Genomic DNA, 72089 nt, shown 5'->3' with positions numbered 1-72089 from the left:
GGTGTTTGACCAGTAGCATTCTTGGGAGTTGTCCTGTCAGCCCAAAGCACATAAGGCAATTCCTCTGCCCATTTCCCCTTCTTGGATCCAAGTTTCTTCTTCAGATTGTTGATGATGATCTTGTTGGATGATTCTGCTTCGCCATTGGCTTGTGGGTGGACTGGTGTTGATGTTATCATCTTAATCCCCCAACTGTCACAAAAGTTAGTAGTCCTGCTCCCAATAAATTGGGAACCATTATCACATACAATTTCAGAAGGAATGCCAAATCTAGTTATAATGTTTCTTTTAATAAAGGATATCACTTCCTTTTCTCTGACTTGGGCAAAGGCTTCGGCCTCTATCCACTTGGAGAAGTAGTCAGTCATGGCAAGCATGAATACTTTTCCACCAGGTGCCTTAGGGAGCTTGCCAACTATATCCATCCCCCATCTCATGAATGGCCAAGAGGATGGTATAGGATGGAGAAATTCAGCCGGCTGATGAAGGATATTGTTGTGTCTTTGACAAGGATCACACTTCTTAGCATATTCCACAGCATCCTTCTTCATAGTTGGCCAGTAGTATCCTGTCCTAAGGATCCTTGAGAACAATGCCCTGCCCCCAGTGTGGTTTCCACAATCTCCTTCATGGAAGTCTTTTAACACTTCTTGAATTTCAGGATCCTCGATACATCTTAAATATGGTCCTGCAAGAGATCGCTTATATAGCACATTATTTAGGATTGTGAATTGAGATACCTTAATCCTGAAAGCCCTAGGATTTTCTCCTATAGGAATCTCCCCGTGTTGTAAGTATCTCATGATTGGTGAGATCCATGATCCTGAATAAGATTGAGTTTCCTCACTAGGGATCATTGCAGTATCCTCTTCTATTTCCATGGCCACCTGATTTTCAATAGCAGGAGCCAGGATATGGATGATGGGGATACTTATATCCTCTGGGATCTTCAAAGATGATCCTAGATTGGCCAATGCATCAGCTTCTGTATTTTCCTCCCTTGGTACCTGTGTCAAACTGAAAGAAACAAAGGAGAGTGCCAATTCTTTGACTATCTCTAAATATTTGGTTAGTTTTTCACCTTTCACAGCATAGGATCCATTAAAGTGATTAGTGATCAATAATGAAGGCTTCATATTCAGCCTCATATGCTTAGCAATTTGCAAACTAGCAATTAAGGCTTCATATTCAGCCTCATTGTTAGTTGCTTGGAACTCACAAGCTATGGAGTGGGGTATTACGTCCCCCTGTGGCGATTTTAGTAGTATGCCGAGCCCTGTGCCTTTGACATTTGAGGATCCATCAGTGTGTAGTATCCAAGGATCCTTGGTCTCATCCAGCTGCTGGACCTCCAATTCGGCTTCCTTTTGTAGATCACTACTGAAATCAGCCACAAAGTCTGCTAATGCTTGAGATTTGATGGCTGTTCTAGGCTCATATCTTATATCATGGGCACTAAGCTTTACTGCCCACTTAGCCATCCTTCCGGACATCTCTGGTTTCCTGAGGACATTCTTGATTGGAAAATTAGTTCTAACAACAATAGCATGGGTTTCAGAATAATGTCTTAGCTTAGTAGATGCCATAATTAATGCAAGAATAAGTTTTTCAAGGTGTGAGTACCTGGATTCAGCATCAAGTAAACTCTTACTTACATAATAGATAGGATATTGTGTACCTTCATGATCCTTAACAAGGACTGCACTTACAGCTGTTGAGGATACCGCCAGGTATAAGGATAACACATCTCCTTTTCCGGGTTTCATCAATGCTGGAGCTGAGGACATGTATTCTTTGAGGGCTTGTAAAGCATTCTCATGCTTTTCAGTCCACTCAAATTTCTTGTTCTTTCTTAGGATATCATAGAATTCTTTACATCTTTCTGAGGATTTGGATATGAACCTATTTAGAGCTGCTATCCTGCCTGTTAGCCTTTGCACATCCTTAGTGTTGGTAGGGGATTTGATATTCACCAATGCTTTAATTTGTTCCGGGCTTGCTTCAATGCCCCTCTGAGTTACCATATATCCTAGAAATTTACCTGCTTTAACACCAAAGTGACATTTTGAAGGATTAAGCTTCATGTTATAATTATCAAGGATATCAAATGCTTCCTCCAAGTCCCTTAGGTGATCCTCGGCTTTCTTTGACTTTACTACCATATCATCTATGTATACTTCCATAGTTTGTCCAATTTGATCTTTGAACATCATATTCACCAGCCTTTGATATGTTGCACCTGCATTTCTTAATCCAAAGGGCATAGCAATATAACAATATAAACCGGTTGGGGTCATAAAAGCCGTATCCTCCTGGTCAGATGGTTCCATCTGAATTTGTTGGAATCCAGATGATGCATCCATAAAGGTTAATAGTTCATGACCCGCCGTTGCATCCACCATGGAGTCAATGTGGGGTAATGGGAAAGGATCCTTGGGACATGCCTTATTTAAATCAGTGAAATCGACACATACCCTCCACTTTCCGTTTTTCTTTTGAACAACAACCACATTGGCTAACCATTTTGGATATTTTACCTCTCTAATCATACCTGCTCGAAGCAATCTTTCTACTTCTTCCTGGATAATGGTATTTCTTTCCGATGCAAACTTCCTCCTTTTTTGATGGATTGGTTTGATTGACCTGTCAATGCCAAGTTTATGAGTTATAATATCCTTAGATATACCTGTCATATCCTCATGTTTCCATGCAAAGGTAGACTTTCTTCTTTTGAGGAAGGATACTAGGTCTTCTTTCATCTTGCCAAGGATCCCTGATCCTATATAGATTCTTGATTCAGGATCATTAGAATCCAAAAGGATTTCGTCCACATCCTGTTCTCTTGCCTCCAAGACATCCCTTGGAGGATACTGTAATTGCTATTGCTCCCTTGGCTTCGAGGCTGGTTTCATTGACGAGGTGTAACAATCATTAGCCTCCTGCTGATCACTGTCGATCTTGATTATTCCCCATGGGCTAGGGAGCTTCACACATTGATGGTAGGTGGATGGGACTGCCTTCATATCATGTATCCAGGGTCTGCCAAGGATAACATTACAACAAGACAAACAGTCAATAACACAAAATTTTTGATAATTATGTAATCCTTCCACATAAATTGGGAGTTTGATGTCCCCCAGGGTTTTCTTAGTTTCGCCACTGAATCCCACAAGTACGGAGGATCTTGGTGTGATATCTGATTCAGGGATACCCATCTTCTTCAGAACATCAAGCTGGATAATATTTACTGAGCTTCCTCCGTCAATAAGGATCCTGCGGACAAAATGGTTAGAGATAAAGAGAGTGATGACTAGACTATCATGATGAGGATCCTGGATGTTAATTCTATCATCCTCATCAAAGGTTATAACTTTTCCTTCCGAGACAGTTGATGTTCGAATAGGTCTTTCTCCGTTATCCATTTTAGCTTCCTTTGCATGCCTTTTAGCTGCCGAGAAGGATGTACCACATGTTAGGGCTGGATTTTTACTATAAGTGATCCTTATACGTGATCCTAACCAGTGATCCTTGTTTCTTTGGCAGGCAGTGATCCTCAGCCGGACTTCAGGATCAGGATCATGGGACGTTATGGTGATCCTTATACTAACGGTCACCTTCGCTTACTACAATATTATTTTGCAGGAACATCTAGCAGGATATGCTCTAGGCATCATGATCAAGGAACGCGTTTTCACAATTATGGCAAGAGCTAAATTGAAGATAGACGTTGTACCGGATATGGAAACTTGGCTTGATCTAAGGGCAGCAATTTAGGCTAGATTATCTTTATTTCTAAAGGGGTAATGAGCTGATATTTAGTCACTTTACCTAAAATAGGTCACCCACACATGTATAAATACCACTCTTCCTCGTTCGGAAGAACACACACGACATACGACACAATTCTCAAACACTTAGACACTCAGTGATCCTTGTACTCAGCTCATTACTATCCGAAGTTGTAACTACATTTTTATTATATTGAAGTTGGTGATCGGTAGTTGCCATCACCCGAGGTTTTTTATGCCGGAGATCATACATTGATCAAGGGCTTTTTCCTCGTATAAATCATCGTGTCTTTGCATCTTCATCACAGAAGTGATCCTTTACTTTCATAATTAACCAAGCATCATACCCCGTTTTCATACAGTTTGGTTACATTATCCTTGTGTGATTTTTGACCAAAACAGTTTGGCGCCCACCGTGGGGCAATTGGTGCTTCATTCATAAGAAAATCTTTTGTTCGAAATCATTTCAGAGAGTTACATGGCTTCATCATTGAAGAACACGTCCACGGCGATGTCTGCGGTCACTTCATCACAGATCACTTTGCCTCCTCCACCGGCAGGATCTCAGAAAAATACTGAGAAGAGATCAACTCCCACTTCCTCTAAACCTCTATCTTCTTCTGCTATGAATTCTTCTATTCCCAGTACTAGTGATGTATTTGCTTTAATTTTGCAGATGAAGGATCGTATGCAGCGGCAAGATGAAACTAACGAAAGGATCCTCAGGGAAATTGGAGATCTCAAAAGACAAAAGAAAGCGGCAGAGGATCATTCTCCACTGATGCCCAAATCCTTGAGCTTTGATACTCCAATGATCACTTCCCAGCCATCAGGGATCCCGGGCGTGCAAATTATAGGGGAGTCAAGAGGATCACATCTCAACTCGGCAGTTATGACTCAAACATCAGGCTCACATTTTCAGCCCGTAGGATCCTATCCTCAGTACATGGGACCCTTCAGGAATTCGGGAGCCTATCCGGAGACACAGCAGGTTCAAGGATCCTCCTTTGTCCCAGGATCATCCCAGGTTCAAGGATCCTCCTTTGTTCCAGGATCATCCCAGGTTCAAGGATCCTCCTTTGTTCCAGGATCATCCCAGGTTCAAGGATCCTCCTTCGTTCCAGGATTACCCCGGATACCAGGATCCTTACAGATGCCAGGATCCCTAAAAAGTTTGCAAACAGGAAGTCTAGATGTCCATCAAGGGGACTTCATTCCAATGCAGACCATTGCTTCCACTGGTCCATCCGTTGTTCCAGAATCCCAGCAATATGGATTCCCTAACTTGAACCCAATGGGAGGTAACACTTTAAATAATTATCCTACTACTAACCTTGGATTCATGCAGGATACAGGTACCAATCATGCTATAGCCAGGGAATTACAGAAACTAAAGGACATGATCTCAAGTGTTCCAGGGGTAGTCAAGCCTATCCCAGAGATTGCAGATGGAAGCCACAAGGTATCTCGTTTTGCACCACCAATTTGTGACGCAGAGGTACCCAAAAGGTTCCATATCCCTACCATGAAGTTGTATGATGGCACAACGGATCCGGAGGAGCATATAGCACAATACAGGGAGAGGATGGAGATCAATCCTATCCCAGAAAAATTGAAGGAAGCATGCCTATGTAAAGGATTTGGATCTACTCTTACTGGATCAGCTCTTAAGTGGCTGCTAAGTCTTCCCCCTTACTCTATTACTTCATTTGCCAATTTAGTTAATTTATTCAATAACCAATTCTCTTGTAGTAGAAAATTTGAAAAATTAACTAGTGATTTGTACAGGATAACTCAAAATCATAATGAATCATTAAGGGATTATATAACTAAATTTAGTAAAGAATCCTTGGACATTCCCAACTTGGATATGGCTACGGCTGTTGAGGCCTTCAAAATGGGACTGCTTAAGGATTCATTATTCTATGATGATCTTGTTATGACACCATGCAGGAATTTAGATGAAGTAAGAACTCGAGCACTCAGGTTTATCCGGCTAGAGGACGACAAGAGGATCCAGGAAAGACAAGTAGGATCCTCAAAACAAGATAAGCAAGGATCCTCCTTCAAAAGCAACAAGTTCAAATCCTACCACAGAAACGAGAACAAGAACGTGCATGTTGTTGACCAAGAAGAGGATGATGAAGAATATCCTCCAATCTCAGAATATTGTTTTTCCGTTGATAATCATGAACTGATCCTTGCAATGCAGAATCTAGGTGAAAAAGCTAGGTGGCCCAGGAAGAATGATAAACCGTCCGGGACTAAAGATAAGTCCAAATGGTGTGCATACCATGAGGATTTCGGGCATCTAACTGAAGATTGCATAGCCTTAAAAATTGGATACCTGCTAAGCAAGGGACATCTAAAAGAATTATTGGGGAGAAAAAAGCAAAGGACCCAGGATCCTGAAAGGATCCCTGAAAAGGCTCCAGCACCTCCGGCAGACGCACAAGTGATTAACTTTATATCCGGAGGATCGGACATTTGTGGTACATCCTTTTCAGCGGCCAAAAGACATGCAAAAGAATCAAAAATGGATAATGGAGAAAGGCCTATTAGAACCTCAAGTGTCTCAGAAGGGAAGATGATAACATTTGATGAGAATGATCGCATTAACATTCAGGATCCTCACCATGATAGTTTAGTGATCACTCTCTTTATCTCTAACCATTTTGTCCGCAGGATCCTTATTGACGGAGGGAGCTCAGTGAACATTATCCAGCTTGATGTCCTGAAGAAGATGGGAATCCCAGAATCAGACATCACACCAAGATCCTCCGTGCTTGTAGGATTCAGTGGAGAAACGAAGAAAACTCTGGGGGACATCAAACTCCCAATCTACGTGGAAGGATTACATAATTACCAAAAATTTTGCGTTATTGACTGTTTATCTTGTTGCAACGTTATCCTTGGCAGGCCTTGGATACATGACATGAAAGCAGTTCCATCTACCTACCATCAATGTGTGAAGCTCCCTAGCCCATGGGGGATAATCAAGATCGACAGTGACCAGCAAGAGGCTAAGGATTGCTATACCTCATCCATGAAGCCAACCTCGAAGCCAAGGGAGCAATAGCAATTACAGTATCCTCCGAGGAATGTCTTGGAGGCAAGGGAACAAGATGTAGATGAAATCCTCTTGGATCCTACTGATCCTGAATCAAAAATCTATATCGGATCAGGGATCCTTGGCAAGATGAAAGAAGACATGATATCCTTCCTCAAAAGAAGAAAATCTACCTTTGCTTGGAAACATGAAGATATGACAGGTATATCTAAGGATATTATTACTCACAAACTTGGCATTGACAGGTCTATCAAGCCAATTCATCAAAAAAGGAGGAAGTTTGCACCAGAAAGGAATGCCATTATCCAAGAAGAAGTAGAGAGACTACTTCGAGCAGGTATGATCAGAGAGGTAAAGTATCCAAAATGGTTAGCCAATGTGGTTGTTGTCCAAAAGAAAAACGGAAAGTGGAGGGTATGTGTCGATTTCACTGATTTGAATAAGGCATGTCCCAAGGATCCTTTCCCATTACCCCACATTGACTCCATGGTGGATGCAACAGCGGGGCATGAACTGTTAACTTTTATGGATGCATCATCTGGATTCCAACAAATCCAGATGGAACCATCTGACCAAGAGGATACAGCCTTTATGACCCCAACCGGTTTATATTGTTATATTGCCATGCCTTTTGGACTAAGAAATGCAGGTGCAACATATCAAAGGCTGGTAAATATGATGTTCAAGGATCAAATTGGAAAAACTATGGAGGTGTACATAGATGATATGGTGGTCAAGTCAAAGAAAGCTGAGGATCACCTAAGGGACTTGGGAGAAGCATTCGATATCCTTGATAATTATAACATGAAACTTAATCCTTCAAAATGCCATTTTGGTGTTAAGGCAGGAAAGTTCTTAGGATACATGGTAACCCAGAGGGGCATTGAAGCAAGCCCGGAACAAATCAAAGCATTAATAAATATCAAATCTCCTGCCAATGCCAAGGATGTTCAAAGACTGACAGGCAGGATAGCAGCCTTGAACAGGTTCATATCGAAATCCTCAGAAAAATGCAAAGAATTCTACGATATCCTAAGGAAGAATAAGAAGTTCGAATGGACTGAGAAGCATGAGAATGCTTTACAAGCCCTAAAAGAGTATATGTCCTCAGCACCAGCATTAGCAAAACCGGAAAAGGGAGATGTGTTATCCTTATATCTAGCGGTATCCTCAACCGCTGTAAGTGCTGTCCTTGTTAAGGATCACGAAGGTACACAATATCCTATCTACTATGTAAGTAAAAGCCTACTTGATGCCGAATCCAGGAAACCGGATATGTCAGGGAGAATGGCTAAGTGGGCAGTGAAGCTTAGTGCCCATGATATAAGATACGAACCAAGAACAGCCATTAAATCTCAAGCACTAGCTGACTTTGTGGCTGATTTCAGTAGTGATCTACAAAAGGAAGCAGAATTGGAGGTCCAGCAGCTGGATGAGACCAAGGATCCTTGGATACTACACACTGACGGATCCTCAAATATCAAAGGCACAGGGCTAGGGATCCTACTAAAATCGCCACAGGGGGACATAATACCCCACTCCATAGCCTGTGAGTTCCAAGCAACTAACAATGAGGCTGAATATGAAGCCTTAATTGCTGGCTTACAGATTGCTAAGGATATGGAGGTAAGATATCTCGAAGTATATGTAGATTCATTATTGATCACCAATCACTTTAATGGATCCTATGCTGTTAAAGGTGAAAAACTAACCAAATATTTAGAGATAGTCAAAGAATTGGCACTCTCTTTTGTTTCTTTTAGCTTAACACAGGTACCAAGGGAGGATAACACGGAAGCTGATGCATTGGCCAACCTAGGATCATCCTTAAAAATTCCAGAAGATATAAGTATCCCTATCATCCATATCCTGGCTCCTGCTATTGAAAATCAAGTAGCCATGGAAATAGAAGAGGATACTGCAGTAACCCCTAGTGAAGAAGCTCGATCTTATTCAGGATCATGGATCCCACCAATCATGAAATACTTGCAAAACGGAGAGATCCCAATGGGAGAAAATCCTAGAGCTTTCAGGATCAAGGTATCTCAATTTACAATCTTAAATAATATGCTATATAAACGATCCCTTGCAGGACCATATTTAAGATGTATTGAGGATCCTGAAATTGAAGAAGTGTTGAGAGACTTCCATGAAGGAGATTGTGGAAACCACACTGGGGGCAGGGCATTATTCTCAAGGATCCTTAGAACAGGATACTACTGGCCAACCATGAAAAGGGATGCTATAGAGTATGCTAAGAGGTGTGATCCTTGCCAAAGACATAGCAATATCCTTCACCAACCAGCTGAATTACTACACCCCATACCATCCTCTTGGCCATTCATGAGATGGGGAATGGATATAGTTGGCAAGCTCCCTAAAGCACCTGGTGGAAAAGTATTTATGCTTGCCATGACTGACTATTTTTCCAAGTGGATAGAAGCTGAAGCCTTCGCTCAAGTCAGAGAAAAGGAAGTCATATCCTTCATTAAAAGAAACATTATAACTAGATTTGGCATTCCCTCTGAAATTGTATGTGATAATGGCTCCCAATTCATTGGAAGCAGAACCACTAACTTTTGTGACAGTTGGGGAATCAAGATGATCACATCAACACCAGTTCACCCACAAGCCAATGGTCAAGCAGAATCATCCAACAAGATCATCATCAACAATCTGAAGAAGAAGCTAGGATCCAAGAAAGGGAAATGGGCAGAAGAGTTACCTTATGTGCTATGGGCTGATAGGACAACTCCCAAGAATGCCACCGGTCAAACACCCTTCTCTTTAGTATTTGGGGCAGAAGCAGTGATCCCAACAGAGATGGTAATCCCAACTGCTAGAACAAGTGCTCGTGATCCTGAAGAAAATGCTACAATCCTAGCTCAGGATTTGGATACTATTGAGGAAAACAGGGATCTAGCTAGGATAAGGATGGCAAGCTACCAACAAAGGATGGCTGGTGCCTACAACAAGAATGTCAGGATAAGGAAGTTCCAAGTCGGAGATATGGTGTTGAGAAAAGCATTTCAAAATACTATCAATCCTGCTGACGGGAAGCTAGCACCAAAATGGGAAGGTCCCTACTTGATTGAAGCTGAAGCAGGAAAGGGGGCATACAGGTTGCTAACCATGGAAGGAAACTTGTTACCAAGAGCCTGGAATGCTGTTCACTTAAAGAAATATTTTATGTGAACATGATCCTTCCCGCATGTGATCCTTACATTGAAGTATCCTTGAAGGATCCTGGAGATATCGGTGATCCTTACTCTGGTAATATGCTTATCCTAAAACTATTGCATTTTCTTACTTGTTGCCTAAGGATAAGGATCATGTATCCTTCATCCTCTACTCACAAACCATTTGAGTTATGATAGTTCAGGTATCTTCAGCAAATCGTCAAAGATCTCTAAAAGCACCACAGATCCTTGGGTACATCCCCAGTTATCCTTGGGATTATCCCCAGTTTCCGCCAGCAGCGCACGATGATCCTGGTATAGTTCACGTCTTTGGGACCAGTACCCACTTTCGGGGCTGACAACCTCATCGTACTGGCTATATTTGGGATCCTACGTATAATGGTGGACGCACCATACATCCGTTCCTAAGGTTTCTAACGTTTTCACGTTAGCTAAGGTTTTGACATTTTCATGTCACTAAGTTTGGATAGTTGCCAGAAAGGGCCATACTCCAGTTTACATACGATCCTTTGGGTTTGTCCCCAGTTATCCTATGGGCTTGTCCCCAGTGATCCTCAGGGATCATCCCCAGTTATCCTATGGGCTTGTCCCCAGTGATCCTCAGGGATCATCCCCAGTTATCCTATGGGCTTGTCCCCAGTGATCCTCTGGGATCATTCTCAGTTATACTTTGGGCATGTCCCCAGTTACTAATTTATCTTTTACATTGGCTTAGTCCCAAGTTATATCTCACTTTTCAGGTTATGGGAGTCTAAACATATAAGGGTCCTTAATCCTTATTAATTATCAAAGTCTTATCTATGATTGTCTTGATTGAAGGTTAGGATCCTAACGTGGATCCTCAGGTATGATCCTTGACTATTTTTGATTATACTCTTTATCCTAACCAACCCTTATACTTTGACAACCGAACCAATGACCCTTGAACTAAAACACTTTGAGAATTTTCAATATGAGGATATTTGATCCAGGATCATATCCTAAGTTTATTAAACACTTTGTCAACTCTTGTTATTTTAACAAATATAGCAATTGAGAAATAAGAGGATTATTAAAGGATAACAACACAAGATAAGCCAGAAAAGTTAAGTTATATTATTAACAGAAGGATCTTAAACCCTTTCATAAAAGTTGTCAAAATTGCCAACCCACATTTCTACCAGCAAAACGTGGCCCGTCCACATGGGTTGGCAAAGGGTGTCCATTGTCTATGCGGTCTTAGCATTTTGCAGGAAATAAAGGCGGCAGGATCACAAAGGCTTCATCCCCCAAACAGAGGATCCCTCCACCTTTTGTAATCCTACCTATTGTTCAAAGGATCCAGGATCCTTAACCCTAAGAAACTATTGTTCAGAGATTACAGACCATAATTGTTTCAAACATCAACAACCACAAAAAACCACTACCAATCCTAAAAAATTGGGCTCCGGCCTAGTCTCGAAATATCCATCATCGCCCAATCATGCAGCCTACACCTTCGCTGCTTCATCACCACCAGCATCTCCACCTTGATCCTTCTCAGCATCACCACCTTCCAGCATGGGGATCTCCTCAGCCTCATCCTCGTCCTCCAGGTCTGCCAGCCTTGCCTTCCAACCTTCGACATCCCACGAGCTTTTGTCAAAAGTAGGATCCTGAGCCTCCTCGGCCATCTGAAGTTGTATCTTATACATAGCAATTGCCGCGGAGACCTTAGCATCTTGGGTGATCTCCTGCTTCTCGTTATCCATATCAATCAACCTCTGAGCAGCCTCAGCCTTCATGACCCGGAGTTCCTTCTCAAGATCTCCTATCTTGAGATCCTTAAGCACGCCCATTTGTTGAAGGTCAGCAATCTGACTCTCTTGGTCCTCGACGTGGCCAAGATAGGTTTCAATTTCAGCAAGTTTCTGCAAACAAGAGAATAAAGGCAAGCTCAGACTCAGGTGATCCTCAAAAAAACAAGATACTCGAGGCAGTGATCCTCACCTCATTCACGTAGTCGAGGAATTGCTGACGAAGGAGGGGGAATCCTTGGAGTTCATCAGAGGCTTTCCTTTTCTTCCCCTTGCCCCGGATAGGCGCCTTGGGGGCTGAGACTGAAGGACTGGCAGCAGGAGCCTTCTTCTTTGAAGACGTGACATTGGCAAGATCACTGATCCCAAATTTGGAGGCTGATTTAACAGACCTGGCAGATTTTCCAGCACCTACACAATTCAAAAACAAGATAAGTTCCCTTGTTAAAATTAAATACTTTTACATAAAACTTACTTTCTATAAGGATACTTACTTGACATTGTGTCAGATGCAGAGGATATCTCTTGAGAATCTTGAATGGTGACTTGGAAGCTTCTGACTTCAGGTTCAAGCTTTTTAAAAGCTAACACTCTTTCTCTGGCAGCAGGGGTCAACTTTAAGTGAGCAACGGAGATAGCTGCATAAAAAAGACAAAGGAGAAAAGACATCAGTGATCCTCATCATATGAGAACAGGACTGATAGTGATCCTTCGAGGATCCTCTACCCTACCATGAGTGGCCCATTCCTTGGGCAGATCCTTCCCATCCGGGATGGAATCCCTCTTAACAAAGAAAAACCGACGTTTCCAGTTTGTATCATTCTTGGTAACTTTGAAGATAGGGTGATCCTCCCCAGCTTTCCGTTTCAGCAGATACCGATGTGATCCAAACGTAGTAAGATCATAGAGCTCAGCTAGCTCCGCCATCCCCAGATCAATTCCTTCCTGCTCAATGATCCTCTCGAAGGTATAAAGAACCCTCCAGATCATCGGCATAGCTTGGATGTAAGAGATGCCGGTTAAGGAAAAGAAAGACTGGGTAAAGTCTGGAAAAGGGTATGAGTAACCTATAGCAAACGGAGTAGCAGGAAAAGCCACCCAGACATCTGAGACAAAGTCGCTCAAAGCAGTAGGATCAAAGGATTTAAAAACAACATTCGCCGGAAAGCAATGGCGAATCTTGTCTATGTGGACATCAGTGAAGCAGCACCTCTCCGTAGGAGAATCCTTGATAATCCCCTGGCTTTTTAAAGGACTATCCTTCTTGGAATCCTTGTGTGGGGAGTTCCGGAGCAGCATGATTGTGATCGAGTAAAAAGAAACAGAGCAAAGAAAAATTGAGAGAAGAAGAAAGAGAAGAGCAGAATACCTGATCGATCTTCGGTGTAGAATATGAAGGGAGTGTATCTCGAATTTAAATACAAACTGATCCTCACCCTATCTCCTATTTATAATCATGATCTGCAGGATTGTCACATCTCTGACGTAATGATCATAACGGCTAGTCCGAGCATAACGGCTAGTTTCTTGGAGTCGCCCGTTAGAGATAAGATCGAAACAAAATATAACTTGTCTATTTACAATTAACTCCTTATATTTTGGGGGCAATTGTTAGGGCTGGATTTTTACTATAAGTGATCCTTATACGTGATCCTAACCAGTGATCCTTGTTTCTTTGGCAGGCAGTGATCCTCAGCCGGACTTCAGGATCAGGATCATGGGACGTTATGGTGATCCTTATACTAACGGTCACCTTCGCTTACTACAATATTATTTTGCAGGAACATCTAGCAGGATATGCTCTAGGCATCATGATCAAGGAACGCGTTTTCACAATTATGGCAAGAGCTAAATTGAAGATAGACGTTGTACCGGATATGGAAACTTGGCTTGATCTAAGGGCAGCAATTTAGGCTAGATTATCTTTATTTCTAAAGGGGTAATGAGCTGATATTTAGTCACTTTACCTAAAATAGGTCACCCACACATGTATAAATACCACTCTTCCTCGTTCGGAAGAACACACACGACATACGACACAATTCTCAAACACTTAGACACTCAGTGATCCTTGTACTCAGCTCATTACTATCCGAAGTTGTAACTACATTTTTATTATATTGAAGTTGGTGATCGGTAGTTGCCATCACCCGAGGTTTTTTATGCCGGAGATCATACATTGATCAAGGGCTTTTTCCTCGTATAAATCATCGTGTCTTTGCATCTTCATCACAGAAGTGATCCTTTACTTTCATAATTAACCAAGCATCATACCCCGTTTTCATACAGTTTGGTTACATTATCCTTGTGTGATTTTTGACCAAAACACCACATATGTCTGATCCTCCAGAAATAAAGTTGATTACTTGTGCATCTGCCGGAGGAGCTGGAGCTTTCTCAGGGATCCTCTCAGGATCCTGAGTCCTTTGCTTTTTTCTTCCCAACAACTCTTTTAGATGCCCCTTGCTTAGCAGATATCCAATTTCCTTTCTTAATGCGATGCATTCTTCGGTTAAATGCCCAAAATCCTCGTGGTATGCACACCACTTCGATTTGTCTTTAGTTCCAGTTGGTTTGTCGTTTTTTCTGGGCCATCTGGCTTTTTCTCCTAGATTCTGCATTGCAAGGATTAGTTCATGATTATCAACGGAAAAACAATATTCAGAAATTGGAGGATAATCCTCATCGTCCTCTTCTTGGTCAACGGCATGCACGTTCTGGTTGTCATTCCTATTGTAGGATTTGAATCTGTTGCTTTTGAGAGAGGATCCTTGCTTTTCTGGCTTTGAGGATCCTGCTTGTCTCTCCTGGATCCTCTTGTCATCCTCTAGCCGGATGAACCTGAGTGCCTGAGTTCTTACTTCATCTAGGTTCCTGCACGGTGTCATAACAAGATCATCATAGAACAATGAATCCTTCAGCAATCCCATCTTGAAGGCCTCAACAGCTGTGGCCATATCCAAGTTAGGAATGTCCAAGGATTCTTTACTAAACTTGGTTATGTAATTCCTTTAGTGATTCATTATGACCCTGAGTTACCCTATATAAATCACTAGTCAACCTTTCAAATTTTCTACTACAAGAGAATTGATTATTGAATAAATTAACTAAAATAGCAAATGAAGTAATAGAGTAAGGGGGAAGACTTAGCAGCCATTTAAGAGTGGATCCAAATCCTTTGCATAAGCATGCTTCCTTTAACTTTTCTGGAATTGGATTGATCTCCATCCTCTCCCTGTATTGTGCTATGTGTTCCTCAGGATCCGTTGTACCATCATACAGCTTCATAGTAGGGATATGGAACCTTTTGGGTATCTCAGCATCACAAATTGGTGGTGCAAAACGAGATACCTTATGGCTTCCATCTGCAATCTCCGGGATAGGTCTGACTACCCCTGGAACACTTGATATCATATCCTTCAGTTTTTGTAGTTCTCTGGCCATAGCATGATTGATACCTGTATCCTGCATTAATCCATGGTTAGTGGTAAGAGAATTATTGAAAGTGTTACCTCCCATCGGGTTCAAGTTAGGAACATTGGGTGTGAATCCATATTGCTGGGATTCTGGGATAATGGATGGACCAGTGGAAGCAATGGTCTGCATTGGAATAAAATCTCCTTGATGGACATCTAGACTTCCTGTTTGCAAATTCTTCAAGGATCCTGGTATCTGAAGGGATCCTTGAACCTGGGATGATCCTGGAACGATGGAGGATCCTTGAACCTGGGATGATCCTGGAACGAAGGATGATCCTTGAACTTGGGATGATCCTGGGACGAAGGAGAATCCTTGAACCTGGGATAATCCTGGGACGAAGGAGGATCCTTGAACCTGAGATGATCCTGGAACGAAGGAGGATCCTGAGTTCATGAAGGATCCCATATGTTGAGTATAGGATCCTGCCGGTTGGAAATATGATCCTGATGCCTGAGTCACTGCTGCTGGGCCGAAATGCATTCCTCTTGATCCACCCACATATTGAATGTCTGGGACCTCTGATGGCTGAGAAGTAATCATTGGAGTATCAAAATTCAAAGATTTGGGCATCAGTGGGGAATGATCCTCTGCCGTTTTCTTTTGTCTTTTGAGATCTCCGATTTCTCTGAGGATCCTGTCATTAGTTTCATCCTGCTGCTGCATACGATCCCTCATCTGCAAAATCAAAGTAAATATATCACTAGTACTGGAAACAAAAGAAGTTAGAGCAGAAGATGATGGTTTAGAGGAGAGAGAAGTTGGTCTCTTCTCGGCGTTTTTCTGAGATCCGGCTGGTGGTGGAGGCAAAGGTGGAATGCCAGTAGATGAATTGATTGCCGACATCGCTGTGGAGGTATTCTTCAACGACGAAGCCATGCAAAACTCCGGAATGGTCACCAACAGAAAAACTTTTTATGAATGAAGCACCAATTGCCCCACGGTGGGCGCCAAACTGTTTTGGTCAAAAATCTCACAAGGATAATGCAACCAAACTTTATGTAAACGGGGAGTGATGCTTGGTATGATGAACAAAGTGAAGGATCACTTAAATATAAAATGCACAAGTGACACAAGGATTTATACGAGGAAAAAGCCCTTGATCAATGAATGATCTCCGGCATAAAAAACCTCGGGTGATGGAAACTACCGATCACCAAACTTCAATATAACAAATAAAGGTTACAACTTCGGATGGTAACGAGCTAAGTACAAGGATCACTATAGTATCGTGTGCCAAAGCGTGAGGGAAGTGTGTTGTGTCTTCCGAATGTGGAAGAGAGCTATTTATACAAGTGTGAGTGGCCCTATTTTAGGTAAATAGACTAACTATTAGCTCGTTACCCCTTTAGGAATAAAAGTAAATCTAGCCTAAATTATCGCCCTTAAATTATGCTGAGTTTCCATAACATTCATCTCTGATTAAGCATATGCCAAAGTTGTAAAGACGAGTCCCTTGTTTACGTTGCTAAGAGCGGATCCTGCCAGACATCCCTGCAAGATAACATTAAATCCAATGAAAACAACTGTTAGTATGAGGATCCTTGTGGTGGTCCGTGATCCTAATCCTGGAACTCTTCTGAGGATCACTATCTGCCAAAGAAATAAGGATCACTGGTTAGGATCATATGTAAGGATCATAGATCATAAAAATCCAGCCCTAACAGGTGTTAGCTTGGCTAGCACCTCTCCGATGCTTAAGTCAGTGTTGGGTTCAAATACAATAGAATTATATCTAAAAGAGATAGAATTCATACCATCCCGAGTTAGAAATTAAATTCTAAACTCACTTGAAATAGGCTTTGAGATGTATAACATTCCAGGATCTTTGTAGTATATCCCCCCTCCATATTCTTAAGCTGGTATGCTCCTTTTCCGGATTCTGATTCAATCTCATAGGGTCCTTCCCACTTTGGAGCCAACTTTCCATCAGCAGGATTCGTAGTATTCTGAAAAGCTTTCCTTAACACCCAATCTCCGACTTGGAACCTTCTAGTCCTTAGATTCTTGTTATATGCCCTGGATATCCACTGTTGATATGTTGCCATCCTTAGCTTTGTTGCATCCCTTGTTTCATCCACAGTATCTAATTCTTCACACATTGCTTCAGGATTCTGCCCAGGATCCTGAAGATTCGATCTTGCTGTAGGTATCACCATTTCTGTTGGGATCACCGCTTCTGCTCCAAATACTAAGGAGAAAGGGGTTTGGCCAGTTGCACTCTTTATTGTTGTTCTATCGGCCCACAAAACAAAGGGTAATTCTTCTGCCCATCTTCCTTTTTTGGCTCCAAGTCTCTTCTTTAAGTTATTGACAATTATCTTGTTTGAGGATTCTGCTTGTCCATTTGCTTGAGGATGTACCGGAGTAGACTTGATCATTTTGATTCCCCAACTCTTGCAAAAGTCAGTAGTCCTCTTGCTTATAAACTGAGATCCATTGTCACAAATAATTTCAGCTGGTACTCCAAACCTGGTCAGGATATTCCTCTTTATGAAGGATACTACTTCTTGGTCTCTAACTTGAACAAATGCTTCAGCTTCAACCCACTTAGAGAAATAATCCGTCATTGCCAGCATAAAGACTTTTCCTCCCGGAGCTTTTGGTAACTTCCCTACTATATCCATCCCCCATTTCATGAACGGCCAAGGGGACGCTACAGGATATAGTGGTTCAGCTGGTTGATGTAGTATGTTACTATGTCTCTGACATGCGTCACATCTTCGAGCATATTCTGCGGCATCTTTTCTCATTGTTGGCCAATAATATCCTGTCCTTAATACTTTTGAGAATAACGACCTGCCCCCAGTATGGTTACCACAATCCCCTTCATGTATATCCTGAAGTACTTCTTTGGCTTCAGGATCATCCAAGCACCTCAAATACGGTCCTGCAAGAGATTTCTTGTATAAAATATTATTTATAATAGTGAATCGTGACACCTTCATCCTAAATGCCTTAGGATTTTCATCTCCAGGGATGTGTCCTTCTTTGAGATATCTCATGATTGGAGCCGTCCAGGATATAGGATCTTCTTTAGGATGCTCTGCTCCAGGATCCTGAATATCCACTACTTCTTTATCCTGAGGATTTGTTGCAGGATATAAGACATGTAATATTGGTATTTGGGTCCCTTCAGGTATCCTGATCGATGATCCCAAATTTGCTAAGGCATCCGCTTCAGCATTATCCTCCCTTGGTACCTGTTCAAGTATAAAAACATCGAAATATCCTGCTAATTTTTTTGAGAATATCGAGATATTCGATTAATTTCTCACCCTTAACTGCATAGGATCCATTAAAATGGTTAGTAATTAACAAAGAGTCAACATATACTTGCAAATTTTTGATACTCATACTCTTAGCCAATTCTAATCCTGCAATTAAAGCTTCATATTCTGCCTCATTGTTAGTAGCAGGAAATTCACACCTAATAGCCTGGGGTAATATGTCCCCCTGTGGCGATTTTAGTAGTATTCCTAATCCTACTCCTCTTACATTAGATGCACCATCAGTATATAATGTCCAGGATCCTGAGGATTCTCCTAACTGTTGAACTTCTAGGTCTACCTCGTCCTGAATGTCACTACTAAAATCAGCCATAAAGTCAGCTAAAGCCTGAGACTTTATGGCATTTCTAGGTTCATATACTAAATCATAAGCACTCAACTTTACTGACCACTTGGCCATCCTACCCGACATTTCTGGTTTCCTAAGCACATTTTTGACAGGATAATTTGTCTTAACATGTATCCTATGTGTCTCGAAATAATGTCTAAGCTTCGTTGATGCCATGACCAATGCTAGTATTAATTTTTCTAAGTGAGAGTACCTAGTTTCAGCATCTAATAAACTTTTACTAACATAATAAACAGGATATTGCTGACCTTCATGGTCTTTTATAAGAACGGCACTTACAGCATTCCCTGATACAGCAAGGTATAGGGATAGTGGTTCACCATTTTCAGGCTTCATCAATAGAGGTGCGGTTGAGAGATATCGTTTCAAATCCTGCAGGGCTGCTTCATGCTTCTCCCCCCATTCGAATCTTTTGTTCTTCTTCAGGATATCATAAAAGTCTTTGCACTTCTCTGAGGATCTTGAGATAAACCTGTTTAAAGCTGCTACTCGGCCTGTCAATCTTTGTACGTCCTTCATATTTGAGGGCGATTTTATATCCAGGATAGCTTTGATCTGCTCTGGGCTTGCTTCTATCCCCCTTTTTGTCACCATATATCCAAGAAAATTTCCTGCCCCCACTCCGAAATGGCATTTAGTAGGATTTAGCTTCATGTTGTATTGATCCAGGATATCAAATGCTCCCTTGATATCCTGGAGGTGATCCTCAGCCTTTTTAGATTTCACCACCATATCATCGATATATACCTCCATGGTATTCCCCAGTTTGTCTTTGAACATCATGTTTACCAATCTTTGGTATGTTGCACCTGCATTTTTCAAACCAAAAGGCATAGCTGTATAACAATAAATACCTGTTGGTGTCATGAAGGCAGTATCCTCCTGGTCAGAAGGCTCCATTTGGATCTGTTGAAATCCTGAAGATGCGTCCATGAAAGTCAGCATTTCATGCCCGGCAGTGGCATCTACCATTGCATCAATGTGGGGAAGAGGAAACAGGTCTTTAGGACAGGCTTTGTTCAAGTCTGTGTAGTCTACACAAACTCTCCATTTCCCATTTTTCTTTTGTACTACAACCACGTTTGCTAGCCATCTTGGGAACTTAACCTCTCTGATCATTCTGGACTTTAATAGTCTTTCAACTTCCTCCTGGATAATAGCGTTCCGCTCAGGAGCAAACTTCCTTCTTTTTTGTTGCACACCGCTCAGGAGCAAACTTCCTTCTTTTTTGTTGCACAGGCTTGAATGATTTATCAATTCCAAGCTTGTGAGTGATAATATCTTTGGATATGCCTGTCATATCCTCATGCTTCCATGCAAACGTTGACATCCTGCATTTCAAAAAGTTAATTAATTGTTCTTCAATATCCTGAGGGATATTGGTTCCCACGAGCACCGAAATATCGGGATTATCCTGGTCTAGAATAATTTTCTTCACATCCTGCTCCAGATCCTCCACGATATCCTGGGCCCGCGTCTTTAATTGCTATGCTGCACTAGGTTTGGTTGAGGATTTCATCGAGGATGAGTAGCATTCTTTCGCCTCCTACTGATCACTATCAACTTTGATAACTCCCCAAGGGGTAGGTATCTTGATGCATTGGTGATATGTTGATGGCACGACCTTCATATCGTGAATCCACGGTCTTCCCAGTATGATGTTATAGCAGGATAGAGAATCCATCACACAGAAACGTTGTATCGAGTTGACTCCTTCAACGTATACTGGCAACTTTATCTCTCCCACTGTGTTTCTAGCCTCTCCACTGAACCCAACAAGCACGGTAGACTTTGAAGTGATATCCTTTGGAGATACATTCATTCTCTTCAGAGTTTCTAGTTGGATTATGTTGACGGAGCTGCCATTATCAACCAGCATCCTGCGTACAAAATGGTTAGCCACATATAACGTTATTACCAGAGCATCATGGTGAGGATCCTGGACAGTATCCCTGTCATCTGCATCAAAAGTGATCACTTTGTCAGTTGTGAGGGTAGTCATCCTGACAGATTTGTCTCCCCTTTCGGCCTTAGCTTTCTTTGCATGTCTCTTTGCTGCCGAATACGAAGTCCCACAAATGTCGGATCCTCCCGAAATGAAGTTGATTATCTTGGCATCCGCAGGAGGTGACGCTGCTCGTTCAGGATCCTTCTCAGTATCCTGACCCCTATTCTTCTTTCTTCCTGGGAGATCCTTCAGATATCCCTTGCTCAAGAGATAACTTATTTCTTTCCTTAAAGCAATGCGATCCTCAGTAACATGTCCGAAATCCTCATGGAAGGCACACCACTTGGACTTATCCTTCCAATCAGCCTTTTGTTGATTCTTCCGAGGCCACCTGGCTTTGTCTCCTAAACCCTGCATAGCATACATTAGTTCAGAAAAACAATATTCAGATAACTCAGGATACTCCTCAGGATCCTCGTCTTCAACAGCATTCACTTTCTTGTTATCATTTCTACCATACGGCTTAGAGCGGTATGGTTTGTACGAGGATTCTGACTTCCTGTTAGTTGATTCATATGTTGAGGATGCATTCATCCTCTCTTGCATTTTCTTATCATCTTTCAGCCTGATATATCTCAAGGCCCTGTTTCGAGCTTCGTCCAAGTTCCTGCAAGGATTCATTACAAGATCCTGATAAAATTGACGATCCTTCTGTAACCCCATTTTGAACGCTTGTACTGCCGTAGCAATATCAAGATTCGGGATATCCAAGGATTCTCTACTAAATTTTTTAACATAATCCCTTAGGGATTTTTGTGATCCTTGTGTTATCCTGTAAAGATCACTTGTTAGTTTCTCAAAGCTCCTGCTATAAGAAAATTAACCGATAAACAAATTAACTAAATGAGAAACTGATGTAATTGAATAAGGTGGAACGTTTAAAAGCCATTTTAAGGCCGGTCCTGTTAAAATTGAACCGAAGCCTTTGCATAAGCATGCTTCCTTAGGTTCTGGTAGGATTGGATTTGTTTCCATCCTTTCCCTATACTGGGCAATATGCTCCTCAGGATATGTCGTCCCATCATACAACTTTATGCTGGGAGTCTGGAATCTTTTTGGAATTTCAGCATCACAAATTGGATGAGCAAATCGGGATATCCTGTGACTATCCTGGGATACTTTCGGTATAGGCTGCACTGCTCCAGGAACACTTGATATCATATCCTTCAATTTTTGAAGTTCCCTGGTCAATACTGGTGTTACACCTATATCCTGCAAAGAATCAGAATTATTAGTAGCAGGGATACTGATATTGGCAAACATGTTACCAGCCTGTCGGCTTTCGCCATATCCTGGACCATATCCTGGGCCATATCCTGGATCCCTCACGGTCGATATCCTGGCGGATGATGGTATCTCCAGCATGTTGCTCCGGGACTGACTCGGTATCATGTTGCCTTGATTATCCTCGGTAAATGTTGATGAACTAAAGATTAGCATCCTGGGCTATAGAGGAGTAGTTGTATACTCCATAGGTTTCTTGGAGTTTGACTTCAAGAGTTGTATACCCTTCATGATTATCTGGTTAGTTTCTTGCTGCCTCTTCATTTGTTCCTGTATACTACCAAACAAAGACAGAATTTCGTTATTAGAAGCAAGGATATGGGTTCTCCCTGAATTTCCGGATCTAGAAACATTCTGAGCAGCAGAAATTTCTCTCAGTGTGTGGCTTTCATTTCTCCTTTGAAAAGTCTGAACTTGTGAAGGTGAGGGAGGCACCGAACCAACTGTTGCAGAAGTTGTAGCAGACACAGTAGAAGAGCTCATGTTTGATCTTGAGGCCATTGTAAACAATGTGGCAAAAAGTTTTGAAAACAGAAAACCGATTAATGATTTCACAAAGATTTTTAGTAAAGAGAGCACCACTTGCCCCACGGTGGGCGCCAAATTGTTTTGGTCAAAAATTACCGAAGTAATTAAGTGATCAAATTAGTTAAGTGAGGTAGTGTGCTAGAAATATGTGTGAAAAATATTCAAGTTAAGTTATTTGCTAAAACAGTTTCAGGATACGGCTCAGGATATTGAGCTGTATCTACGATCAAACAATGAGCAAAAAAGTAAAGTAAATGACACGAGATGTACGAGGAAAGCCCTTGATCAATCTAGATCGCCGGCATAAAACCTCGGGAGCTGCGCAGCTGCCTTGTTCTTCTTATTGCTTGAATAACCAGGATACAGTGCAGGATAAAGCTCAGATCTCTACTAAGTGTTACAATGATTGCAAGTGATGAGTGTTAGTGTGCGATTACAAGTGAATTGTGTATGAATTCGAGAGTTAGAAGTGGAGTGAGTTGAAGTGAAGTGTCCTACGAGATCTGGCCATCCATATTTATAGTAAAAGAAACCAACAAACTATCCTATTATTCCGGGATACTTTGGAATATTCCATTCTGAACGTTGGGGGCTGCTTCTACTCGTTTTCCACGTGTTTATTGACTACAAAACCGGGTCTTTAGCTCATATAAACGTTACAATGTCAATAACATTGACCAACATCCGATATTCTCGCGAAATATGCCTTTCTGACCGTTACAAGACCCATTCTTCCACCATCAACGTCCATTTTTCAACCACCTTGAGCGAATCTTCAGGTAGATCAAGTCTTTTAACGTTGGTACCTTGCAACCAACGTTTTACAAGCCAATCGTTAGTAATAGTCAGGATACTGCCTCAGGATATTACCAATATCCTGGCCCGGTATCCTGATACGGTATCCTGATCCGGTATCCTGATCATATACAACTAATAAAAAATCAAGATACAAAGTCAGGATATGGGCTCAGAATTTCACCCATAACACTGGTGATGTGGCTGATTATGCGTATGGGAGGACAGTAGACAGTGGTAGCATATGTGTGTATATATATATAGGGTGGAGTTATTGTAAAAAAGACCAAAAGTGTGAGAAAGGTAAGAAATAATCTCAACCATTAGATCTAAATTAATTGAAAAGGGTAAGATTGTAAATTAATTAACAAATTCAAATATGGTAATCCTTGATTTAAGGATTTGGAGAGAGAAAAACCTGGATTTTAGGAATTATAACCGTCCATAAATATAACACCATTCAGCACAAAAATAACACCATTCAGTACAAAAATAACACCATTCAGCAGTAAATAAAAAAAAAAACACCATTCAGTACAAAGAATATAACACCATTCAGTACAAAAATAACACCCTTCAGCAAACAAAATAACACCATTCAATAAACAAAATAACACCATTCAGAAAAATAAAATAAACACCATTACTGAAAAGAAAAAACTAACACCATTCAGTACAAAAAATAACACCATTCATCAGTAAAATAAAAATAAAAAAACTATTCAGTACAAAGAATGTAACACCATTCAGTACAAAAAAAACACCATTCAGCAAACAAAATAACACCATTCGGTAAACAAAATAACACCATTCAGAAAATAAAATAAAACACCTCTGTATCATCTTCTTCACTTCCGGCACCACCACCACTGCCACATCCGGCACCACCGCTGCCGATCCAGCACCACCACAACCGCCGCCGCTCAAACCACCACCACCGCCGGCTCGCATCCGTCATCCAAAATCAACAACGATCGTCTTCAACAACCGCTCGCATCCGCTCATCCAAAATCAACAACGATCGTCTTCAACAAAATCACCACCACCGGCTCGCATCCGTCATCCAAAATCAACAACGATCGTCTTCAACAACCGCTTCCGACACCGGCTTCCGATTGATGTTTAATCTTCCGATTCGTGGTGGTCTTGGAGTTGATAATGGAGAGAGAAATTCTGAACGTATGATAGAGAGAGATCTGGAGAGAGAGAGAGAAATTGTAGGGATTTTGATTTAGAAAATGGGGATAAAAAGACACAATTGCCCCTAGATATTTCAATTCAGTCCAAATTAATAAAAATATTTTACAATTTGGTCCCTATTATCTCAACCATTAGATCAAAGATCTAATGGCTGAGATTCTTTCTTACCTTTCTCACACTTTAGGCCTTTTTTACAGGATCCTCTACCTATATATATATATATATATATATATATATATATATATATATATCTTTTTGCACCCTTTCAAGCACTAGGCTTGCATGCCTATGTCGAGATTGGGGATACTATATATATTATATTTCCTTTTCGGATCTTAGTGATCCGTGTATGTACGATGCCTTAGTGGCTAGCTTTTGTTTGCAATCCTTCGTAGATCACGGTTGTATACCGAATTTTGTCATGTACAACGGCTTCTATGTATGATATGGTTTCGTTTATGCATTATATATGTGTGGTTGTTATGTGTTGGATGTGCATGGTTGTTAAGTTTTGTATGGGTGCAATGGGTTGATGCGATACCAATCAATGTGTGTTTACATTATTATAGAAATGGCCCCAAAACGAGCTAATGTGATACCTGATACGGACATAGCACAACTAATAACGCAACAACTTTAGGCCGCAATTCCTACAATTATTACCCAAGTAACTATGGTGTTAATGTGGGGTTACATAATAATCAACCAAACCCTGGTAATCCTAAACCTGATAACCATCCTCCCGCACCATCCTTGTTCTTACAAGGAGTTTATGTCATGCAAACCGTTAGAATTTCATGTTACTGAAGGACCTAATGGGATAGTTAAGTAGATTGAGAAAATGGAAAAGGTTATTAATATTTGTAATTGCCCGGACGACTGTGTTGTTAAGTATGCCACAGGTACATTTCAAGACCATGCGTTGACATGGTGGAATACAGTTATACAGACTTATAGCCAGGAAGCCATTAACCAAATGAGATGGACGGAATTGAAACAAATCGTGATGGACCAATTTTGTCCAAAGAATGAAATTCAGAAATTAGAACATGAGTTTTGGAATTTACGAATGCAAGGCGCCGACCACATTGGCTACACCAATAGATTTCATGATTTAGCTTGACGGTTACCCGCTATAGTGAGACCGGAACATAAGCGAATTGAAAGGTATATATGGGGTTTCGCTCCGGAGGTTAGGAGTATCGTGAATTCGGTTGATCACCCCACAATGCAGAGTGCTGTGCAGAGGTCAGGCACTATTACTTTTGACATGGTACGAAGAAATATACTGAAGGTGCCCAATGATGAAACAAGTGGGAAGCGGAGTGCGAATGAGTATAAGGTGAAGAATAGTCAGGGTAATAAGTGTAATAGGACCACTGCTAGAAATTATAGCATGACAGCAATAGAGAAGAAACCAGAAGGATACAAGGAAAATCTTTCCGAGTGTTATAAGTGTAGATTTCATCATGTAAGTAGTTTTCGTATTTGTAATAGATGTCGTAAACTCAACCACTTTGCAAGGGAATGCAAAGCACCCATAGGAAACCAGCCTGGACAACCAAGAACCCGTTCACAAACACAACAACAACCCCAACCCTTACAACAACGTCCCTAATAGCAACAACAGTTAGTGCCACTCCGAGCGTGTTATGTATGTGGTAGTACCGAACACTTGAGGAACACATGTCCCCAGGTTTACCGTGGAAAGGGTGGAAGGCAGGCCCAAGGACAGACTTCCAATGCGAACCAGGCTAGAGGACGTGCATTCATTATGAGAGCTGATGATGCACGACAGGACCCTAACTTCGTCACAGGTATTTTCTTAGTTTCCGGACATTACGCCTCTGTATTATTTGATACCTATGCCGATAGAAGCTTTATCTCTCTTAAGTTTCAATCTCTTCTTGAAATGTTGCCCAGTGAATTAGGATGCCCTTATTTTATAGAATTGGCCGATGGTAAATTTATAAATACTAACGAAATAATTCGAAACTGTACTCTAACCCTTAACGATCGACAATTTCCTATTAACCTTTTACTTGTAGAATTAGGAAGTTTTGATGTAGTAATATGAATGGACTGATTGTCGGAGTTTAAGGCAGAGATCATATGCTTAGAAAAGATCGTTAGGATTCCATTAACACATGGAGAAGTATTAGTAGTTCAAGGAGAGAAACCCGATAGAATATTATCATTAGTATCCCATACTAAGATGCAAAAGTACCTTCATAAAGGCTGTTTGGCATACATGGTAAATATGGAAACCAAAGATCCTAATGAGAAGCGAATTGAAGATATACCCGTAGTTTGTGAATATGCTGATGTATTCCCTGATAAATTACCCGGATTTCCATTACCTCGACAAGTTGAATTCTGTATTGATTTGATCCCTGGAGCATCCCCTATTGCTAGAGCACCTTATAGGTTAGCACCCTCTGAGCTACAGGAATTTTCTAGTCAATTACAGGAATTACTAGACAAAGGTTTTATACGACCTAGTTTTTCACCTTGGGGAGCCCCGGTATTGTTTGTTAAGAAGAAGGATGGAAGTTTTCGTATGTGTATAGATTACCGAGAACTAAACAGGGTTACCATTTAAAGTAAATACCCATTGCCTCACATAGACGATCTATTTGACCAACTGCAGGGAGCAAGTTGTTTCTCCAAAATCGATCTAAGAACGGGATATCATCAAGTTAAGATTCGAGAAGACGATATTCTGAAAACTGCTTCCCGAACTCATTATAGACATTACGAGTTCTTAGTTATGCCTTTCGGGCTAACTAATGTAACTGCAGTATTTATGGACCTTATGAATCGGGTCTGTAAACCATTTTTAGATAAGTTTGTGATAGTCTTCACAGATGACAAATTGATATACTCTAAGAGCAAAGAAGAGCATGCACAACATTTGTAACAGCTGAACGCGAAACTTTCAAAATGTGAATTCTAGTTAAAAGAAGTCCAATTCTTAGGTCAAGAATTGGCAAGCACCGAGGTCGCCTACAGAAATTCGTCAATTCCTAGGATTACCCGGTTACTACCGACACTTCATTGAAAATTTCTCAAGCATTGTGTAGTACTTAACCCTCCTAACTTAAAAGGATAAGAAGTTTGAGTGGGGAGAGGAACAAGAGGTAGCTTTTCAGTTGTTGAAGCATAAGTTATGCAATGCCCCGATTCTTACCTTACCGGAGGGAAATGAGGATTTTGTAGTTTATTGCAACACATCTCGCAAAGGTTTAGGATTTGTGCAGATGCAAAGGAATAAAGTGATTGCCTATGCCTCTAGATAACTTAAAATACATGAAAAGAATCATACTACGCATGACTTAGAGCTTGGAGCCGTAATTTTTGCACTTAAGATATGGCGACACTACTTGTATGGGACTAAATGCACTATCTACACGGACCATAAGAGTTTACAACACATCTTTGACCAGAAAATGTTAAACATGAGGCAGAGAAGGTGGGTAGAGTTATTGAATGATTATGATTGTGAAATTAAGTATCACCCGGGTAAGGCCAATGTAGTGGCAGACGCATTAAGTAGTAAGGAACGTATAAAACCACTTCGAGTACGGGCTTTAGGAATGATTGTGCAAACGAATCTCAAGGAACAGATTCGTATGGTCCAACGTGAAGCTCTGGGCGAAACTTAGTTGTTAAACGAGGAACTACATTGGGAACGAGAAGGACTTTGAGGTTAAGATTGGCCAAGTGTGTTATTTCAAAGACCCATTATGGATCCCAAAGTGTCACAATTTATGGGAATTGGTTATGGATGAAGCACATAAGTCTAAGTATTCAATTCATCCCGGTACTAACAAGATGCACCATGATCTAAAGGAGTTTTATTGGTGGTCTGGTATGAAGAAGGATGTGGCGATATATGTTAGTAAGTGCTTGACTTGTACTCGAGTCAAGGTAGAATATCAAAAACCATCCAGAATGTTACAACAACTTGAGATTCCCCAATGGAAGTAGGAACAAATCACTATGGATTTTGTACTCATTTACCAAAAAACACCAAGAGGTCATGATGCTATTTGGGTAGTCGTGGATAGGCTAACCAAATCTGCGCATTTCATACCCATTCATACCAACTACAAAATGGAAAAATTGGCGGAACTTTACACAAATGAAATTATAGCTAGACATGGTGTACCTGTTGCTATTATTTTGGACCGTGATTATCGCTTCACATCTCACTTCTTGGAGGAATTACAGGAAGCATTAGGGACTCGGATAGATTTAAGTACAACTTATCATCCTCAGACTGATGGACAATCTGAGAGAACCATTCAAACATTGGAGGATTTACATAGAGCATGTGTCTTAGACTTCGGATGAAGTTGGGATAGACACTTACCTCTTATTGAATTCTTCTATAATAATAGTTACCATACTAGCATTCAAGCAGCACCATTTGAAGCATTGTATGGTCGGAAATGCAGATCTCCATTGTGTTGGGCAGAAGTCGGTGATAAGCAGATCACAGGAACTGAGTTAATTCAGGAAACAATGGATAAGGTATGGAAAATTCAAAAAAGGTTGCAGGCAGCACGGGATTGACAAAAGAGTTCTGCCAATCGCCAAAGGAAACCTTTACAGTTTGATATTGGAGATAAGGTTGCAGGCATAATTAGATTTGGAAAGACTGGAAAACTAGCACCAAGGTATATTGGCCCTTATGAAGTTGTAGCTAAAGTTGGCCCAGTTGCATACAAGTTAAACCTACCACAGGAGTTAGGTAGTATTCATAATGTTTTCCACGTGTCCAACCTAAAGAAGTGCCTTACCGATGATGCGGCAATTGTACCCTTGAATGACAAACATGTGGATGATAAACTCCAATTCATAGAAGAACTGGTAGAAATTGTAGACGGGAAAATTAAGAGGTTGAGAAACAATAAGATTGTTATAGTTAAGGTCCGTTGGAGGATCAATTACTTGGGAAAGAAAGGATCAATTCCAAAAGAAATACCCACATCTTTTCCCCAACAAAAGGAAGGTTAGTAATTGAATTTCGAGGATGAAATTTCTTAACTGGGGGAGAATGTGACATTCGCCACAAAACTAGGTAAATCCTAAGTTGAATTACCCAGCTTACACGATTAACAAAGTAATACTGATTATGCCGTGGATGAGTCCGAGGGCACGTTATGCATAACACATATATATAAAAAACAGCTGCGTTGGGGCCATTAAATTCAGAAAACTACCATAGGTGCCGTAAGCGAACCTAGGAGTACAGAAATGCTCAGACAGGATCCGTAGACTATAACATATGATCATTGCTTTATTGGGTAGAAAACGTGTTAAACAAAACAATTTCCGATTAGAAGAACGCCTTCATTTTTAACGCGCACTGTACAATCCAAACATGCGTTTTATCATCAGTTAAGCCCCAAAAGACTAATATAACATAAATATAAGATTTTTTGAGTAACAACGTCCAAGTGTTCGAGCTTTTGAGTCGATTGGGTTCGTTTTATTTTTAAACGCAAAAACGCCTTAAAAAGCGCTTTGTTTTTCTCCTTTTTTACTCAACACTCTCTATATATATAATATATATATATAAACTCCCAGTAAAAATTGTAAGTTCACGAAAATTTTCTAAACCCGGTTTTAAAATACTGAAAACCTCGTAAAACGTGCGATTTTAAAACTGTAGCTCGGGTTATCCGTTGAGCCCAAATTTTTGTGTGAAACTTACCCATAATATATGTGATCATTTTGCAAAAATTCGGAATTTATTGAAATAGTTAACTATTTTTTCCGATTTAATTGTGTCTAAACGTAATAAATTCGTCAAATATTCATCGTTTGTCTAAAAATTCTCAAATTTTTCCGAGGTGATTTTTCTACTGTCCTACACCATGTCCTAAAATTTTATGACCAAAAAATAATCACGTCAAAATGTGTAGCTAAAACAATTTCTATATTTTTAGTTTTTGGCCTAAAAATTATACCTTTCCGTGTATCGTCCGTTAGGCCTAGATTCCGTGATCCGTTTGCAACAATTTTCTGGGTATAGTACCTACACAACATGTACACCAAAACCATGCAACTGAAATCATCAATTAAGCCCCTTTAGTAGTCTTGTTCTATTAGTTTTCGTTAGACGATTTCGGTGTCGTATAAATGCCGGTTTTATCCAAAAAGCGATGCAAGCCTAGTGCTTGAAAGGGTGCAAAAATCTGTAGCTAAAACAATTTCTATATGGAAGTTTTACTACAATCAATCCGAACTTGGTTTCCTGATCAAGACCAGAATAATCTTAGACTCTAGTTAAATAAGGAGTGTGATGGGGTACGGTACTAGACCCGACCCGAGCGGTCGGACTTCCCGTTACTTGTTGCTTTTATATTAATTATTATCGTTGTTGCTTACTAACCCAACCGCGAGGCCCAACGCGATGTAGTTTACACTACTTTGGGCCGGGGCTTGTAGAGATAACCCCTAACTGGGTCTGGCCCATTGAGGTTAGGGGAGGCCCATATCCCCTATATAAAGAGGTGTTCACCTTATTATTAGGGTAGATGAAATGGAACCGCCACACTTTTTGTAGCTGGAAACAGGAGAGTCTTCTCCTACCGGCAATCTCTACAGCTCCACTTTCTTCTTTTCTCCATGGCAGGTATAGGTTCAAGAAGAAGAACAAGGCGTGATTCTCACCCACTCAGAGAAACCGGCCCAATCATCCTGACGGTGATTCCGTGTCAGAGTGAAACACTAACTACAGAATAATTTAGCTATGACTCTAAACTGTACTCTTAATATAGTATTAAACCTTATTGTAACATTAAAACTTAATAACATCATTAACAAGACTTAGTGGTTACCTTATCAGTATGAAGGATGAAATGGAACTCAAAGTTATGAATAAGATTAATACATGACCTATCTAGCTATTTATAAAGTTTGCTCAGTCGGTCTTGCTTGCTGAAACTTAGTCAAGTTGCAAGAAATTTTCAACATGAAGATTTAAAATAGTGACTCACTAACATATTATACACGTATCATTCTTTTACCATGCACAGCTTTCATTTCACATCATACAAGTACACACGTAACTTGCATTCACAATTTCTATTTCTATGTTTTAATTTTTATTATTTTATATTATTATAATTAATTCAGCTACTTCACTCGTTTTTTTCTTATAACTTTTAAAATATAAAGGTATAAATATACTATTAGAACAAGCTTATTTTTCTCTACATTTTAACCTAAGTTTCATTAAAAACAGAGTAACGTCAATTATAGTATATTTAATTATTAAATTAAACGGTCCCCTATAATAACCAAGGCTCGTCCCTAGATATCTCCCATTTCAACTAACCATTTTACTTGTTACTTACTCGTTCAACAATATATAAATTATAAACTTTAAATATAGTTTTATTGGTTCATAAAACAGGATGTTACAGTATTAAAATATAGTTTTATTGGTTCATAAAACAGGATGTTACAGTATTGGTTGAACTTTATTATTTACGACGGTAAGTAGTGCTTTAGGCTGCTTGGAATGGGGTGGCAAGCTATAATCGACATGTTGTGGCAAGATGTGGCAAGCATCCCTTCAATCGGCAAAGTGGCAACAACATGTGGATCGACAAGGAGTTTTTCGGTAAGGTGGGTTGTGGTTGTGCAACTTTTTCCGAGAGGCAAGAGGGTATTAGGTGAGCCCCTTTCTCCGACTAACCATTCAAATATTTAGTTAATTTGAAAATATGTTATATAAAAATTGGTTGTGGCATGTGAAGTAAAAGACTAATTTTGGAAAATTATGGCAAGTAGCGGTGAAAGCTGATGTGGCACTGACGTAAAGTCAAGAGATGTTGTGGCAAGTGTAGCATGGGAGGCAAACACTACTCCCATCCCATGGGGTATGGTCTCGGAGAAGCATGGGGGAGGGGCGAGACTAGGGCCGGCAATTTTACACGAATACACGACACGAACCTACACGAAGTTAACAAGTATCGTGTATGGCCTTAACAGGTATCGTGTACCAAACAGGTAGACACGATATTACCTGTTAATTTTCGTGTATAAACAGGTTAAATACCTGTTTACCTGTTAATACCCGTTAATACACGATAAGAAATTAAATTAAATAAAACTCATCAGCCATGTGCGTGTGGGTTCCTTAATTCCTTTCTATTTTCATTCCTCATTCAATTCAAAAAAAATAAAACCCTAAACTCCCTCTGTAACTCTCAGATAGCATGTGGTGTTCGTGTTTTTGTTCGTGTTAACATGTATTAACAGGTAATTTTCGTGTATAACGGTCGAATAGTCATGTTAACAGGTATTAACAGGTAATTTTCGTGTATATCGTGTCGTGTTCGTGTTCGTGTTTGAAAAAAAGGACACGATAAGTTATCGTGTTGTGTTCGTGTATCAGATTTCGTGTATCGTGTCTTATCGTGTCGTGTCTTATCATGTACGGGTATACACGATATGCCAGCCCTAGGCGAGACGACACTTTCGCTGATGCGGAACACCACCCCTCCCCACAGTCACACACATCCTGCATGACACATCAAATAAGTTACGCTTAAACCGGCCCAAATTTACAAAACACCCAAAACCCTCCCTTATCACAACCATCTTCTCCACGACTCCACCGGAGACGACCGTCATACCAAATGGACTCACCATCAACACCGCCACCAAAAACCTCTCAATTCAACCTCCAACACGCCATTAACAACCTCCAAAACCAATTCTCTTCCTTTTTCCACCACCACCACTTCTTCAATCCCAACCCTAGGTTCGAATTCGACCTTCTAGAACCCGTAATCACCCCTAAAAAACCAACCGCCTCAATCTCCTTCACTAAAAACCCTATATGGGCTCGAATTACGCCCGATAATAATAATAATAATAATAAAACTGTTGTTACCGGTGCCGGTATGTCGGATGAGGATATTGAGCAGCGGTTGGCCGGTGTGCCGGTGTACGCTCTCAGTAATTCGTCTGAGGAGTTTGTGGTGGTTTCCGGTCAGAATCCGGTGAAGTCGCTAGGGTTGTTGTGTTTTAAGGAGGAAGATGCTGAGACGCTTCTTGGACAGATGAAGTCTATGGACCCGAGAATGCGCCCGGGGTCGAAAGTTGTTCCTGTTGCTCTTAGCATGGTAATTTTGATAACTGTTATTCGTTATTAGTGATTATAATCATAATTTTATGTTTGTCAATTGTTATCAATTATTATCACATTATGCTTTTAACACTAGCAATTTAGGTGAAGTTATAGATAGTATGATTTATGTGATAGCGGTCGCTTTGTTATTGCGGTTTTAAGTTGCAAGTGATGAGTTTCTAGTGGTGTTTGGGTATGGTGAAACTGAATCTGATTGTATGATTGATGACGTGTCAAATAATCAGTTTTCGATATGTTGTTTATGAGCAGCTGCATTGCATATGGGTCATTTACATGTATATGCTTGAATAATTAGAATTTGTCAAGCACCTATATAGTTGATTTTCACAGCTTGTAATAGCTCTTGTAGGTTGTTTTGTTACATGTAGTTATCTGATTCTGAATATTTTATTGTACATAATCATATTTAAAGCTATGCAGTTAATGTGGTAAAATATCGGATATCGGTCAAGGACCGATATTTGGGATATAGGTTAACTCGGTGAGATATCAGTGGGATATCGGTAATATTAATATAATGAAGAATTTATATATATATAGCATTTTAACGCTAATAATTCAGTGATATATCGGAGATATATCAGTTATATCGGTCAAATATCGGTGATATATTGGTCAATATCGCCGATATTATGGGTACCGATATTTTACTAGGGGACCGATATAACCGATATTAACTGCATATAGATTTAAAGTACAATGGCAAATGGTCCTTAACTAAAAGCCTATCAAATTGTTAATTTGGAAAGGAATATTTTGTTACCTGAAGACCTGAATTGCAGATGTTGTTGTATTGAGTAGTGAGTTTTTTAATTTTTAAGTGATGACAGATTAACAAATACAATTTTATAGTGTATTCATTACAATGTATATGAAAAGAAGAATTCACAAAGTTGTAAACAGCTTTCAAGCTTTTACCAAATCAGTAGCATACCCTATCTAGGACATAATTATCAACTAGAACCAGTATTCTGTTCATACCAAGATAAGACATATTAAAACCTAAATACAAAGTTAGATTATTAGAATGGCCAGTTATGCAAAATTGGAACACATTTATCCTTGAGATAGACAAGTTTAAGGTGAATTGTTGGTTTTGTAGAAATATATGTAGTAGTCACCTTAGCCAAGTAAGCTTTCAAATGACCATCTCTCAATTTTCTTGTAAATGATGGTTGAATCTAATAGTCAACCCAAATTCAACTCGTGTGCATGTTTGAGCACAATTTGTAAATAAGTGACCTAATGACTTATATCATCATTTACATGACCCTAATATCAAACACCTACAGGTAGATGTGAGCTTCATTTGCTCAGTTTTAACCCCATCAAAATGTATATAATCACCCCCGTATCAGTTGTTACATTTGAAAACATTTATGGAAGTATGATTGATCATTTAAAACCATTATTAGCCAATTCGGTCAATCAATGTCATTGTAGGTCAATTTTGGTCAAAATTCACCATTTTTGCAAAAACTTACAATTTTTTCTATTTAACCTTGGATTTTCATCAAAGTCACCTAATGGTGATTATAGTCAATTCCATTCAACAGTTGATGTTTATAACATTATATTGTATTAAAACACTCTTGGTCAAATCCACCAAAAAAATCACATATCCAGTTTTTTTGTTAAGCTATATAATCAAAATCAAACATTACCAAACTGTTATAATCATCATATATGATGTTTCTAGGATATTGGACGCCTTAATTATGATTAATTTCCAGAAATTCAAGTATTTGGTGCATCTATGGATAAGAACATCGGTCCTCTTTGCTAAATGGCACTAGTAACAAAGACTAATATTGAATTATTGATCCTCGATGAGTGCATACTGATACTACTAGTTTTGTAGTGCACTAGTAAACAGTTTACGAGATTTGGTTTGGTCTAATGTTTTGATTGTTGTGGCAGGTTTTCCAACTTAAAGTTAACGGCGTGTCTTTTAGGTTTATTCCAGAGTCTTCACAGATAAAGAATGCAATTGAGGTAAATTAGTTCACATACATATATGCATCGAATTCGACATTTTTGCTTAGCGTTTGTGGTAGCCTCTGTTTTTCATAGCTATGATACCATCAGTTCACTAAAACTTATTTGGTTATGTTCGATTTGAGTTAACTGGTCAATTAAGATATAGAATGTAAAGAAATGCATATTTATTATACTATTTAGTAACGTGATCATTGTGCTTTTCAGAAGTAACATGCATGACCAATCTTCTGATGTAGACCCTAATATACCATTTATAAGTGATGTTTCATGTGCTTCTTTCTAGGAAAGACGTAAGGCTGGTATATCGGATGACAGCTTCTCTGGAGTTCCTGTTTTCCAGGTTGATTTTTTCTTTTAATTTGATTCTACTCTTCACTCGTTTTTCATGCTTCTGATTTAAAAGTTGAAATTTAATATAAACGCTTGTTTATTGTCAGTCAACAAATCAAGTATTTTGTAAGCATAAAAATAGAGTTATGTTTCTATCTTAATAATTTTAGTAAGACGTTATATGGATGCAGTCAAGGAGCTTAGTTCTACGCAGCCAAAACAGAAGATACCGTCCAGCTTTTTTCAGAAAGGTAAGCACTTGTCACAGTTATCTTGATCCCTTTTACATATTAAAAAAAATAATTGTGTTGTTCTCATGTACTGTGTAGGAGGATCTCGAAAAATCGTTAGCGAAAGCTTCTGTTCAGCAAAAACAACTGAATCCCGCCCTTAGGGTGGGTGATCTTGAGGTATCGTTCAACTCTTATGATAAATACTAGAAAAAATTTATAAGAAAAACAGGATAGCCGTAAGTTTTTATAATCCAAGACAGGCACATTTTTATTTTTTTAACCATGTATTTATTTGCTTCTGCAGGTAGCTGTTCTCGAGGATATAATACAAGGGATGAAGGTTAGTGGTTACTAACTTACTATGCATTGCAATCTTTTTCTGCTGGTCGTATGGCCACTAATCTAAGCACACATGAGGCGCGAAAGTCAATTTGGAAAACGCTTCAGGGCTTTAAGGCAGCACAATATGCACATCTGGGTCAAAGTTGGTCAAACTTAGGGTCTGATATGTAAAAACAACCTGTGATAAAGCATAGTTATCGATAGCGGCCATAGCGACCGCTATCGCGAATAGCGTGGCGACGCGAGACATGGTCGCTATATGGTGTATAGCGCTGAATAGCGTGAAAATAGCGGATTCCGACGACGACTTCCGGCCGGAAACCTGCAATTTCTGCCGGAACTTGCTGGAAACTATGAAGAGAAGAGCGGCTGCGTTTTTGTTTTTGTTGCTCCGGCCGGAAACCTGCAATTTCTGCCGGAAACTTGCTGGAAACTATGAAGAAGAAGAGAAGAGCGGCAGCTGCGTTTTTGTTTTTGTTGCGTTTGAGCCTTTCTAGGGTTTAATAAGTTTATGGATTTTAACATTTAACCCCTCTATCTTTCATTAGCTTACATTTAGTAATTAAAACTTGTAAAAATTTACATAAAAAGTGTAAAATTAGTTTGTGTTGTTTTAACATTTAACCCCCCTATTTTCACTAGCTTACATTTGGTCCTTAAACTTATAAATTTATTAGGTATAAAACTAACGTTATATATAAAAAAAGTTATGTAGATAGCTATTTTTTATTTCTTAAATTTTTAACTACCTTATCGCTAAACACGAAATAGCGGGCGCTATTTCATCGCTATCGCTACGTAGCATATAGGTACGTTGTCGCTATTCGCTATCGATAACTATGTGATAAAGTGATAAACTGACATTCAAATAACTATTTGCAGGACAGTTCTACAACTGATTGGGACGATGTTGTTTTCATCCCTCCCGGTTTTGATGTTTCAACTGGCCCATCAAGGCAATAGGAAGTAAACTAAAACCATGTAAGTTTACACTATGTTTGTCACCACACTAGCTTCGGTCGGTAGGCAACAATAATAATTGGAATTGGAATTGGAATCAAACAATAAACAAAAAAAGTTAACTTTAGATACTTGTGATGGAATAGTTAGAAGCATCTTTCAAGGTACTATTGGAATTATATTCTCAATTAGTAGGCTTGCAGCTGTCTTTGTACAATTCTGTGTCATCAGCAAATATGCATTTGCAAATATTATTTAAATGAATTTAAACATTTTTATTTTGTAATGTATGAGTTATGAGGAACAGATATTTGTATTTAAGATTGGACCCGCAAGATCGATTATGTGTTTTAATGGTGTAAATCTGTTTCCAATGCAGGTTTGTGCTTCTATCAATGGATTTGGAATATGTGATGTACTGATCATATTATTGGTGCGGTTCTGCATCATAGCTTTGTATATCCATCCATGAGTCGATAGTAGTTTATAGATCGAGTGAGTTCATATGTAGGACAAATGATTGTCATCAAGTTTATGAGATTGTTTTCCAGAAATTGGTCCTGTCTTTATGTTTCTTGTATGGTTTGTGTTCTTGGCATACGTTGCGGTTTGCTTGATTGTTTGTTTGTTTGTTTGAGTGACCTGAAAAATGAGCCTAGAATCGACCAAAATGTCCTTTGAAAGATGTAAGAGGTTTGAACCATACAAGTCATGTTCGGGTTATGTATGGTTTTCTTAAACAATCAACGGAAGTGTAACTGGTTATGCAAGTCATGATCGGGTTATATTTTTCTATTAGTCATGATCGGGTTATATTTTTCTATAACGATTATACAAGTCATTCTCGGGTTACATTTTTCTGTAACGGCTATACAAGTCATGCACGGGTTATCTAGGGTTTTTTTTTTTTTTTTTTTTTTTTTTTTTTTTTTTTTTTTTTTTTGACACAACCGAGTAGGTTAAACCTTAGAGCATTCGTAATGGATCTCTTATATTTATGTGGTTGGGTTACTCATATTATAAGAAATAGTTGTGAGTGGTTTTGAGTGATTGTGAGTGAAGGAGAGTGAAAATGTTACTGTTCATCAGTAAATATATGGAAAAGGATGTTCACCCTTATATTTTTTTTAATATTTTTGAAAGGGAGTTAATATTCACACACCTGTCCTCCCTATCTCTCTTTCTCTCTCTCTCTCTCTCTATATATATATATATATAGGGTAAGGATAGTGTAAAAAGGGCCTAAAGTGTGAGAAGTGTAAGAAGTGTATTATAACACTATATATAATACTATATAACACCATATAAACATCGTATACAATATGTAACACCATATAATACAATATAACACTATATATCATTATATAACACTATACATCTATCATAGACATGCTATCAGACAACCTATAGTGTTATATTTGTTATATAATGATATATAGTGTTACATAGTGTTATATGGTATTATATGGTGTTACATATTGTTATACGGTGTTTATATGGTGTTATATAGTATTATATATAGGGTTATAATACACTTCTCACACTTCTTACACTTTAAGCACTTTTTACAGGATCCTCTACCTATATATATATATATATATATATATAGAGAGAGAGAGAGAGAGAGAGAGTGAGAGTGAAAAGGGATGTAAAAATGAGAATAGTGGAAACCTTTGAAGGTGGTTGTGAGTGGAGGAGAGAGAAAAAGAAATAATAAAGATATAATTATTTAATTGAAAACAAGAGAGATAGAGAAAGTAGCGATTTTTAGTATAACTAGAAGAATAAGGATAATGGATTGAATGTGAATGCCCTTAAAGAGTTGGTTAAGCGTACTCTTACAGATTTCTCAAGTTTGAATTCGGATTTCATTGGTTTCCTGTCTTAAAGTGCGATTTACCAGGTCATGCGTTTTTTATGGTTTCACTCGTTAGCATGGTATTGGTGGGTTTATGATTTTTTCTAATGGGTCCTATAATACTATAACTTAAAGGACAAAATCGGTAGACTTTCCACCAGCTTCCCCTACGCTTTTTCTCTTTGGCCCCTTTAGGTTTCAACTTTTGTTGCTAGAGTCATTCTTCTTTGTTAATATACATATTATTTTTCTGTTTGTCCCCCTGAGAGAAAGACATGCGAAAAAGAAAAAGGCAGTGTAACAACTTCTTTTCATTTTTGCTACCCCCTTTATTTTCTTAATTAGTAATTTTAGCCCCTACTCCATTTTACATGTTATACAAACTAACCTCTCTAATTTTCAACATTCTAGCTTTACCCATGTATCACATATAATATACGTGTTAACCTAGTAAGTCTTCTTCTAACTTAATTTTCATTCAATAACTTTCGTTCGCTAATTTTTTTTAAAAGCTAATTTGTCGTTACCTTTAAAAACTTTGTAAAACCTTTTTTTCTCCCTCAAGTCTCTAAAGTTTCGAGCTTACACCTACAGGTTACATTGAGATCATCAAATACATCTAAACGCGCTTTTTCATATTTTTAACTCATTACATAACGATTGGACTAATACATTCGATATTTGCGATGGTTGCGGCGCGGGTTATATTACTAATTGTTATTGAAAACAGAAGCTGAATTGTATTGTTTTGGTTAGGTGATACCAACCCTAAACCTACACCGAAACACATTACTACCCCTAAGTTTTATCACTCTGTGTCCAGAAAATCACACTGGCTCACTATATTTATTAATTGAACTAATAAATTGACAATCACCATGTTTATTAATTGAACTAATAGTTGGCAAACATGGATTTGTGAGAACCTTTTTATTTGTCTTTTGTTCATCATTATCAACTTCATATTCAATACAAGCAATAAAGCTTTTAAGTTATGTATTAGATTGTTTGGTGGAAATTGCAACTTTATAAGAAGGCAGTGTTACAAATTATTATTAATGTAGTTAAAATATATTTGTAATATTTAAAAGTATAATTAATTAGTTTAATATAATAGAGAATAAAAGATTAGCCCAACAGAAAGAAGATTAAGGCTAATCATTTCCCATCACATTAGACCAATCGTTTTGATCCATCAATTTTATTAACAAGATATTGTTCTCTTTACCTAATTACTACTATACTCCATTATTGGATTATGACTTCTTTCTTATATTATAAACAAGTGTTTTTTTATCCATTTACAAAACTTAAATGATATAACATAAAAGTTGACATTTATAATATTTCTACTTTACTTTTTCTCTTCTAACACTCAACTATACATGTAATCTTACATTACATTACAATAATTTGAAACTTCAACCATTTTTTAAAACATTTACTTATTCAAACTTTCGTTACAGACTTACTAGATATACAACTAAAAGATTCAACTTATTTAATGTGTTTTGAAGCACCTCTTCCATCCAATCTACTAGAGCATGATGTTATAAACTTATAATGATACACGGTTTGTCGTTTCAACATTTTTAGAGGCCCTAAGCAAACTATAAAGGCGTGGCCCCTTTCAATTGGTATAAAGAAAACATTGGAAGTCTTAATCGCAAGCAAAATATAAACAATCAAAGATTCAAGATATCAATTAGAGTTTTAGGGCAAACACTGATGAGTGAATGGAAGATATAGATATTATTATAAAAATAACTGTTAAGCAAACTGTATTATCCTTGCGACACCAATAATTTCTCCTAATTTCACCTCTAATTTCTCCCCAGTCGGCGACGTCATTTAGCAGAATTAGCATATGCGACGTTACAGTTAGCGAAAATGACGATGTCGGCCTAGATTAATTATGAATTACATATTGCTTAGAGTTGGAATTTAGCCTCTTTTATTTTAAATTCGGTTCTTCACTTGGGCCTTGCAATAAATATAGTTTTTGTTTTGTTCAGTTGGGCCTAATACAATAATACACATATCTATCTACTATAATAAAAGAAACCAAGTTTTGGACACGTGTCATTCATTGAAGTCATCTATTTTTATAGATAATTAATATCAATTAAAAGATAATTATACAATTAAATTTAATATAAATTTAAACAATTCATATAGGAGATAATATATATAATACTAGGTTATAACCCCGTGTATTACACGAGTTGAATAAATGTAATTTTATATATTAAATAATAAAAATTTATATTTTTATGAACCCCGTATATTGTACGGGTTAAATAAATGTAATTTTATATATCAAATAATAAAAAATAGTTATATCTTTAAAAACCATGTGTATTACACAGATTAAATAAATGTAATTTTGTATACTAAATACTAAAAACGTCATATCTTTAAAAAAACTCGTGTATAATCGGGTTGAATAAATCTACCAAATAATAAAAATATTACATCCTTAAAAACCCCGTATGTTACACGTGTTGAATAGATCTAAAAAAGAGTTATATCTTTAAAAATCATGTGTATAACACATATTAAATAAATGTAATTTTGTATATTAAATACTAAAAATGCCGTATCTTTAAAAAAGCCATGTATAGTCGAGTTGAAAAATCTACCAAATAATAAAGAAATTGTATCACGTGTTGAATAAATCTAATTTTACATAGTAAATGATAAAAAGTTATATATTTAAAAACTTCGTGTATTACACGTGTTATATAAATGTAACTTTGTATAGTAAATAATAAAAAAATATATTTTTAAAAACCCCGCGTTTTACACGACTTTTATAAATATAATTTTGTATACCAATTAATGAAAAGAAGTTATATTTTTAATAAATTAGGATAACTTTTAATATTAATTTATTATTTATATATTTAATATAAGATAAGTAGAAAAGAGAGGTATTTGTTTTAAAAATATATTAAATTAACAATTTAGATTTGAGGATAATATTTTATTAAAGTATGATAAGATTTAATATTAATTTATTATTTATTTATTTAGTTAATGTAAGATAAGTATAGATTTGAGGATGCCTTCTATGAATGACACGCGTCCAAAACTTGATTTCTTTTATTATATAGTATATATTTGAATTTCCATCTTAATACAATAAAATTTTAATTAATTTAACGAAGGGTAATAAAAGGTAGTTTAGAAAAATGCCACTGTTGAACCTTTTGTATAATACTCGAAATAAGTTGAATAAAAGAATAATGAATATTACTAAAGATGAAATGTATGTGAGTTTTTATTTTTTTATCAATTAAAACTACCAATTAAATTAAATCTTTATCTTTATAAATATTTAAACCGTTAATATATTTTTTAGATTTTAATAATTAATATATGATTATAATAATTAATATATTATTATCAGTTATATTTGTATTTATCTTTAAAATCTCTTTTACAAATTTTAAATTTAATATTATCAATATTTGACTTTTCATAATAAATATTTAGAAAAATAATTAAGACTGTCTCATAGAACGCCATGTGTCCCTAACATGGTTTCTTTTATTATATGTATAGATTTTAAAATAGAGTAAATTACAAAAATCGTCCTTTATGTATGCCACTTATTGTAAACTGTGTCCTTTGTCTTCAATAATTACAGAAAACGTACTCGATGTTTGTAAACCTTTGCAACTTATGTCCTTTAGCCCTAACTCAGTTAATTTAAATGATTTATTTATTTTATTAAACTAAAATAGTTAAGGGTAGAACCTATTTCAAAAATGTTTAAAAGGTGTTTATTGGTTCTATACTTATATTTTTGTGTTCAATTCTCAACTCAAATACGGTAATAACTATGTTTACGTAACATTTATAAGAACAATCACCGCAATCACCCCATCCATCGTATATCGAGTATATCCGTTAGTTTTTTTAAGATATAGATTTTTATTACATTCATTCAACCCGTGTAATAAACGAGGTTTTTTTAAGATATAACATTTTTATTTTTTACTATACAAAATTACATTTATGCAACTCGTGTAATACTCGTCGTTTTAAAAATATAACTTTTTTTATTATGAAGTATATAAAATTAGATTTATTCAATACATATCATACATAGAATTTATAAAGATATAACTTTTTACTGTTTGGTATATTAAATTACATGTGTTCAACCCGTATAACACAACCTCCCGCTTTAGTCTCCCTAACGGTCGAACTTAGTCTCGCTCCTCAGCTCGAATAGGTTTAAAAATGTAACTTTTTATTATTTAATATATAAAATTAAATTTACTCAACCCGTATAATACACGGGGTTCTTAAAGATATAACTTTTTTATTATTTAATATATAGAATTACATTTATTCAACCAATGTAATAAACGAGATTTTTAAATATATATATATATATATATATATATATATATATATATATACTGTTTTATTATTTGGTATATAAAAATTGCATTTATTCAACCCGTGTAATAAACGAGATTTTTACAGATATTTTTTTTACTATTTGGTATAAAAATTTGCATTTATTCAACCCGTGTAATACACAGGGTTCTAACCTAGTGTTATATAAACAATTTTTAAAAAGAAATTGAGGCCCTTTTTTTTTGAAGGTTCTAAGTAATTACTTGCCTAGATTTGAAAGCCTTTAGTTCCGGCCATGAATGAATATATAAATGATACTACTTTGACAATAAATCATTAACCATGTAACAACTTTTAACTACGACTACCATCATTTTCAAAATATAAATTTTGTTTATAAAACCAACCATCTTTATAATCATATTGGTCAGTTAAAAAAGATATTTTTATTCCAATATATTAATATATTAGAATAAAAATAATTTTAGTACAAGAACTTTTAACATGTAAACTGTACGAAATGAAGAAAAAATTAACGTGGTGGTATTTTTCGAAATTCCTTTAAATAGAGGTGTTACGTAAAACCAAAATTGTACTAGAATTATTTGTACTAGAATTATCATAATTACAAAAATGCCAATGTGTTTTTTTTTCTTTAACTTTGTATGCTTAGGATGCTAAGGTAGTGTTTAGTATGCATACATGGGAGGCAGAGTGAAATAAATCATTGTGAGGGAATAAAAAAAGAGTATTTGGTATGTCAATCGAATGAAATCGCCCATTACACAAAACGTTTCATTCTCTCAAAATCATTCTACCCCCTCGATTCTTTTTCATTCAATTCTCTTTTTCACTCTTCATCAACAACAGCACACCCCACCACCATCGGCCACCGCGCCGATGCTGCCACCCACCACCAACGTTGCTGCCACCCACCGCCATCGCTGCCACCACCACCACCACCACTCACCGCCTCCACCACTTCCGCGAACACCACCATCGTCATCACCCACCCCACCGCTGCCACCACCACCACCTCCTCCACAAACACCACCACCACCGTCACCCACCCACCGCCTCTACCGCCCACCATCCCCGCCACCCACTGTCACACCCTGACTTTTGCGGAAGCGTGGTTTATTGGTGTGACTTCGTAATACCATAGCAAACAATCATAACAATGCTATATGATAAAAACACGAGATGTTTATCCATTAAAAGAGTTTAGAAAAAGACCACAATACCATTGTCTGAAAACATCAATACCAAATTAAGTTACAAACCATGACATGTTCAAATAAGTTCATAAAGACTCAACAAAAGTACTTAAATAAGACCCGAGTTTAGAATCATGTATCCCGTCCAGGATTAGGATACACCCTCTAAACTCAACAACCATGGATAACATCTTTTATTTCACTACGCAGCTTGTCGACACATGCATACCCTGCCAGATCCACTAGTTCCCTGAAATACATATAATTTGAAAAACATCAACAAAAGTTGAGCGAGTTCATGTGTATGTCTGTGCGTATAAACCTTTAAAGTATGTCTGTATGTATGAAAGTCCTTGGTATGTAGCAATTAAGGAAAAACAGTAGGGGTGAGCGAATTAACCACCATAACCGATAACCGAACCATAACCGATATAACCGAACCACTAATAACCGATAACCAATATAACCAATGGTTATGGTTATGAAACTTTGTATAACCGCTTAATCGGTTACGGTTATGGTTATGAAGCTTTAGTTAACCGATATAACCGAAACCGAGCCGAACTTGTTATGTTAACTTTATATAATGGATTTGTGTTTTACAAAACCATATAGAGGATTTTTACTAAGATAAAAGTATGTTAGTAACAAAATGATCTTGATGTAGATGCCCATTTATTTTGATAAAGAACTAAGGTGTTATGGCCGTAATTGTTTTTGTTTGAGAATTACCTTATTAAAAAGAACCCTAAATTGGGAGTTTCACCAAAAAGTTTAGTCTCCGTTATCTTATAAAATAGGCTCAAGCTAAGTTCAAATCGTGCACAACCCTATTTATTTCAAACATTGCTTGGTTACTTAACCGGAATTAACCAAAACCGACCCATAACCGACTTCATAACCGATTAACCATAACCGAAGCTTGGTTATGGTTATGGTTATGGTTACCAAAACTCCATAACCGAACTAGCGGTTATGGTTAAGGTTAATAGTAAAAACCGAACCAAACCGACCCATGCACACCCCTAAAAAACAGATCACCAATGGGTTGCAAAGCCAATGGTATGTGTGAAATGGTGCAGGAAGACTCAAACCTAGCAAATTTGTTACCGGGCCTCCGGCTGGAAGACATAGTCACCCTATGGGCCACCCTGGTCCCCATGGGTGTGGGCTCGCTACACCCAAATAGATCTATCACTCATGTCCCTCGGTTCTACAACGAGAATTAATGGCCTTAAGTATTATACCCACCTTTCACATGATCGCGCAGTAAAACCCTCCTTAAGCTAATCATACCATGTATAAAACGTTTGTAATAATCGTAACATGTATTTCACCCCCGAAGTATAAAACTGAAAACAGTTAAAAGAAAAGGGAGACATGAACTCACAGTAATGTGTCTTCTGTACCGTCAACTCAAATCTCCGCAGCTAATCACGACTACCTACAGTGTACTAACGTCTATTAGACGAACGGGCCGTGCCTTGGCTTAGAGTTTAATGCTTTGAGTTGCGTTCTTAAGTTATTCCAAGTTATAATTATTTGTTAAAATAATAATTATTTTAACTTTAAATTATATTTAGTTTTGGAATAATTGTTTAATCAATATTTTTGTATTAATACTTCACAAGTATTTTAACTCCGTATTTCCTTCCCAAGGATGGGGGTATTTATACATGTATATTGTAGTTCCGAAATAATATATTTTTAAGTCCCACTTAGAAAATATATATAACTTATTTGTCCAAAAAAATAATGTATTCCCAAGAAAATATATATTTTTTCCTAAAAATTATATATCTTCTAAATATACTAGGAAAATATATATTTTTATCTCCCAAAAATATAATATATTTTCTCTTTGTTGAAAATATGATATAACTTAGTAATGTTCACAAAAATCATAATTTTCACCTCTATTGTTTCCAAAATAATATTTACCAAAAATATATTTGAAAGAGTATTTTCCGGAATATTTCGTAAGTTACGTGTTTGCGTTCGGTTTCTCAATATCAAGTGTGTAACTTAAATATTTATTCCTTGTAATTTTTGGTATTATTTTGGAGTTGTAATTTCATGGTATTTTGTTAAGATATATTATTTTACCCTAAAATAATATAACTAGTTCACAAGTCATACAAGTATTCACACAAGTGTCTTAATATAAAATATATATATTCTAGATATATATTTATCCATTTTTATTTTCAAAAACCAACCTCCAATACTTGTATTTTTTTGTATCAAAATTTATGGCAAAGTTTATATTGAAAAGCAAGGTTTAAAACATACTTGTAACACTTGTTTAGAAAATATTTTCTAAGTGTTGGAATTTTTAGAAAATTTCGCCATAGTTTCCCCTAAAAATGGAGGTGCCCATGCTATTAAGCATACCATTTTCTTTTCAAAAATCATTCAAATAATCAACAATCATATCCTAAACATCTTGCACTTACCAAGTGCAAAAACTATATATTTTACATAATAACATGAACTTGATTTTTCACAAAAATGTGTAGTAACTTGGTAAAGTATTTAGTAGCCTTTGTTACCCTCCAAAATATATTTACTACTTGGTAAACTTTATTCTTGGAAATTTTAGATGTTTACAACTTGTAAACACATTTCACAAAAATGTTTATTTATTAGATCTTCTTGTTTCTCTAGTATTTATACACCTGTTTTGTCACTAAAAATAGTGTAAGTTTAATGAAAACCACGATCTTTCAAAAATCACCCTTTTAACTTGGTTTTCTTGGAAAATCATTCACAAGTCTTAGATTCACAAGTTTACTAGTTCACTTTGTTTGTCATTTTACAAGAAATCATTTTATGTTCAAGTTCATGTCTTTACTAGAAGATGATTATCTTATGTAAACACATAATCATCTCCTAACTTGCTAAATCATGTTTTTAATCATAATCTAGCAAGTTCCATGTAATGATCAACATCAATATCTCTAGTAATCAACAAGCAAACATCATCTATACACCAAACAACATCATTTCAACAAGATTTCATCTCATGTTAGCTTTATGTTTCAAGATTCAAGTGTATGATCTTTAGTGTTCTTGTGTAAATCAACATAATATATCTTTTAATCACTAAAAATATGAAGTAAACAAAGATCAAAAGAATCTTACTACTAGCTTCTTCAAGCTAGGGAAGAACAATGGTGAAGATGAAGTGGATAAAAGCAAACAAAGGAGGTCCTTGATGATCCAAGAGTTCCACACCTTCTTAATCACCCTTGTGCACCTTAAAATGGTCTTGGATTGGATGGAATTGAAATGAAACAATGGTGGTGGTGAGGGGAGTGTTCGGCCGACGCTTATGAGGGAGAAGAGAAGAAGTGTTTTGGTGATTTGATGAAGATGGAGATGTAGTTACTTATAATCTCAAAGTTCTAATATCCATTGGTTAATGTGTCTCATGAAGTACTAACAATATCATAACAAATCCCAAGAAGAAGATTATGGAGGATTTAGGAGATTTGAAGTGATCTTGGAGTGGGGCCACCTTATGTGAGCCGTAAATTGTGAGGGGGGAGGGGTTAAAATGTAACTTGAATGGTAAAGTAGGTAATTAGTGGAAGGTTAAATGTTATGTCTAGTGTTTTAGGTGTAGGATGCTTTATGTAGAATGTTTAAGTGTTCGGGAACCATAACTAGCTCAGAAAAATAAAAACAATGCTTCTAGCAATATTTTGGTGTTCCGGGTAATGCCCGGTTGTTCGGTTAGATACCGATTCGTTAAAGTGCTAAGTTATACCGTATACTGTCTTTTATGTAACTTTTTGTGACACTTTTAATTCCCGACACTTAGGAAAGCATACAGGACCATTTTTCCATATTTTTGCATGTTACTAGCATGTTAAAATGCTGATTTTTGATGATTAATGCAGAATTCTGCATTTTGAGTGGGTTTTAGGCACTTTCCGGCACTTAAACTATCACTTAGTGACGCAGTTTTATGGTCCTTACTTCCCTACACTCCATACTAGTGTAGTACCTTGCCTCTGGCTCATACTGGGTCTCAAAATATTGTCTGTCTATGTACTGGCACTGTCAGTATGTTTCTGAGTTATCCGCTAACTGTGCTAACTGTGCTTTGTGCATCATGTATGTCACTAAAGTTTGTATGTAATAAATGGTGCGACAGTATGAAAAGTGACGCACATGTATGTATGATACAGGAATCATAAAGCAGTTTATATCATCAGTTGTAATTAAGCACAGTCATTAAGCACAAATTAATATTAATTAATTGTACGGATACCTGTAATTATGAGGGTTGTCACACCCACCACCACCGCCACCATCGTCATCCACCTTCACCATCACCGACTACCACCCACCACCAATTTTATTTCTTCATCTTTTCCAACCTACCAAACAACACAAAGTAATAATTCACTGATAATCAAATAAGACATGGAATGATAGTGATACATTACATTAACTCGTTCATTTCATTATCTCATCTATTCAATTCCATTAACTCGTTCTCCCCCCTTGTCGGGCTCAAGGACAAGGGCTTTGTCGTAGGGCAAGCGGTGCTCAAGGCAGAGGCGAGCAAAGTGGCAAAACATGAGAAAGCCTGCCTGGAGAATCAACATGTGTTTGTCCCGTTTGCGTTTGATACATTTGGTGGTCTCGCTCCTGGTGCTGTGCGACTTTTGAATCGGGTTCAAAAAGTCGTTAATAGTATTTCTTCGTCGCTAAAGGTTTCAAACTTTGTATTTAGTAGAATTGGTTTTTTTATTCAAAAGGGGGTGGCGGCGCAACTTGTTGCCCGACTACCTGTCATTGCTTTGTAATTGCCCTTTTTCGTGTGAAAAGGATTTTTGTTTTTGTTTTTTAAGAATCATTTATAGAAAGCGAGGGATGGGCATGCTCATGTATCCAATGATTCTGCCACTCATTATATGTAGCAACCCTCTTGGTAAGTGTGATGAAGTTAGTTTTGCTTACATCATGGGTTTGAATACGGAGCACTAATAAGTCATAACCTTCCAAAATCAATTGTCTCCATATTTGTCTTGCCCATTTACTTATTTCACTATAATCTAAGTACGGAATAACAAAATCATATAAAGTAGTATTATCCCTCTTTGGTCTTATTTTTGTCTAGACTCTAGACTCCCTAGTTTCTCTTTAGTTTCAGTCTCGAATGATTGTATTAGATAATTCAAAAATAAAGATTAAGAAAATGTAAATAAAATGTTATCATCAAGCATCTTCAATGAAGCAAATCTTTCAAAATACAATGAAGATTAACAATAAATCTCACCAATATGGTGAGTTTCAGCTAGCTTACTCAGATTCACCTTAAGAAGTAGTGGCGGATCTAGAAAAAACGTTTAGGGGCAACGTTTAAAAAAAGGGGTAACGAAATGGAAAAAACCTACCAATTTTTCTAAAATTTACACTACCGCCGTAGCGTCAAGGGGTAGCGCTACCCCTATTTAAAGGTTGTATTCGCCCCTATTAAGAAGACTAGACTTTGAGAAAACAAGCGATTTAGAGATTAACAGTTTTGCGACTCTGATCGTAGACTAACGATACTAACGTTATTCATCACTTCTAATGAACCAAATCTTTAAAAACAAAACTTAAAAAATAAACACTAAGGGGCTGTTTGACAACTTCTGAATGAGTAAGTACTGAACCATTAAGAGATCTGAACCATTAAGTGATGAACCAGTAAGAAACCTGAATAACTAAGAGCCAGTACAATACTTAACTGTTGAGAAGCAAATATCTGACCAATTCAGATTAGAAGTCTTAACCATTTAGACTCAGTATAATACTTAATCATTCAGAGACAAATGTCTAAACCATTCAGAGTTTAGACATCTGCTCGCGAAACAAACAATCTGGATCATTAGGTGCTGAATCAATAAGAGGTCTTAACCATTAAGAGCTAAACAAACAACCTCTAACATTGAATTACTTACGGGTGTTAAGTAGTGTTTTGCAATATTTTTAACAAGTTTATTTAAAAAAAAAGAAAAAACAACTTTATATCTTTTATTAGTTCTGCATTGCTCCAACTTGTTTTATTAAATAGAAAATCCTCATCTAAGAATGAAGATCATATAATCAAATCAAAGTATTGTTATATGTGGGATTAAAGGAATTCAAACCTAAAATAATAATACTAAAATCTGGAACTACATATAAATATTGCAATTGTTGATCAGTTCATTCTACATTCTTCATATTTAATAAACATCATTATTAAATTAAAATAGTTGTCAAATAACACCTTTTTTTTCTCAAATACGAAAACTAAATAAATAATCAAGTATAAGGATTTGCATCACGCGTTACGAGTGATACAGTAAATGTTCATTTTAAATTTGCTTGTACCTTTCAATTCAATTCATATTTAGTTCTTCTCTTGTCCAAACCTAATTTTTCATTTAATATATCAAAAATTAACAATTACAACTTTATGAAAAAATTCTGCAAAAGTGGAGAATACTTTCCATCTTTGCAGTTAAAAGTTGGTTTTAAATTTATGATGCCATTTTATTTTGAAAATACATATAATACTTGAGGTAGAGGATCCTGTAAAAAGTCCAACTTTTGTGAGAAGTGTGAGAAATAATTTGGGAATGACAAGTGTCTCTTATCTTAATTAATTCAAAAGGGTATATTAGTAATTGTTCATTCTTATCAATTAATTGATTTCTAAAGATAACTGCCAATAATATCAGGCGATATATTAGGGATGTGATTCAAATTCAATTTGTTCTATACATTTAATTGTTTACGGTAAGTTCTTGTTGTAGTGTTATATTCCCCAGTCAATAGTGTTATATTATGTACATGTATTTTTAATCTCCTTTTCATAGTGTTTTATCCCCATCAATAGTGTTTCATTCTGTATAGTGTCTTACAGTAAACAGATAGTGTTATATCTTTCTATAGTGTTTTATCATGTAATATATTGTTTCTTTTACTAGTGTTTTATCCTCATCAATAGTGTTTTATTCTGTATAGTGTATTACAGTAAACAGATAGTGTTATATCTTCCTATAGTGTTTTTATCATGTAATATACTGTTCCTTTTCATAGTGTTTTATCCCCCATCAACAGTGTTTTATTTATGTATAGTGTCTTACAGTAAACAGATAGTGTTATATCTTCCTATAGTGTTTTATCATGTAATATACTGTTCTTTATAGTGTTATAAAAAATTGTTGTGAAGGAAATCGAAGAATTTATTTCAGTACGAGAAATTCGCTGATTTTTTAGGAGATTGATGGGGGTTTTGAAACAGTTACCATAAATTCGCTGATTTATAGGAGATTGATGGGGGGTTTTGAAACGGTTACCATATTTGAAACGTTGGAAAAGTCACTATTGCCCTTTAATTTTACATAAGGTACTTCTAATTAAAACACAATTAACATTTTATACCCTATTGATCTCAACCATTATATCAAATATCCAATGGTTTAAAACACTTCTTACCCTTCTTACATTTTAGACACTTTTACCATTTCCCTACCCTAATACTTGATATCATTAAGTAAATGTTAAAGATTGATGCACACTGTGATTAACCTGTAAATAATACAAAGTAAAAATGGTTAAAAAGGATAAAAAGGATTATAACTTAACCATTTGGTTTAAATCTCGTTTAATCGGCTTTAATAAAAACTGATAACCCATATGCATTTTATTACACTAGAAAGTTGCTCGTACGATGCGGCGGGAAACACAGATATTGTGACGGTGTGCATGATTTAGTCGTTCGGTTTTTATCCTCAACCAAAGTCGAAAACGAAGTCATTGGTTAGTCTATATTATCAACCAATTGGTTTTCGGCTAATCAGTTCGGTTTATTCGATTAGATTAACGATTTTTTGTTTAGTTCTTTTAATTTCGCTTGATAACCAAAACCAAACTTGTGCTAAAACCTTTGCTTAGAAATACATGAAATTGAAGTATGAAATACGAAATACATGAATTGGAAAGCTATAAATATATGAAAATATGAGTGGTTCGGTTTGGTTAATTTTGGTTAAACGAGGTTACAAAAAAAAAAAAAAAAAAACGATACTGGTTTTTGGTTAATTCGGTTTTCAGTTAATTTAGTTTTTGTTGATTTCGGTTCAGTTTCCTTTGTGAACCTTTCAGTTTCGGTTAACGATTCATATCAATTTTTTTAATTACAAAATTATAGTAATACTATACTCAAATTAAAAAGAATAAAATGCTCGTTTTTATAGTGTAATATTTTTAAAAAACTATGAACGTACAAAAATATTATGGTTGTTTATAAATCGTTAGGCGGTTTGTTTTTTATAAAGGGATAAAGTGTAAGTTCTAACTAATTGTCCATAATTTGGTTAGAGATAAAAAAAATTAAAGTGTAATTATTGTTTGATTAAGTTACCCTTATTTTATGATTGAACTTTATGCATCAAAGCAAAAGAAATTTTTAATTTTTGGTTATCTTAAAATGCCCTTATAAAATACATTATATTATAATATAGTATAAATTAATTTATTACTTTAATAAGTTTGTGTGTATATATAGTGATGATAATCTGATTAAAAATAGAGTCAAATAAGATTCTCCATAATATATTTTAAGAAAACACACTGCTTTTGTTTGTAAGATATATAAGGAGAAATGATAAGTTTTGTATTTTATCTTAATATCATATATCAGATAGTGTCTTTTCAATGAATTTTGATAGATTTTACATTTTACAGAGAATTTTGTTACATGTTTTATCTATACACCTAACTTAGTTAAAAAAGTCTGTTAAGTCTGGTCACGTGATACGCGCATGAAGGTTATTTTGTCAATTTACTCTCGTCTCTCTCTAAAACACCTCACCCTTATCACCACCACAACACCCACATTCACTGCCACCACCCCACCCACCACCACCTCATCCTTCTCCGCCACCACCCACCCCACCTCAGCCTTCACCAGCCACCACAACCCACTCTCTCTCCAGCCATCACAACCCACTCGATTGCCTCTCTCTCTGGTCATCCCCCTCTTTAAGTTCACCACCACAACCACCTTACCCCCAATTTCAGACAGCAATCGAAACAACAACCCCTATTTTAGACCACAACTAACCCCAAATCGGCCACCATAACCCACCACTCTCTTGTTTATCTCTCTCTCCATCTGACTGTCTCTCTCTATAGTCTCACTCTCGGTTTATCTCTCTATCTCACTCTCTTTAGATTTTAATTTGAAGGCTGATGTGAGTATTGGATGGTTGAGATGCAGTTGATGATGGTGGTTGCGGTGCTGGGTGGTGATTGTGTTGTTGGATGGTGGGTTTTTTAGAGAGAAAGAGAGTAAAGTATCTGGGTTTTTAGAGACTGAAAGAATAAAGTGGGTGGGAAGGGAATAGTGGATTTTATATATTTTATTAAAAAAAGGTTTATTTATATATCAAGATGTAAAAAGACAACAATACCCTTATATGGGGTCCACATGATCAGATTTAACAAGAAAAACTAACTGGGTTAGGGCCAAAGGACGTAACATCCAAGGATTTTTCCTATAAAGTGCAAAACCTGTCAAAATTTGTTGAAAATGACACCACCTGAAAAGTGATATTACGATAAAGAACAAAACGTGTAATTTATCCTATATATAAAGAGAAGCTTTCGGCGCAACTCGTTTGACGGTTTTGAGTCATATCCCCCTGTAACCTAAGGGTGTACGGGGTGGTCGCGACAAGGGGATGCGGCAACCCCTTTGCCGATCGGCAAACACCGCCGCCACCATGATTTGCCGCGCGGGTAGGTCTGGATTCGGGGGATGGTTGTCGCATGCGGGAAGGGAAAAAGGTGAATGTTGGGTGAGGCCCACTAGTATTCAACCAATGATTTTTTTTAATTAGTTTAACCCATGTCATTTTAGGCATGCACCGTTTATGTTTTTTGGGCAAGAGAAGAGAATGAGAGGGAAAATAACATGACACAATATGATTGGGTGGATGAAACGTTTGTCTCATCTCATTAGGCATGTATCCCTTACACCCTAATAAACTAAATCCTTGCATATTTTTTTCTAGAATTCACATATTAACAAAATCCATAATGGCAACTATTAATATTAATTTAACACAAAATTATAGCTATAGTATTCCACATGCAATTTAATACAACATTATAGCTATAGTATTTCACAAGCAATAAAATGCCTAAACGTATTTGAGTAATAACAAAATTAGAAACACTTTATGAAAAAGCATCAATATTTATCTTAAATGGGAAAGCATCTTATAGTATTCAAGTTTTCTAAATGGTTTATTAAAACTACTCAAAAGTGTTTTGATCCTCTAAATCACTCATTTTTCATTGCTTAATCTTATTATGTTTCCTTATAAATAATAGATATTTAAATGATATTTTTTTTTAAAACTAAGTGACCTAAAATATTTAGTTTATTATAAAGTTATACTAGTTTTAGTTTTTAATATTTTATATATGTTTAATTTAATACAAAATCCATAACGGCAACTATTGATGTTAATTTAACACAAAATTAGAGCTATAGTCATGGTTGTAAAACAAAATCTCGAAGCCCGAGTACTTCCTGAGTACTTTCCGTCTAGTTCGAGTATTCCTTGAGTACTCTCTACTTAGGCCGAGTACTTCATGAGTACTCCCTACTCCGACTACGAAAACACCAAACGACTTTTACGACCATGGTTATACAACGTATAATTAGGAAAAATTCGAGCGATACCATTGTTTTTTTTACGAGCGACACCATCGTCTTTTTACAAACAACACGTTTGTTTTGTTTTCTTCTAAAAGAATTAGATAATAAACAAATTTATAGTTAAAAAAATAAGCTCAGTTACTTGAATTTAATTAGTATGTTTTAAATCATTAGAGGTCCATGCTTAATTTTTTTTTTCTAATCTAGTAAGCATTATAGGCCCATGTCTAATTGTGTTTTTTTTTTTCAATTGTTTAGTAAGCATTATAGGCCATATCTAATTGGTTTTGTTTCAATTGTTTAACCTAATCGGAACCAGATGTTTGATGATCATCGATGTTTGATGATCATCTGAATGATCCTTGCACTTATTTGTCATAATGAAAAATAAGTTTTTTTTTTTTTTTTTTTTTTTTGCAAGTTGTTATTCTACACTATAACAATTCAAAACGTGAATAGTAATAAATCTATGTTTGGTCATTTAATAGTTTAATTCATAATTATAAGGCTATAATATTATTGTCTTTTTTATAATTAATTTACGTTTCTAACCTTGAACATTAATAAAGTTATCACACAACCTCTAAACTATAATAATTTTTTGATAAACGATTTACATATACCCTTGAACTTTAATAGATTTACCAAAGGTAAGTTTAATAATAAGGGTTATTAGATTTTATCACCCCCAATTATTGGCTATTGGCTGCTGTCACCCCCAACTATCACTTTGACGCCCGTCACCCCCAACTTAACACTTAGTGTAATCTGTCACCGCGTCGTTAACTGATCACTAACTGTTACTACATGTTTTGGGGTATCATAGGGATCTTGGGAAGGTTTTAGGGATCTTAGGACACCCCCAAAAGTATATTAACATGAATAAAAGTTAGTGATTTTGTGACAGAACACAATAAGTGTTAAGTTGGGGGTGGCGGGCGTCAAAGTGATAGTCGGGGGTGGCAGCGGCCAATTGACAATAGTTAAGGGTGATAAAATCCAATAACCCTAATAATAATTATATTTTTTATAAGCGATTTATGTTTCGACCCCCAAACTTTAATAGAGTTATCATATGGTCCTTAAAGTTTAATAAAGTTAATAAACTTATTTTTTTTCTTTTTTAACAAATATATGCTCTTTTATCCTTTTTATATGCTTAGTTCTTTTTTATTTTACTTACTATAATTAAAGCTAACTTTTAACTCTAGAAATAGTTATTTAATCATGTTGCTTTTTAACCCTTCAATATAAAATATACAAGATAACAAATATTATCATTTTTTTATTTACCTTATTATAGTTAAATGGAACTTTTAACTCTAAATTGTTTACTTAACTGTGTTGATTGCTTAATTTTACCGTCATTAAATATATACATCCTCGCTATCAACATCTACGACCTTGCCGCGAAGCATGGGCTCCAATCTTCACCATCAACCTCCTACAACCCGCCGCGAAGCGCATGCTCGAATACTAGTTGAAAACATTATGAATCGTTTTCAAAACATGAAAATGCGTACATAGCAACTATTAAATGAAATTTTTTATATATTTCAAATGATTTTGTAATTTTATTATGTGTTTTTATTCATTGACATTGTACTTTTACTGTGATATTACTTTTATTTTGTGATTCGACCCGACTAGATCTGAACCGATTCAAAAAGTTCGACTCTGGGTCACTATAAACCGGGGTATTCATAACAAAATAACGCCATAAGAAAAAGTTTCTGCCTCTGCCACTGGCTGTAGTATTTCACAAGCAATAAAATGACTAAACCGTATCTCAGTAATAACAAAATTAGAAACACTTTATGCAAAAGCATCAATATTTCTATTTCTATTTCTAATATCTTAAATGGGAAAGCATCTTCCAGTACTCAAGTTTTATAATGGTCTGTTAAAACTACTCAAACAAGTACCGGGGGCAAACATAGGAGATCAAGGGAAATTTTGGTTTGATCATTTAGCTAGCCAAACAGGTTTTACCAATAATTTCACTGTCGTGTCTACGGGCGGTTAATTTATCGAGTTTTCTCCGGAATTTGTGGTGGACCCGGGTTACCCTCGGAGTACTCCGTTTGGTCTAGTGGATGCCCCGAGAGTGTTCGGGATTAATTCTGTTAGCCGTTCAAAAAAAAAAAAAAAAAAAAAAAAACTACTCAAACAGGCAAAAGTGTTTTGATCCTCTTAATCACTCATTCTTTCATTAGATGCTTAATCCTATTATTTTTTCTTATAAATTTTTCATTAGATGCTTAATCCTATTATTTTTTCTTATAAATAATAAAGATTTAAATGATATTTTTTTAAACTAAGTGACCTAAAATATTTAGGTTATTATAAAGTTATACTAATTTTAGTTTTTAATATTTTATATATGTTTGATAAATTCATAAATTGTGTCGAAACAAAGAAAAAAATCTTAGATTTTGACACAGATAAATTCATAAATTGTGTCGAAACAAAGAAAAAAATCTTAGATTTTGACACATTTTTACGGATGTAATATTTTTAATATAAAACTATTGGAAAATAAAAATTACATATTTCTTAGTGTTGGTGAAACAAATACAATTCAAAAGGAAGAATCACGTACCAATATCTAATGCTAAAGATATGATTTTTTTTTCTTTTTTCTTTCTTTTTTCTAAGTCATGGCCGATAATGAATTCAAAATATTAAACTTGGATTACAAATATTTTATTTAAACTCTTTAAACTCACTTAATATAATATGTTTTTTATTAAGTCAGGGCCAATAATGAATTCAAAATATTAAACTTGGATTACAAATATTTTATTTAAACTCTTTTAACTCACTTAATATAATAAATTTACTTCCAGACAGAAGTCAAATAGAAAGGGTTATTAACATGTGAAAGGAGCGGAGAATTATACTGGAAGGTATGATGAGGCTCATTTCTAAAGGGATAGGCTGTTACGTATACCATCACATAAGCAGGTCTGAGAATGGGCTTAAAGGGGATGGACCTAGGGGGTGGGGGATGTACCCCTTTATATATGTGTATGTATGTATGTATAGGTGTGTGTGAGGGGGTGAGGCCCGGCTTGGGCGGTTGTGGGCGGACGAAGGGGACGAGCCTGGGGCGGCGACGGAGCAAGGGGGTGACAAGGCTGGAGCGACGGCAAGGGGATGGGCCTGGGGCCGTCCCCCATACCGTCCGGTCTTACGAGTCATTGATCTTGAGAATGAATGACTGAGATTGAACAACGTAATTATCACACATAATAGTTATATGATCTAGAGTAAGATCAAATACAAACCACATTTCGCATACAAACTGTAAGAACCATTTAAAAAGTGTCACGTGGCATCTAACCAATTATAGAGAAATGATAAAGTAATATCCTAAATAATATCAATTATATTGAATTCCCTATAAATATGCTAACAAGCAATTAATTATTTATCTGGATCTTACTTTTGTTTTCAATGTGTTGACTAAGAAAAATGTTGATATCATTCAAATATGTGCTGAAATCAATTATCTTGATTAATTTTTATGTGCTAATATAATTCAAAAGTGCTACTTTTATGTATGTATTGTTTTTGCATGTGCTAATTTAACTTTTTTTAAGTGCTAAGATCTGTTTTTACGGTTTGTAGGATAAATATGGTTTGTAACGAAACCAACCCCTGTATCATCTTCACCCATAAAAAAGGTTTGGAAGAGAAAAATTGGTATAACCTACAATTATATTGACATTTTTTCAAGTTCTTCAATATTTTTTAAACATCTATTATAACTTTTATTTCAAGTTCTTCAATATTTTTTAAACATCTATTATAACTTTTATATATTACATTATTTTTATAAAAAAAACCTTCACTATAATATCAAACATTTTATGCTCTTTAATTCAAGCATAGTCTTGCTAAAAGTCGATCCGTTGTGCGTATAACATTCGTTATTATGTATATACGTAATTATAAATAGGTTGCGTATTTATCCTATAAGTTGCGTGATTATCTTTATAGGTCGCCTATTTATTTATATAAGTTGAGTAATTATATATGTGCGTAATTATAGCATATGTTGCATAATTATCAATATATGATGCTTAATTATGTAATACTTATGAGTAATTTGGTCCGGATGAAGATACTCTTCAATCAGTGACACGTGTTGTTTTCTGGTACCTTTGTATTTTTTGTATGTTAATTACCCTTTTATCAATAACTCTCACTTTACTTCCAAATCTTAGGGTGAGCAGAGTGGTGCGGTAAACACCTCGGTAAAGCGGGTTACCGATCGGTAACACCGCCGCCGATGGTGTTTACAGCTCGGCTACATTGGATGATCGGTGAGGTTTACCGATGAGGGAAGGGGGAGAGAGAAAGGTGTGTGGTGGGGTCCATTCCTTTTCAACCAATCACACATTTTTCTTTTTTTTTAAATAGTTTACCTAAACCCCATTAGGTAAACCACCGCCAACGTTTTTGAGCATTAGGTAAACAATTTAGGTGAATTAACGTGACAGTGTCTGATTGGGTGAATGGGGAGTTTACCTATTCCAAATAGGTAACCACTCCCTTCACCCTTAGAAAATAACACATAATAACACATAACATTTTAACATTTTAGTAAAATATCAACTGATGTCTTCTTTTTTACTTCCATATCTTAGAAAATAATACATAAGGTTTTAGTAAGATACCAACTAACATCTTCTTTTAGTTCTGACACAATATAGAGTTGATAAAATATAATTAGTTTATTTTTTTAATCCCAAATAAAATACCATATGTGCTTATCTTTTGAGTAAAAAGCAGTTACTCCTATTTTATAATAAAGTAATTTATAACGATTTAAGGAGGACCACGGGAGTGATGGGTGCACCGCTGGTTTCATGGCTCACCCACCCACCCACAAATATATGCATTGATTTCCAACTTCTCAAGGTTCCCTTTCACCAAACTTGGAACATGAATCACGGACCATCAAATATATTATTCTATTTCAAAATTGATAATCAAAAACATCTCATTAAAATAGTCTTGCCATTTTATTATTATTAAAATTTTATGTTTGGAACACTCCTTTAATGTAAATTTTGACCCGACCTGTTCCGACCCGACCAACTAAACATGATAGCGTGTCATATTGGACTCAAAGTGAATTTAACCTAGTTTCATGATCATGGGTGGATCGACAATGACCGTGATATAGTTTTTTTTTTTAACAGCTAACGAATCCTCTAAATGGGTTATTGACGAAATTCACCACATCGAGATACACTCGCCTTCCGAATCGGGGAAAACCCTCACCTAGGGTTGAAGCCCATGAATACTCGCCCGAAAGCACGACATTGCGGTGAGGTAAAACCCACCCAGTTCAAGGATCGACCTAGCGATCGCCGCCTACTCACCTAGTCTCCCATCATCACCAGGTGCCGCAGAAACTAAATGCCAGAGACGGGAATTGAACCTGGGTCGCTTAGAACATAAGGTCTCTCCCTTACCACTCCACCACTAGCTTATTTGCACCGTGATATTAGTTTCAAGTTTTAGTGGACTTTGACTTTGATGATTGACTACTGGTCAAACTAATGAATTTGAAAGTGTTATATCTAATGTCTCTTGTTGTTTTGTGCGCCTTGTTTTGGGGTTGCCGTTTTTTAATGAAGTTAGCCTTTAAAAAAAATCAGTTTTTACCATTAAATATTTTAATGTGTAACATATCATCCATGGAATAGATAGAAAAGTTGTTTATGGGGAAAGAGTGCATCTAGAAAAAGTCGTATGGAGATACCGTTGAAATTCCAATCAAGTGGAGAAGGAAGATATGTCGCTATTCCATAAAGAAGAGTGTGTCAACATATCAAAACAACATGTAAACATATACAAAAACGATGTGAGGATTACAAAACATGTCAGAATTGTAACATTCTAACCCGTATTTCTCGCGTGTCACGGAAGACCCAATTTGACCAGAATATTGACCAAGCAACCCCGCGTGTCACGGAGGGGTCTGGTGTGTCCCCCGCGTGGTGCGGCCAGAACATTTCCAGAGAGTTTGTGGAACTGACAGTTTTTACTCCAACCAATATTTTGCCAATTTTTCACTTTCTTTCATCCGAACTCGTCCAAACTTCAATTTTTACCATCCGTAAAACTTTTCTTTACATTTACAGGTCGGAATCCGTTGTCCGGACCCAGTTCCTTTAAGTTTTTTTCACTTCCTTTATTCAGTTTGGTATTTATTACCCAAACTGACCCGTTAGGAAGCATTATGTGTCGTAATTTATGCTTCCTATTCTCTTATAATGATTTCTTCCATTTCTCTCAACCATAACCTCCATTATGGTTGATTTACCTTGGACAAATCCTTAATATTCCCTCATTACTCTTCGATTTGGCGTTTTGCCCAAATCGACCCATTTGAGACTTTAAATTATTAACTTTAGTCTTCCATTCTTCAAGATGTTTTCCATTCATATTCCCCAACCATAATCAAAATCGTGGTTGGTATTTAAGGGTCAATACCCTGGACTCTACCACCACGCGGGTTGTTTATACCTCGGTTTTACATGCTCAATATTTAGCTTATGGCCTCATAGACCATAAACAACCCGTTTGGTTCGCCACTCGTGGTTCTCATCAAGCACGATGTAACACCTCGAAAATTTGTGTTCAATAAATAAACGACACGTGTCACATACGACAAAAGCATTATAAACCCGGATTTAGTTAAAGATGTATGGCTGGATTTTTTTTAAACACGTTGACATGTTAATTTATACATCTGAACGACTTCATTATAAATCCCAAGACCCTAACATGATTAATAAACATCTAGTATACCTTTAATCCGGTGATTTCTAATAATAATGGATGTCCAAATTTGCAAGAATGGATCCTATGAAAATAATGCTCAATAAAACCTTCGTTTGTGAATACTATCATTGTTCAACCCAATAATATTGCAAGATAGGTAGACACAACTGATCAAGCATGGGTAAAAAGGCCTCATACTGACAATTTCCTGGCTCAAAATAATGCTATGCAAGTTGCCTGTTCAATGCATGAAAGGTTATTTTTTTGCTTTCTGGCAAAGGCTTACGGACCGTAAAGGACCTGCCTTACGGTCCGTAAGGGGTGCCCAGCGACAGCAGCTTGGCTGTTGGCTGTTATAAACGTTTTTAACCGACTTAGTTAGTTATTTCACTGCATGGGTGACCCCTAAACAACCCCTAGGCACTTAGGGACATCTGTGGATGATCCATGGCATTGATAGGCTTGTGTGTCAAAGATCTAGTGAGTTTTGAACACTATATAAAGGCCTCTTGTGCAACCATCTTGATCACACCTCACTTCTGCATTCTTGGTGCTTTCTGGAGCTCAAGAGCCTTCTCTAAGCTTTCCTAATCGTGCATAGGACTTCAGTAAGTATGCTTAACCTTTCTTAGTTGAGTTTTTACTTAGTTTTAGCTTAAAAGTCAAACCGTCATAATTAACGTTTGACTTAGAGATTAATCAGTAATGGTCCAGTGATTAGTCGAATCAAAGGTAGTTATAAGTTGGTAATTAGGTGGACATTAAACCCTTAAAAGGGTACCCCCTGATTCCCACTCTAACTGGATCAAATGTCGGGTCAAAGATGTTTAGAAAAAGTCAACAGAATGCTAATTTTCGAATTAACACATAATTAACAATGTTGAAGGCATGTAACCTATTTTATCACTCATATAACTTGATAATAAGTATAATAACTGGTCTAAGCTTGTTTGATCTGACAATTTCCTATTTAGACCCGGTTCGGAGCCGAAAGTCGCAAAACTTTGACTTTTGCTTTGACTTCAGTTCTGACCCATTTTAGTAGAGTTTAGAAATGCCTTAGGACTTCCTTAGGACCAGGTTACATGATAGTATAACCCTCTGTGGCTGGTTCGTTGAATGTCCGAGTCATTGGCACATTTCCGTTAAATGCTTAAAAGTTGACCATAATGCCCTTTTGTCCATAAAACGAGAATTTTGGGAATGTGAGAGAGCAAAAATCCTTGTTACTGATTTATAAGCATGTCCCTAAAGTTTCATGATAGTTAGAGGTCTAGAATAGGAGTTGTGCTAAATAGCGCAATTAAGAAACTTTTGTTAAATAAACGGCGCACTTAGCATAAAGCCTATCTAAACCCAACTTTCGACACCAAACCTTTTACCCACTGATGTGATATAATATTTTGAGATTTTTAAAGATTTTTAATTATTTTTAACCTGCTCATAACCTAGGGTTATAGCGTTGATTCGGTAAATACCAATTATACCCTTTTCGGACATAAAATGAGTTCTACATAGTATTTTGACACGGATCCAATTGCTACTGATTTTATATATTAAATAAAGTATTTTGGACTAAGTAACCTGATCAGAAAACTCAGATTTCCTGTGTAACCCGGAAATCGCTTAAAATGGCTTTTAACGCGTATTAAACGCCTAGTATAGCTTTAAAACCATTTTGTCGCTTAAGACCTATCACCAACTGATTTACCCTGTTAAAATAAGTTATTTTACTGATTTATTCAGACCCGAATCACAGGAGTTTAATTAATCTCTTTTATAATCTTTAAAATGACCAAAATACCCCTACGGGGCGTATTATGGAATTAAACTCATTTTGGGCATAATGGGAGATATCCTACTGATATCACAACATAATTTGGGCATATTAACTTAGGAAACCTGTAAGTGACTCTCACGATTACCCGTTACGCTCATTACACGTTCGGTTCGGTTTATGTAGCTAAGTTTACATAAGTTAGCCAAAACGGGTCAAACCTTATCGTTTTTATCTCAAAATCCAGAAGGTGTATAGTTTCCCTATATTACACAAGTCTTTAAACTTGTCGGGACTAAAACACATTCTATTCCGGTCTTCGCTTAATCACGCATTCGAACCGTATCTTTCGTTAGAACTAACCGGTCTAAGCTTAGGCTTAATTAAAGACCCGTTAGGATTCTAATAGTTTATTATAAAGCTTCGTTCCAGAATAGGAGACCCGGTAAAAGCTACTTGCAATTGCTGTTTGTGAAATATACTTTGCAAAGGTAAATACTTTTAACTTATTTTCCCTTATACGGGCTTGGGGTACGGTATATAAAATACCGCTTGGTCCAACATTGAATCTTTAATCGGATAGAGGTTAAATTATTGATATGCTCTGTTTTGAAAAGTTTTGTTTGCTTAAAGCCTTTGGGGGGTTAATGACCATGTCCCGGATATCCTTGGCATCATCTTACGAGATGGCCACGACTTGAGCACAGGGTGTAGGCGTACACCCGTCTATGCATAAATGAATAAATAAATGATGTGGTGTGTCTATTGATCTTTAACCCGGACTACGGAACGGGCTACTGAACGCATAAGAAACATGTAATTCATTTACAAGTATTATATTAAAATAATTATCCCAAGTTATAAAAGTTTGTGCCACGTGCATTCAAATCAATTTTATTAAACCTTTTTCAAAAGTGTCGGTTGAATGTATTTACCAGTGTAAACTGACGTATTTTCCCAAAAAGGTTAAGTGCAGGTACTATGCGAACTAGGCTGGCTTTCTCCTAGCGTCCACAATAAGTCTCGCAAGCTTGGATGTTAACTGTTGAACAATATTTCCTATTTATTTTTGATCCCCCTGTGGATTAATTTCAACTGTCTGTGATACATAATATTACAATAATATTCGGTTGAAATATATCTATCTTTTGCTTCCGCTGTGCATTTAAAATATTGTGTTGTTTGACTGTAATGTTACCAACTACGTCACGATAATCCCCACCGGGCCCACCGGTGAAACGTGTGAATATCGGGGTGTGACAGGTTGGTATCAGAGCCTACGTTGAGTGAATTAAACATTAGCCTTCTATGTTTAATCTCAATGACATAATTGCACATAATCGAGTCTAGACAAGAACTTAGGACGATCTCGAATTGTTGCTTTAGTTTGTCCTTTATTGTTGTTATTTATTTAAATTGTGAAATTAGGAAATATGCCACCGATGATCAGAAGAGGAGGAAGAGGCAAAGGGCCAATCACTACCCACAACGATCACGAGGCCGGACCTTCTCACCTGCGAGCTCCTTCCAGTACAATGAGTGCCGATCCCCAGAGGAACAGGAGGAACCTTTTTGAGCCCGCTAGACGGTCTATCTCGCACAGTTCGACACCTTCTTACCATCACTCTTTTGGGCCGTACTCGGAAAACAAGCCCGATAACCCTCAACCTTCTTACATACCTCTCCAGCGTTCCGTTTCGCACCGTTCCTTCGGCGACCCAACTCCTGTCTTTCAGGGCTGGTTCAACTCGGCAAACTTTGTCCAAGAACCAGTGGGTTTTAACCCTCTAGGACCGGAGGACCATTTCTCAGAAGATAATGCAATGGACATGGACGAGGACACGGATCCCGTCGAGCCTGCAAGAGGTACCCCCAACCATCCCATCGAGATCTCTGATGGATCATCCTTCCATGGAACACCCTATCAGGGTCCAGACAGTTTCCAAGCAAGATTCAACCAGTGTGAGTGGTACTTTACACCCTCTCACCATTCGTCGCCTCATGAGCAACAACAACAGCAGCAGCAGGATCCCTCCGAGGATTCACGTTTCGTGGCAGTCACGCCACCGCCTCCACCGCCACCAGTTCATCAAGCACCTCTAGATCCACCAAGGCGTAGGAGAACAGGTGCGCGGATGTCCACACGAGGAGGGGATTTTCACTTTAGCACCCCTCGCCACTCAAGTGGAAGTCACTATCCGCCACTGCCTGAAGACCCAAAAATGGGTGGACCTTCTAACCCACCTGCAGAGGTGAATTCTGCACCAGTTGCACCACCTCCGCCACCATTCGGTTATGATAACCCGATACCTACGTATGCCGGTTCCACAGCATACAACCTGTTTGAGCTGCCAGCTCACACTCACTATAACTATCTTGATACTGATCCATACCTAGAAGCGGCGGCAAACTACAACGCCCTTCATCCCGAAGGACCTTACGGAACTCCTTGGGGAATGGGATATTCAACTCATGGGTATCCGGTACCTGCTAGACCTCCGGCTCAGCACCTATCTCAGCAGCCACGTTTTTTCCCACTAGAACAGGAAGAAATCCTCCACCGTCTAAACAGGGTGGAACGAGATTTTGAGCAAGAGCGTAAGAATAACCGTGGTTTCCTCAAAGGCCTAGCAAACCTGTTAAAAGGAAAGAAGAAGTGAGATCATTAGTCTCTATATGTACTATTGTATTTCCTATTTCAATCAAGTCCCTGCATGGACATTTATTTGTGTATTTAGTCCCTGCGTGGACTTGTCTTTCAGTCCCTGCGTGGACTTGTCTTTCAGTCCCTGCGAGGACACCTATCCTAGTATTTGGTCCCTGCGTGGACTTGTTTTCTAGTTTAACCTCTGTGTGGGTAATTTGTCTATTTAAAAGTCCCGTTTAGGCAATGTGTAATCCTTTTTAATAAGTATTGGAATGTTAAGTTTATAAATTTCATTTTGTCATTATATGCAAATCAAAAATCATTCCTTTTAAATTTATCTGCCTACCATATATTAAATAAGAATCTTAACGGTAAAACCTAGCCTTCATGTCATTATAAGACCTGGCCAAGATGGTAAGACCTAGTTGAAAGATTCAAATTCCTGTTAACCTCTGTAAACATGTTAACACTCCTGGCAGACGTGATTCGTTAAAATCACACGCGTCATTCTTGTACAAGGATCCTTCAAGGGATTCCTAACCATAACTTAATGATCTATAAATCATGGGTTAAATCATCAATTAAGATGATCACTTATCAAGCATCCATCAGTGATGTAGTGCCTGCGGGCCATATTCATTGTCACATAAGACAAAAGACAGTAGTAGGCTATGACTCCCTGTCAGAAAAGGTAAAGAACTATGTTCAAACCTACATGCCTTGATTCTCTGAAATCCTGGCTTATAATTTAAAAACGTCCCCGTGACTAGGCTTTTGTGCCAGTAACAATATTGTTTATAATTAGGATAAGTTATATTAAAATCCTAAATAAATGTGAGTAACAAATTAACCAAATATGGTCTATGATTGCCATGGTTAATGAATTGCCAAAAAGGGCAATTCCCATAATAAACTCCCAAGATAAATTTTGTCATTATCTTATGTAGCAGTTTAAGATACAATGGCTGACTCGGATGAAATAAATAGTCACCCAAAGGAGAATCAGAATGATGCCCGGATTAATATAGCGGGTGCTGAACTGCAAGCGTTGATTGACAATGCTTACAAAAGCCTTGGATTGGCAGTATAGTGAGTCGAGCGGGACTCGGAGTAGGACCCGATCCGCACCACATTCTAAGCCCAAGACTCATTCCGAGGCCCACATCAAGCCTCTCTCCAAGAAAGAAGAACCAAAGAAAGATGATGACGATCGTCACTCTTCAAACCATCATAGTGTCCCGTCTCAAAGATTCGTGCTGAATCAAGGACCCCGTGATAAGGGTTGCTCCTACAAATACTTTGTTTCATGCAAGCCCCAAGATTTTGCGGGGGAGAAAGGAGCAATAGACTGCATGACATGGTTGGATGAGATTGACACAGTGGTTGATATCAGCGGGTGCGCTGAGAAGGATGTGGTAAAGTTTGTGTCTCAATCGTTTAAGGGTGAGGCCTTAGCCTGGTGGAGATCGTTGATTCAAGCTACTGGAAAGATTCCACTGTACGGTATGTCATGGGAACAATTTGTTGCCCTCATCAGAGAGAACTACTGCCCTCAGCATGAGGTTGAGAAGATTGAGTCGGATTTTCTGTCATTAGTGATGAAGAATCTGGATTGCCAAGCTTACCTTACGAGCTTTAACACGATGTCTAGGTTGGTTCCTTATCTGGTGACCCCGGAACCCAAAAGAATAGCTCGTTTCATAGGGGGCTTAGCTCCAGAGATTAAGGCAAGTGTGAAAGCCTCTCGGCCAGCTACATTCAGGTCAGTAGCTGATATATCCTTATCCCTCACGCTGGACGTGGTCAGGCAGAGATCGCTGAGGAACAAGGATGCCGAGAAAAGAAAGCATGATGAAGATGACAACTTGCGTCGATCAAATAAGAAGCACCGAGGAAACAATGACCACAGGAAGGGACTTAGTTCAAAGAAGGATGGGCATCAATCTGGAGATAAGCCCAAGTGTAAGACATGTCAGAAATACCACTTTGGGAAGTGCAGACTTGACTCAAAATCCCAGTCTCAGTCGAGGCCTTGTGGGATTTGCAAATCCACGGAACATAAAACCCTGGAATGCAAGAAGCTAAAGGACGCAACATGCTATAGTTGCAACGAAAAAGGGCACATCAAGACAAATTGCCCAAAGTATGCAAAGAAAGCTGATGAAGGAAAGAAGACCAATGCTAGAGTCTTCAGAATGGATGCAAAGGAAGCTGTGCAGGACGATAACGTGATCACAGGTACCTTTCTTATAAATGATGTTTATGCAAGAGTGCTATTTGATTCAGGAGCAGATAAATCTTTCGTAGACAATAAGTTTTGCAAATTGCTGAATTTACCTGTTAAAACCTTAAGTGTGAAGTATGAGGTGGAATTAGCAGATGGCACCTTAGAAACCGCCTCAATCATATTAGAAGGATGTTTCATATCCATTAAGAACCATTCTTTTCCGTTGTCCCTACTTCCTTTGAAGTTAGCCGGTTTCGACATAGTTTTGGGTATGGACTGGTTATCTCATAACCAGACCCAAATTGTCTGCAATAAGAAGCAAGTGGTGATCAAGACTCCGTCTGGTGAATCACTTACCATTCAGGGAGATACCCGGTATGGACTGTCAGAGCATGTATCTATGCTCAAGGCCTCTAAGTGTTTGAAGAAGGCTTGTGTCATCTACATGGCACAAGTAACTATAGATGAGCCGAAACCCAAGATTGAAGATATCCCTGTCATTTCCGAATACCCTGAGGTATTCCCCGAAGAACTGCCTGGTTTACCACCAGATAGACAAGTAGAATTCAGAATTGACATTATTCCTGGAGCAGCACCTGTTGCTAGAGCGCCCTACAGATTGGCACCAACAGAGATGAAGGAATTGAGAACACAACTGGATGAATTGCTAGCCAAAGGTTTCATTAGACCTAGTTCGTCTCCTTGGGGAGCACCAATCTTATTTGTCAAGAAGAAGGATGGATTGATGCATCGTGCATCGATTACTGTGAGCTTAACAAGGTCACTATCAAGAATAGATACCCATTGCCCAGGATCGACGATCTATTCGACCAACTTCAAGGGGCAAGTTACTTCTCTAAGATCGATATAAGGTCAGGCTATCACCAACTGAAGGTTAGAGAAGAAGACGTGCACAAGACTGCATTTAGGACCCGTTATGGTCACTACGAGTTCCTAGTGATGCCTTTCGGGCTCACTAATGCACCAGCGACATTCATGGATCTCATCAACCGTGTTTGTAAACCATACTTGGACAAATTTGTTATCGTCTTCATAGACGACATTCTGATTTATTCAAAGAACCAAGCTGACCATGAGAAGCATCTTCGATGTATTCTTTCACTACTTCAACAAGAGAAGCTTTACGCCAAATTTTCAAAATGTGAATTCTGGCTTCGAGAAGTCCAATTTCTTGGACATATGGTTAGTGAGCGTGGTATCCAAGTGGATCCCGCTAAGGTGGAAGCTGTCATGAATTGGCAAGAGCCAAAGACGCCCACAGAAATTCCCAGCTTCTTGGGATTGGCAGGATATTACAGGCGTTTTATTGAAAATTTTTCAAGGATTGCTGCACTCCTAACTTCTCTGACTAGAAAGAATGTTAAGTTTAACTGGGGTCCTAAGCAACAAGAAGCCTTTGATGTCCTTAAGCAGAAACTAAGCAATGCACCTGTGTTAACATTACTTGATGGAATAGAAGAATTTGTGGTATATTGTGATGCATCACACACTGGGATGGGATGTGTGCTTATGCAGAAAGGCAAAGTTATTGCCTATGCTTCACGTCAGTTAAAGGTACATGAAAAGAATTACACCACCCACGACTTGGAGTTGGGTGCTTTTGTATTCGCACTGAAGCTATGGAGGCACTATTTATATGGCATCAAGTGTGTGATCTATTCTAATCACAAGAGCCTCCGACACCTGTTCAATCAAAAGGATTTGAACATGAGGCATCGACGATGGATGGAGACTTTGAATGACTATGATTGTGAGATAAGATACCATCCTGGCAAGGCGAATGTAGTCGCCGATGCCTTGAGTCAAAAGGAAAGAGTGAAGCCAATTAGAATCAATGCCAAGAGCATTGAGATAAAGAATAGTTTGAATGAAAGATTGTTAGTTGCACAGAAGGAAGCTGTGCTAGAAGCTAACTATCCTAATGAAAAGCTAGGAGTAACTGAAGAACAGTTATCCTACGGAAAGGACAGAATTTTAAGGTTAAATGGACGAATATGGGTTCCAGTTTATGGAGGACTACGAGAAGTTATCCTCCAGGAAGCCCACAGTTCCAAATACTCCGTTCATCCTGGAGCTGACAAGATGTACAAGGATTTGAAGGCAAACTTTTGGTGGATAGGCTTGAAGAAGTCTATAGCTACCTATGTAGCAATTGACTTGTGCGCAAGTCAAAGCTGAACACCAAAAGCCGTCAGGTTTGCTACAACAGCCTGAACTTCCCACATGGAAGTGGGAGATGGTGACGATGGATTTCATCACCAAGTTGCCGAAGACAAGGAAAGGAAATGATACGATATGGGTAATAGTTGATAGGTTGACTAAGTCAGCACATTTCCTACCCATTAAGGAGACTTATAGCTCTGACATGTTAGCCCAATTGTACGTGCCTAAGATTGTATCTCTACATTGCGTGCCTGTGTCTATTATCTCTGACAGAGATACCAGATACACGTCACATTTTTGGAAAAGTTTCCAACAATCTTTGGGCACACGCTTAAATTTCAGTACGGCTTACCATCCTCAGACGGACGGACAGAGTGAGCGTACAATCCAAACCTTGGAAGACATGCTTCGTGCATGTGTGATTGACTTAGGTGGTAGTTGGGATAACCACCTGCCATTAATCGAGTTCTCATATA

General features: G+C 37.3%; 1 protein-coding gene and 2 long non-coding RNA genes across 4 annotated transcripts; 1 reads left to right on the top strand and 2 right to left on the bottom strand.

Moving 5' to 3' along the window:
- Positions 1 to 24375: 24375 nt before the first annotated feature.
- Positions 24376 to 31643, bottom strand: LOC110908616. 2 transcript variants are annotated; one of them, XR_002574741.2, is made up of 4 exons: positions 31616 to 31643; positions 31297 to 31475; positions 30743 to 30810; positions 24376 to 24760 (listed from the first exon to the last, which is right to left on the bottom strand). It is a non-coding gene; the product is annotated as an uncharacterized LOC110908616 (long non-coding RNA). The 2 variants fall into 2 exon arrangements; XR_002574743.2 differs by lacking the exon at positions 24376 to 24760 and adding an exon at positions 29881 to 30138.
- A 1690-nt stretch (positions 31644 to 33333) lies between these two features.
- Positions 33334 to 38428, top strand: LOC110908617 (protein TIC 22-like, chloroplastic). Its single transcript, XM_022153554.2, has 8 exons — positions 33334 to 33913; positions 35860 to 35934; positions 36224 to 36280; positions 36462 to 36521; positions 36600 to 36680; positions 36808 to 36843; positions 37728 to 37826; positions 38185 to 38428. Exons 1-7 carry the CDS (start codon positions 33425 to 33427, stop codon positions 37806 to 37808), a joined length of 879 nt encoding a protein of 292 aa, XP_022009246.1. The 5' UTR covers positions 33334 to 33424; the 3' UTR covers positions 37809 to 37826; positions 38185 to 38428.
- A 6797-nt stretch (positions 38429 to 45225) lies between these two features.
- On the bottom strand, positions 45226 to 48635 carry LOC118486804. The gene is made up of 3 exons (XR_004879929.1): positions 48399 to 48635; positions 46645 to 46698; positions 45226 to 45504 (listed from the first exon to the last, which is right to left on the bottom strand). It is a non-coding gene; the product is annotated as an uncharacterized LOC118486804 (long non-coding RNA).
- Positions 48636 to 72089: the final 23454 nt, after the last annotated feature.

The sequence above is a fragment of the Helianthus annuus genome, chromosome 14 (assembly GCF_002127325.2).
Source record: "Helianthus annuus cultivar XRQ/B chromosome 14, HanXRQr2.0-SUNRISE, whole genome shotgun sequence".
In the NCBI taxonomy this organism is placed as follows: Eukaryota; Viridiplantae; Streptophyta; class Magnoliopsida; order Asterales; family Asteraceae; genus Helianthus; species Helianthus annuus.
The sequence above is the reverse complement of the archived record's forward strand: the minus strand, read 5'-3'. Positions and strand labels throughout refer to the sequence as shown.

Coding starts and splice junctions, on each gene's coding strand:
- LOC110908617 (XM_022153554.2), top strand. CDS start 33,425: ATGGACTCACCATCAACACCGCCACCAAAAACCTCTCAATTCAACCTC. Junction 35,935..36,223: donor AGATAAAGAATGCAATTGAG/GTAAATTAGTTC, acceptor GCTTCTTTCTAG/GAAAGACGTAAGGCTGGTAT. Junction 36,522..36,599: donor GTCCAGCTTTTTTCAGAAAG/GTAAGCACTTGT, acceptor TGTACTGTGTAG/GAGGATCTCGAAAAATCGTT.